Here is a 72,089-nt window from a genome sequence, read left to right as displayed (position 1 = left end):
ACATTAAACGTCGAGCAAAGGAATAAATTTTGTGAGTGGTTGTCTGATATCAAATTTCCAGATGGGTTCGCTTCCAATATCTCGAACTGTGTATCTCAACCTGACTACAAAATCTCAGGGTTGAAAAGCCATGACTGTCACGTTTTCCTTCAAAGACTACTCCCTATTGCTGCTGGGGGGTATTTAAGAAGTGACATTGGCTTGGCTTTGGCTGAACTTGGTACTTTCTTCAAAGAGTTGTGCGCTCGAACACTCGATGTCAACCGCCTGGCCCAACTCCAAACTGATGTTGTCACCATTCTATGCAAACTGGAGATGATATTCCCTCCTTCCTTTTTCGATGTTATGGTCCACCTAGCTGTCCATTTACCCCATGAGGCCAGACTTGGGGGTCCAGTACAATATAGGTGGATGTACCCATTTGAGAGGTATCTCGGCAAATTCAAGCGGTATGTTAAGAATAAAGCCCGCCCAGAAGGTTCAATAGCCGAGGCTTACATTCACACCGAATGCTTGACATTCTGCTCCATGTATCTCAAAGATATTGAGACGAGGTTTAGTCGACCGGACCGCAACATTGATGCTGACGAAGCGGAAACGTTAGATGGGTTCAAAATTTTCAACCAAAAAGTTCGTCCCTTGGGCATGCCTTCGAACGTGCAATTAGAAGATAAACTATTTAGGGCAGCCATCTGGTACGTGCTCAATAATTGTGCGGAGATTGAACCTTATATAGAGTAAGCATTAATGAGTCTACTTAAAAATCATCTTTCATTCTATACAATTTCTTATGAACCCAATACCATCTAACTTCAATATGTTGCTTCGCCTCGATGCACCAAATGCAGGGAACACTACGAGAAATGTAAGGTGCAACACCCAGATTGCATCGAGCGCACGCACCAAACTGAGTTCCCAACTTGGTTTAAGCAACGTGTAAGTTCTTATCCATTCCTATCTAAGATGTGCTGCTATAGCTTTCATTTTATATGATTTGGATCTAATCGAACATAAACGTTATGAAATTTGCTTTTTTAAATATATAGATCCAGGAACATCGTACCTCGCATACACTTGATGTGTCCGCTGATCTGTACGCGTTAGCTTGCGGGCCTGACCGTTGGGTTGCAACATATGCTGCTTGCATAATAAATGGAAAAAGGTTTCATACGAAACAGCGTGAACTTCGCCGTCGTACACAAAATTCTGGAGTGGTGGTAACTGGTGATGAGGCCACAAATAATTTGGACTTCTATGGAGTTATTAATAATATTGTAGAGTTACGCTACATGGAGTGGCGTCGGGTGTACCTGTTTGAATGTGATTGGTTTGACGTTGGTGATCGAAAACGAGGGGTGCGGGTGGATGACCATATGATTAGTGTCAACATGAACCGGACTTGGTATAAGGATGAACCATTCGTGTTGGCGAGTCAAGCTGATCAATGTTTCTACATAAGAGATTTAAGGGCGAAAGGGAATTGGGGTGTTGTGCAGAACTATGCAAATAGGAATGTATACAACATTCCCCATCAAGTACTACCGAGAGTTCTTGAAGTACTTGATGGGGAATCAAGTACTCCCGATGCCGATCAAGAAGATGAGCCATCATATTATTATGAACCAGTGCAGTGTGATAACACAAATCAAGTGGCAACTCAACTGAATAGGCCTAATATACTACCTAGCCATGTAGATGCACGAGAAATCATGGATCCGGTTGGTCAATGCATAGATTCAACAGGCTTTATTAATGATGACATGATCACTTCTGAGTCTGGAAATGCGGCCAGTGAGGGGGAATATTCAGATGAAGAGGACCTATCAACAAATGAGGGGGAACATTCAGATGAGGATGGGCACACAACATCTGATGAGTCTAGCGACCTGTAAATATAACCCAGGAACTTCGTTCATTTAAGGTTGAGATATTAGAATTCTTGTTCGAAATTTTCCATGTGTATATAGACATCTGACAATATGAGAACAATATTGAACTTGGTATGTGTATATAGACAGTTCAATATGAGTTTGGGTGAAATATATGTTTTGATTTATTTTCTTACTACCATGAAGAAAATAATTTTATCTGGCCCGAACTACTTATTATGCAAACTCATATTTTCTTATTATGCAAGTAGCAAACAATCTTGAGAGTAGTATTCAAGTTTTACAACATCTATACCTAAATTAAATAGTATCTGACATGTGATTTAATTTGCTTCAGGTTACGTTCAATATCGGGAGGCTGTGTGAACTGCGATGCACTATGCATTATCAAGGTATATATACGGCCGACTCTCAGTTATTCGTTTGTCTATTTAAAGTCTCATAGTGTAAGGGTTAGTCTACCTAAAAGTAACTGAAAATGGTAGATAAATTTGCTTGCTTACGAACCTGTCTGTGCATATTGAGATTATTTTGTATCAATTAGGGCATCAATTTTATCCCACTATGTTATTAACTTGTACTCGTGCAGGTAATCAGCCGGGACCCAGTTCAAGAGGTGGACTATGTTATTAACTTGTACTCGTGCAGGTAATCAGCCGGGACCCAGTTCAAGAGGTGGAGGAAGATTTCGAGGTCTTCGAGGTGGAAGGCGTTATATCCCATACTCAGGTCGGCACATCCGACCACGCGGTGCGAAATTATCTTCATATCATAGCACGGAGGAGTGTAATCAATCCTCCTCGGATGACTCAACACAGCCTCCAAGTCCCCCACCATGCGTTGTGCCAACTCACGCGCCAGAACCTATTCAAGAATCCCAACCAAATACTGCTGGGGAGCCTGCACCTACTGGAGAACAGTCTGGTGCATGTTTTTCCAATACTTTAATTTTGAAAGCATTAGCATGTTTGTATGTGTTATTAAGTGTGAATATTCCACATTACACTTTAAAATACTAATATATTGTACCTTAAAATACAGCTGCAGATGCCCCAATGGAGACCGAAGGAACGCAAGAACAGAGGAGACGAACTCGTGGGCCATCTAGATGCATTTTCTTTGACAAGCTAAGGAAGAACGGGAAAGTGCAGTTGAAGATAAACGATGGTGAGACAGCCCCATGTTGTGAACACGCTTCTATGTTCACAACACGAGTATCGTGGATTGTGAAACAATATTGTGACATGAGTTACAAGCGTTGGTCGGATGTCCCACCAGCGATTAAAGAGGAGCTCATTGACCGTATTCGGGTAAGTCAAAAATTTAATTGTCCTTGTTTGGGGTGTTGTTTATGTAGTATAATCATCGCCTAAATAACGAGATAACTGGTGATTGTTTGCATGCTGCCTTATGTAGAGTGACTTTGTGTTGGACTGGGATCGCGAAAACCACCGATTGACGGTGACAAAGGCCTTACGTAAGCGCTTCAACTCCTTCCACCACGACTTGCACAAGATTTATGAATCCTATGGAAGCCACGCAGAAGCGTTGGCTAATGGAACTAGTCTGGTGGACCCCATTGTATGGGTGAAGTTGTGTGAAAAGTGGGGCAGCGATGCCTTTAAGGTACAGATAGTCTTTCTCACATACAACCATATAATAGCTATATATTTAATATGTCTAAATATTGTGGTGGAAAATCTGTTTGTCTATTATAAGTAATTGTTCCCTATTGTGTATGACAGAAAATTTCAGCTCAAAATCGGGAGAACCGAAAGAAGCAGGCCATTAATCACACGTCAGGACGTAAATCATTCGTCCGATTACTTGAGCAAAAGGTATGTCTAAGGGAAAACAATCTTTTCATTTCAATAGAATCGTGAAAATGCACTTTACTTGGAGATTTTAGTGACAATATTACTTTACTATCACTAAAGGTGGTTACTCATAGCTTTTGTTGTTCAAATGTCACATGGTTCATACACATGACAGCGCAATGAGAATGGGAATTTGGTCGACTTCTACAAAGAGACGCGTTGGTTGAAGAAAAAGAATGCATTTGTCACAGATGCTACAGAAAATACTTATGTGAGTAGTGCATAAACAGCCGTTGGGATCTATGTTGAATTTCTATACGGTAGTAAAATCATTAATATAGCACTAGCTGATTATTTGTTAATAATCGTTGCTTTCTCAATGTGCAGAAGGAGATGCAAGGTAGGTTGGATGGCCTAGGACCAGAGCAACGTAGTGATGAGGCAGCAGCGACTGTCTTTAGGGAGGTTCTTGGCCATCGACCTGGATATGCACGGGGACTTGGGGAAATGGTCATCCCCGAGTCAAGTAGACAACGTGACAAAGTTCAAATGCAACAATACATGTCTGAGGCTGAAAAGCACAAGAAAGATGCTGAACAATATAAGAAGGATGCTGAGCAATATAAGAAGGATGCTGAAGCTTACAAGAGTCAGCTGGATGAAATGAGGACAGAGATGCGGGAGCTGAGGGAGCATCAGCTACAAAATGACAAAGTGATGCAATCTTTCTTTAGGGCTTTCCCGTCGTTCACTGAGTCAGTTCGACAGACTCAGTGCAACGATTCCCCCGGCCCATAAGGGGCTTCTCATAAAAGGGCACATTTTTTGGGTGGTTTTTTGTGACACCGGGGAGGCATGAGTCAAGGGTGTCATTGTGTTTAGCCTTTGGGTGGTTTTTGTACTTACTCTATACGACACTGGGCTATATATATAAATATATATATGGTATTATATATATTTATATAAATCTTGGATCTATGTCTACACCGGGGATCTCTTGGATCTCTCATGGTCTGCAAAATGAGGTTAGTATCATTTTGAGTTATCCACCATAAAATTACTTGTACAAGTGAAGTGTTAAATATATTTCTAGCAACTTGGTTTCCCAAACCCGATGAATAATTCATTGATGGTTTTATACATAATTCCTTTTTTTTTTTTATGGTAATCATCACAGAAGGCTGACTCTCTGAGAAGCTTCCTTGAGATGAAGGAGAAGGAATTACTTCTGTTGGAAGAGAAGCTTAAGGCTAGAGAGAGAGTAAGTTCCGACACCTTTTTCCCTGCTCTGTAAAAGTTTACTTACAACTTGTTTTTATTTTTTTCCCGTGTAAAATGACATTGATCCTCTACAGTTATGTATGTAGTTTAACTAGCTTTGTCGCTTTGGAAATTCTAGTAAATATGTTTTCATTGCCACAGCTTGAGCTGCAGATGATGTATATTTTTGCCATCACGCATGCCTCCCATTACATTCTTAAGCCATAATGGAGTCCCTGAATTCACCTCCCAAATTATTGTATGTAGTACTTCTAATCTCTTGATCCACTTCAATATTTGGTCGACTTGAACATGCATGTCTATAATATGGTCTTTTCTATATCCATATACACTCACATAGTACTTAATATATAAGTGTGTGTGTATGTGTGAGGCTACGTACATAATAATAGGAAGGGATACAATGTTTTCCAAATATTCATTTCATTGAATGCAACGATTACATAATGCCTTAGAAATCTGCTATAGGCATATGATATAGCAGGTAATGACTAAATTTTGGTACTGTCGAGAGGTTAGATTTATTTTTGCAATGCATATTTCATTTATATTTATTCCTTTATATTTAATAGCCACTACGTTTTTTGTTTTCTTTAACATAAATTCCACTACTGTCGAAAACTTAGATTTGTTGAAAATCATGGGAAAAAAGCTTTATTGTTCAAATCTATAGTACTCTTTGCTTCCCTATTCTGTTCACGGTATCCGGTCGCTTGAATTCTGTCGATTAACGCTTGTCTTTCTCTTTTGATACATCAAAACTCAATCCTTCACTCAGTTCTTAGTAAGAAGTTTCCTGCAAGTGTATTTCAGATAATTAAAGAGAGATGCCCCCAGTCTTTCAGCTAATGTCATTTTATAATTGGTTGAATAAAGTGTCCCAACTCATCATGATCTCTTGGCTTCTATATCAACCATGAGATGAGGAGCCTTGATAGGTTTTGTAGGTCGGGCCTTTGAGAAGGAGCCTTTAATACATTAAGTTTCTTGCAGAGCAGTTTAGGGATGAATTGACTGACCTCTTGATGTGCTACACTTTCAAATATTCTCTGAAACTTTAAAGCACCACATCTTTTTAATGTCACTTGGTTGCAGTACTTTGTCTCATTGCCTTAATTTTGTCATGGAACCAGCTGCAAAAGTTCTCTTGCTGCACTTGCCCCTCTTCAAGCAGTACTATTTGATGTGGATGGAACTTAATGTGATTCAGATCCACTCCATTACCATGCCTTCCGTGAAATGCTTCGTTGAGGTGGAATTTCTTTCACTACCTACCTTATCAGCAAAAATATAAAATAAAATACCCATAAACTCAGATTTCTGATTCATAATTCTATTAATTCATGTCTCTACATTTCTTTAGATCACGTTCTTCCACACCCAGAAATAAGCCTTCCCTTGGCTAATGAATTATGACAAACATTTTGATCTTTAACTTAAAATATGTGAGGAAAAAGCAATCAAATCCACCATGATGAAATGGATTTATGGCAGCTTACTTGTTGCTTAGCCAAGGGAAGCTCATAATTTGTATGAATTTAATATATATATGAACAATAGTTATGTAGGATTGACAGAAATTGTGGTGGTGTACAGATTGGTTTTAATGGAGGAGTTCCAATTACTGAGGAAGTCTACGTGCAGAATATTTCACACATATATAATGATGATATTGCTGTGTTACTCTTCCCATTCGTTGTCAAAGGGGCTTGAAGTCCACAGACTATTTGAGGTATGTTTTCATCTTAGGTCATATACATTTCAGAGGTATTTATAGTATTAGAGTAATAATAGGAAGGGATACAATGTTTTCCAAATATTCATTTCATTGAATGCAACGATTACATAATGCCTTAGAAATCTTCTATAGGCATATGATATAGCAGGTAATGACTAAAAAGGAATAAAAGTTTGTTATAACAAGTTTCTTTGACAAGTAGTGTATATATATATATATTATATATTGCATCCTCTATCTAATATAAGCCTCCTCGATCGTCATTCTAAATTCTTTGGATTTTTGTTGTCCTAATTCCTTCTATATATCTCCAGTATACATACATGAATAAGTCGCATTTCGCATGTGATTAATTAAATGTTATAACAGTTTTTGTGATCATTTGACTTCTGAAGAGGGAAACAAATCTTAATTAGAAGCCATGAGTACTACTAATTAAGATAATTGAAATGAAGCAATTAATTAAGCTGCTGATCAATGTTGCAAATTAAAATTAGGCTGTTGCATTGTTGCATTTTCAGATTTCTTGATGGATTGAATATATATATATATATATATAGAGTCGTGCTAACACCACCGACAAATTCTATCGAGAAGGTTAAATGCTTTTAATTTTTTTTTTCATATATTTTTTTATATCTTTAAATATTTTTTTTAAAAAAATCAAGAGTATCATTAAAAAAAATTTACTTAATCACTAAATAAAAAAATTAAAGTATGGAGACAGTTGCTTTGCATGAAATTGGGCACCTTCTTGGACTCGGGCATAGCTCAGTTCAAGGAGCAATCATGGAACCCAGTATCTCTCAAGGAGTGACTAAAGGCTTGCATGCAGATGATATTGCAGGAATTAAAGCCTTATATAATGTTTGAGAAATGTCTAAGAATTTAATGGGAGTAGATTATTATAGAATAAAGCATTTGTTGCTTATAAAATAAACTGTGACGATGATGGAAGTAGGCCATATTGTTTTGGCAAGAAGAGGGATATGGTTTAATAAATTAGCTGTTAAGATTTACGTCTTAAAGCATTAGATTGAATTTTCACTTTATTAATATAGTCGAATTTAGATAATCGTGAATATCTTATTAATTTGGGCAATTGTAACTCCTGAGATGAATTGATGTGCTCAGTTATAATGTATACTAATAATTAGGTGCATGCAGCTAACGATCCACAAAGAAACCCTGCACTAGCATCAAAGAGCTTTAGGAATGGAGTTAGCTCCAGCGGTGATACGTCATCCAGTGCTTCATCTGAAGTAACTTCAGCAACTCAAAAGAAGACTAAGGGAACTAATCCTTTTGATCAAGTGTAATTCTTCCTGCAACCAATGATTTGGTACTAATCATTTGGATGATTGTGATGCTTATTTATTATTAAGGATAAAAGCTCAGTTTGTATATGAGAATACATTAATACACCACCCCATTGTAATACATATGAGTTTGGATTTTGTTGATGGGCTTGGATGGAACTTTATGTATTTATTTTGCATGTTATATTGATTAGCAACTTGAATGAATGAGTTTGGATTATGAATGGTGCATTTAGAAACAACTAAAAACCAGGCCAAGAAAGAAAATAACGCCCAGGAAATTTAAACACGAATTGATTTCTAGCGGCGAATTAAGAGCTTATGGCAGCGATTTTTATATTGCCGCCATAAAATGACACTAAAATTCTCCTAAACCAGCGATGTAGAAATCGCTATTAATATCCAATTCCGGCGATTAAATATTCGCCGCAAATATATTTATATAGCAGAATGTACATTACGGCGATTATCGAAACTCGCTGCTCTAATTATTTAGCGGCGACATTTTAAATCGCGGCCATATAATTACCGATTTGAAAACCAATTAGCAGCGAGTGAAACCTCGCCGCATATATATATTTAGCAGCGATATAAAGTTCGCCGCTAAATACAATGAGGCATATAGCAGCGATAAAAAAATCGCTGCTTATTAATAAAAAGCAGCGATAATTATTCGCTGCCATATGCAACTATACGGCGATTTTTTTATTACGGCGATTTTGTGGAGTGGCTGGCAAATATATTTGGCAGCGATATTTTTATTTTTAGCGGCGAAAATAAAACGCTGCTAATAATCTATCGCAGCGTTTAAGGACAGAATCCTATATGGAATTAGCAGCGATTAGTTTTGTATCAGCGGCGAAAAAAAATTCGCCGGGATATTTTTATATAGCGGCGAGTTTTGGTTTCCGTGGCAGTAGATGTAAAGTGGGGCGTTAATACCGGCGATATTCCAGCGACTTAAAAATCGCTGGGGTAGATACTTGCCAACGATTTGTCGTGTATAGCCAGCGATACGCAATCGATGGTAAAAGTGTTGAACCTTGTAGTGAAGAAACATAGGGACAGTCTGCAGTTAATCGTGCTAGCTTAGCTAAATAAAATATGCATCCAACATATCTTGTAATCTGATAGCTTGTCTTATTCTCATTTCTATCTCTATAAAATTAATATTGAGTTTCATCTCATTCGCATCAAATCTTCTTTGCTTTCTGAAATTCATATGCATTCTCGCTCTCTAAGCTTTTTCCTTTTTTTTTATTTTTTTATTTTTTTTATGACCACTTAGCAATCTTCTTTCAACAATCCCCTTGATCACTATATGAGGTATTCTACATCTTAGCCACCAGTTATTTTTGCATCTGCCATAGGTGCCATGATGCAGCATGAGAGTGATTTGACTAACAAGTCTGATGATGATGCCATTTACGAACTTGTGAGTCTCGGTACTCGATACTCATTGTCCATTGTCGCATTTTTCCGGCGGTTGTAGTCCAGAACTTGTGAGGTTGAAAAGCTTAATGAGAAGGTTTGTGTACTTCAACGACTTGTTCACGAGTCTAACAAAAAAATATGAGACTTAAAGAAGCAGAATAAAGATTTAAAATCCTTGCATGGCTCTTCATTTCAACTGCCTAAGCTTTTAGATAAGGATATCATGTTGACATATGAAGAACAAGAGCACTTGAAAAATGAGGCTAAAACTCTCAAGTTTTTGTAAGTCATTTGAGATAATAAAATAAAAATATTTAACAAATATTTGTGACATACATCATTCTTATTTCTCTTCTAATCATGTATAGTCTATCTTCTAGCAGTGGTTTTGTGAAAATATCTACCAACTAATCATGTGTGCTTGTGAACTCTAGTACAACTAATCTTAGGTTGGCTAGCTAGCTTAGCCATTAATCATTTCATAAAGTTCAGTGTCACTCTTTTTACCTCTCGATCATCTGAAATAGGTTTAATCACTTTTAATGCATTATGAGATTCTTTTATTAGCAGAACATTCTGACGAGGGAGACTCGAATACTCAACTTCCAATCTCACATGATGTTCTTCTTTTCAAGCTAGCTTTTGCAGTTTGGATATATGGAGAACTCGATCTCAAAACATGAGCTTTTTTGTAGTTCATCACATGAAAAAATCTAGTTGGAGTATTGATACGAGCTAAGGGTGCCCTTTTGTACTTCTGGATCACGGTCTACATTTTTTGAACAATTGGTTATATCTGAGGTGGTGATCTATCATCTAATTGGTTTTTTTTTTTTTTTTTTTTTCCTTCATAGCATTCATTGGGTCTTGTTCAACTTTTGTTTCCCCCAATGAATATTTGACCTTTAGCTCCTTTGCGCTCTCTCTCTCTCTCTCTCTCTCTCCACCCTACCCTTACATAATAATATTCTCAATATAAGTCTGCCTTGGACTTTACATTACTGAAGCAATTGGTTAAGTAGGTAAGAAGGTTTTCGTTTCTTATGGGGGAAGATTCTGTTTAACTTTGGATTTGTGATAAGTGAGTAAGAACTTGATCTAGTTGAAAATCCCCAGCCTAACTTGGGGAGGATGTTAAGAGTGTTTTTTTCTTTCATCTTGTTCAAGCGCTTGCTTCTGCATGAACTCTATGGAAAGCCAAGATGATCCGGCAGATCATATCAAGGAAATTAAGTTGATAATTATGAAATTTGTTGAGGAATAATCTCACATTATCTGTGAACAAGATCTTAGGCATGTTTATAAGAAATAGACAATTCTCTCTCGATGAACCGGTTTTATGAGATGAGTTAGGCCCATAAATTTTTTCATGATATCAGAACCTGCCACAAGACGAATGGGTGCCCACACTATTTACCTTGTGACAAGGAACATGAAAAATACTGGCCTGCACGTGAGGGAGAGTGTTGAGGAATAATCTCACATTACATATGGATAAGGTTTTGGATATATTTATAAGGAATGAACAATCCTCTCTTGATGAATCAGTTCTATAAAATGAGTTAGACTAATGAATTTCTTCAAAATTATTAATTATCCAAATCAAATATGTGTCAATAATTCAAAGTCACATGTGTAACAGGTGGAGTCTAGCTAGATATATATATATATATATATATATATATTAATAATTAATTGGGATTATGGGTAAATAAAAGACGAGCTAGGGAGGATCAGGAAATCTTTGAATTTGTTACTTAGGAAAATACATATTAACCTGGCCTGAATAAAGACTCTTACAAAAGAAAACAAAAAGTGCGCAGCCCAAACATATATACTTTAATTGATTAGCTGTTATTGTCATTACGTACGTATTGATTAAAGGTCATGGCAACCCACTAATTCAAGCCCCATGCATGCATGTCCCATTGCCACTATACTATTTCTTTTTATTATTATTAAAGACAATGAAAACATCTAACATCTAATCAGAAAACATTTTATTTTATCTCATCTAATCATTATAATTTTTTTAACTTTCAATACAAAATAAAATAAACAATTCAACTTTTTCAAATCCTAAAACAAAAATAATATTAAAAAATATATTCTAACAATACGTTATTCAACTTTTTAACTTTAATCTCATCTTATCTTATTTCATTTCTGAAAATAAACGAGTCTTAGTCTCATGCACAGTGTTTTCAATTATTATTCTATCCAGTGCTCCGCACCAAAGGCCACTTGAAAGAAGTACTATTGTGGGCCTACCTGATAAATTAAAGACCATATAAATATATATATATATATATATATATATATATATATATAATGAAACAATTTTAAATAGATCTGTATATATTGAACAATTTGGTTCAATATAGAACAGATTTCATGAAAAATACTATGCTATTTCAGCTAAAACTCAAGAACAGGTCCAAACTGATTTTCTTGTTCTTTAATAGAAACTGCTATTTCAAGAGTGTGCATCTGGGTGTCTTTCCATTTTGATTGATTTCTATTTCTCTTGGCTTTCATGGAATAGAAATCAGTTTCTATTAAAGCATGTTAACAAAGCACCCGTTTGGTTTCCATCTCACTGATGAGCCAAGAATGGGGAGGCCGCTATTTCAGTTAATAGAAACTGCTATTAACTGTGCATCCTCTACTTTTATCATCTTCCGCTATTAATCAGTTTCTTTCCATTTTCGTATAGTTCATATGGTTGTAGAAAAACCAGATTGAATCCAATTTTAACAGTGCATCCTATTCATCACAGCCAACAACTTACTGAGTTGTGATGAATAAACCTTTGAATTTTATTTGGTTTTCCTTGTTAATGAATATAGTTCAACAAAAACCGTGATAAGAGAAAAACTTATTATGTGACTTTTTCTAGTCTTGAAAAATTACGTGTTAAACGAAAATAGAAAGAAAAGATGAATGACCTTCAAAGGCATATACTTTTCTTTGATTTTGTTGAAAATTATTATGTTCGTAAAAATAGTTTGAATGTTGTTAAAACTAATTTTGTCAAAGAAGAAGGCAAAACTGTGATCCAATCCAGCCACCCGTCTTTAAAGACAATACTTATTTCTCATAAAAGATCTGAAGTAACTGTTTCTCCTTTCAAAATCCCTACTACTGAGTCCAAAGATCTCAAAGAAAATATTATTTTGCAAGAAACAAAAAAGATTATTCATCAAAATAATTTTGTAAATCTTGCTCTTCAAACTATTGGACATCAGTTAGATCGGATTGAAGAAAAGACAGAAAAACCTATTTTTGCTTCAGTACCTATTTCAACAACCATTGAAAATCCTTTTGTTTTACCAAAAGATCAGTTAAAGAAAACTTCAAAACCTATTGAAAAACCTTTGATTATTTTACCATAGGATCGGCCTAAAATTGATTTACAAAATACACAGGTCAAGACCATTGATAAAATTAATCAAATGCTTGCTGATCTTAAAAAAGAACGACGTTCTACTAGTGCTTTAACCATCAATGAAAAAGAAGCTGTTCTTATTGAAACTACTGATGAATCATCTGACAGTGATTCTTCTATTGTTAAAAACATTGATTTACTCGAAAAAAAGTTTTCAAGATTTTCATCTAAAGCTAGAAATTGCTAAATTTTCTTTAAAATGACCTAAATCAATGAGTCTAACGAAGAACTGGTACTCTAGGCCCACTCCTCCTGATTTAGAATTTGATAAAAAAGTTTTCCAGACCCAATCTTCTTACTCTGCTGATAAAATTTACGAATGAAATATTGATGGGTTATCTAAACAAGAAATCCTCAATACAATGAATAAAATTTCTTTGGATGCAAATACTTATATTAACAATAATATTAGACAACCTGACATTGTTATTATTTTAACTAATGGATTTTCTAGTGTGCTTCCTCATTGATGGGATAAACATCTCACTGATGAAACTGAGGAGACCATTCAAAATGTTATCAAGCGTAATGACGAAGAGTTACCTATTTTTGATGAAACCATAGGAATGACATTTCTTGATGGTGTTAATACTTTGATTTACACTATTATTAAACATTTTGTTGGAACTCCTTCCAACATTATGAATCGCATTAGTGATTACTTAAATAATTTAAGATGCTGTCAAATGTCTGATTATAAATGGTATCAAAATGTTTTCATGTCCAAAGTAATGCTTAGAGACGATAGTCATAAGTCTTACTGGAAAGAAAAATTCATTGATGGATTACCTCGTTTATTTACTCATAAAGTGAAAGAAGAGCTTACTGATATCTCGAGATTTCTTAATTATGAAAATTACACATATGATATTTTCAGTATAATTAAAAAACTTAGTATTAGTATGTGTAATGATCAAATAATGCTTTGGGAACAGATGAAAAATAGTAAGAAAGCCAAATATGAAATGAGAACTTTTTGTGAACAATTTGACATTCCTCCTATTGCTCCATCTAGATGAAAGCAAAAATATTCTACTAAGTTTTCTAAAACTCATGGTGGGAAAAGGAGAAAACCCCATGATGATTTTTATAAAAAAATCTTTTAATAAAAAGACTTTTCCTAGGAAAAAGAATTTTCAAAATTCCTCAAAAGGAAAATGTTTTAATTGTGGCAAGACTGGATGTTAGATGACAAATATCCCAAGAAGCCCAATAAAATAAAAAACAAGCTTTATCAATTGAATATTAATGTCAATGATCAAGAAGAATTGCTTCGACTCCTAGAAACACAGTCTTCTTCATGATCTAACATTCATGAGTTCTGCTATAGTGATTCAAAATATCACTCAAGAACAAAAAAAAATCTTTTTTTAACTTTGATTTCCCAAATTACCAATCCAGAGTTTAAAGAAGAATATATTCACAAGCTCAAGAAGACGATGGTTCGCCAAGAACCAGAAACTTCTAAACAAAGGATTAGTTTTCAAGATACTTTGGAAAGATTTCAAAAGAAAAAAAGTCAAAGATATTTCTACCAATTATTACAACATGAAATAAAGTTTATTAAAAAAGAGATTATTAAACTCAAATCTAAGATTAATAATCTTAAATCTGAAAATGATGTTTTAAAACAAGAATTTTTATGTTTTAAAATAGACAAACAACTTGATCAGGATATTCATTCTGATAATGAGCAAACAAATGATTATGATTCTGGCCAAAAAGAGAAGGATGTTGATAATCAGATATGTTTGATCTGTCATATTATTCCTCCCAAATGGTTTTCAAGAGTTACTATAATTGTTTGTCATGAATTCCAGTTTTCTTTTGTTCCTATGATTGATTCCGGATCGGATATGAATTGTATCCAAGAAGGATTAAAACCTAGTAAGTATTTTGAAAAATTTACTGAAAAATTATTTACGACAAATGGATCTCAGATGAAGATCAACTACGAGCTAAATACTGCTCATGTTTGCCAAGATAATATTTGTTTTAAAATCCCTTATGTACTTGTCAGAAATATGTTTGATAAAGTCTTCTTAGAGATTCCTTTTATTTCATCTTTATATCCATTTCTTTTTGACAAAGAAGATATTACTATTGATACTTTTGGACAGAGAGTTAAGTTTAAATTTGCTTCACAATTTGAAATTGATACAGATAAGAGTTCGAAATCTTAGCTTTCTGCAAAAAAAAAAAAACATTTAAATTTCCTTCAACAAGAAATTAAATACAAGAAGATTTCAAAACAATTATCTAGTACTTTACTTCAATCAAATATTGATGATTTTAACAAACAATTGATTTCACAGATTTGTTCTGATCTTCTAAACGCTTCCTGGCATAGGAAGAAACATGTTGTTATTTTACCATATGTTAAAGATTTTTGTGAAAAAAATATTCCCACTAAAGCTCGGCCTATTTGAATGAATAGTAAGACTTTGGAATTTTGCAAAAAAGAAATCACTGACTTACTTGACAAGAATATTATTAGGCATAGTAAGTCTCCTTGGCATAGTGCAACTTTTTACGTCCAGAAAAATGCTGTGATTGAGAGAGGAACCCCTCGCTTAGTCATTAATTACAAACCCCTGAACAAAGTCCTAGAGTGGATTAGATACCCTATTCCTAACAAAAATGACTTGATTCATAGGTTATGTAATGTCGTTGTCTTCTCCAAATTTGACCTAAAATCTGGTTTTTGACAGATCCAGGTTAGTGAGTCAGATAGGTATAAAACTGCTTTTACTACCCCCTTTGGTCACTATGAGTGGAATGTGATGCATTTTGGTCTAAAAAATACCCCTAGTGAATTCTAAAATATCATGAATGATATTTTCAATTCATTTACCCATTTCACCATTGTTTATATTGACGATATTCTCATATTTTCTAAATCTATTGATGAGCATTGAAAACATTTGCATTTGTTTCTAGACATCATTAGATTAAATAATCTTGTTGTTTCAGCCAGAAAAATTAAATTGTTCCAAACCAACATTAAATTCTTTGGTTATGATATCTCTGAAGGCAAAATTAGACCCATCAATTGGGCTATTAAATTTGCCGACAAATTCCATGATATCATTCTTGACAAAAACTAATTACAAAGATTTCTTGGTTCTCTTAATTACGTTGCTGAATTCTATCAAGATATGAGGAAACAATGTCGCCCATTATTTGAAAGGCTACATAAAGACCCTCCTATTTGGTCAAAAATTCACACTAATCTTATTAAACAAATCAAGGCACATGTCAAAACTCTCCCATGCCTTAGTATTCCTACATCTGATTCTTTCAAAATAGTTGAGACAGATGCATCTGACATTGGTTATGGTGGCATTCTGAAACAAATTGTTTCATCAAACTCATCTGAACAAATTATTCGATTTCACTTTGGAGTCTGGAATACTGCACAGAGTGTGATACCCCGTATTTTCATGTATTGTTTTAATTGAAAGATTATTTTATTTAATTTATATATTGGTTCTCTTGTTTTAAATTTATCGTGTTTCTCGTTGGTTTAATTTTGGATTTTTAAGTTGTGAAATTTATTTTGACGTGCTTTCTTGATATTAATTATTGTTTGCCTTTAAATTGCTCTTTACTTTAATTTATTTTATTGTTGGACTTTAATTATTTTATTTTATTAATATTGAGTTGTAGTGTTTTTATTTGGCTCTTATTTATTTTTATTATGCTATTTTCTTTTGTTTGACTTTTTATTTTTTTTGGGACTGTACCTGTTTGAGTGTGATTTATTTTTCTTTTAAGCCCATCCTCTGAAAACCCACACCCAAAACCACGTCGTTTTGGGGGGAATGGAGTATGAAACCCTATTATTCTTTTTCCTTCCTCTATTGCGCCGCACCCTTTTCTTTATTTTCTTTTTTCTTTTGCTTTTTCTTTTGCTTTTTCTTCCTTCATTGCCCGTGATACTCCCTTCTTTGTTTTTATCTTTCTCTTCTCTGCTACTTGTCGCATCCTTGGCCTACATCTGCAAACCTCCAGTCAAGACTCCTTTTCCATGCCACTGCTCTGTGGACAACCAAGGCTAGCAGTGCTTCACGGACACCGACAACCACCTCTCTAGCATCGTGTAATTTTTCCCCTCATCCTAGTGTCAGACACGGGACCACCATGAAAAAGCCATCTAGCCCCCAGCCATAACCTGAAACAGAGCACAGTGTCACGTTCCATGACGCCGCTGAATCAGACCACCCAGTTGCACCGTAGCCCCTCTCTCCACCGTAAGCGAGCAACACCAAAACCTAAGCCCCACCGGACACCACCATCCAACCAACCCCACAAGCCCCATACTCTGTTTTATCCATCCAAAAACAGAGTAGCTTCTTGCTCAAGTCCTCCACCGAGCTCCCCTCCGTCGGCCTCTTACCCTCGCCGTGCCCCTCGGTTTTTAGCCATGTTGAACGATGGAAGCCACCACACGCAACCTCGTCACCATCGCACGCCATCTCTCGCTCTGCCTCTCTCGCTTATCTCTCTCTGCCTCTCTCTCTCTGCCTCTCTCGCTCTCGCCGCCCAGTGTAGACAGCTTCGCTACCGCACTGCCTCCCCAGCTCGATAGTCTTGCCACCACAATATTCCCGCCTAGCCGTCGCATGCAGCCCCTAACTTCTCTTAGTGTAAGTCTCTGCCGTCGCTCACGTTTTGGCCTCTGCTAGTTTTATTTCTTTTTTGTTGTTGGTGGTTACTTAAAAAGGAAAATGTTGTGTCACGAGTAACCTAGTAGATGAAGGGTGTTATCACCCTTTTGCCCTCTTTTTGTCTGAATACATCAACTGACTTTGTATTTTGTGTTTGAAACGTGAGTTGCATGTGATTTTTATTTATTTGGACGTAGGCGCATGTGAGTTTATTTCGTTAAGTTGGTATTTTTTTTTAAAGAGAGACTGATATTTTTATCGGAATATTTATTAAGTAAATACTGATAAATTTTTGGAATGATCAGTAAGTGCAAAATCTTATTTTGAATCATTTTAAAAGAATATTTTTTTTATTTAAACAAAAGTATAATTTTCTACTTATAATGATTTCGTTATAGTTAGGTTAATTTAGTTTTTATAAATTATAGTAAGATCTCAATCGTAAATAAGTTAGAATTTAATGTTTTAGTCGAAGTTAGTAAGTTGGATATTGATGAGTTTAGAAAGTGATGTTGGTATTTTAGGAATAATGAGAATTTTGGATTTTGAGGAATTAAAAATAGATTAGTTTAGAAGTTTAGGCTTGAATATCAAAATATGAGATTGATTGGAAATTTATAAAAATTTACGTCATTATCTTATAGGTGACGATTAATTTTTTTTGGCATTGTTGATGAATTTTTTCGAAAAGCTAAGAAGTCCAGGTATGCGGGATTCTTATGCTAGATTTGCTTAAAAAAGCATGAACTGAGGTTAGTTTGTAAAAAATGTGCATGTTATTTTAAAAAGAAAAGCTGAAAAACAATCTCAGTATATGTTTTGCATTCACTCATGAGATACGTATGAAAGAGAAAAGAAATGTTTTTGACATAAATTGAGTAGACATGAGCAATATTTGCCATATTTGTGAAATGTGCAAAAGAGCTAATACGATATCTGTGAATTTTTGTACATATGATATGAAAATGATTTGGGTTTGTTTATGATCAAATGGAAATTACAGGAATATGTTCAGCACGTGGTTTCATATGATATGGATGTGAAAAACCTTTGGCATACTTATTTGTTTTTATTCTAATTTTGACTATGGTTCTGATATGATGATACTGGTTTACGTGATATGGTTGGTACCGATATGATATAATATGATATGAGTGCACCCACTTTGGAAACAAAGTGGTCTTTTATGTGTTCTTTCCTTTGTGCACACTCGGGACTCCGAGATTGAAAAAGGGAAAACTTCACAATATGATATTGCCTGGTTTGGCCATCGGGGATAGCACAACCCTACCACGGTGATTAAACATGGTATATGGATATGACATGATACAATACGATATGATATAGTAAGATGAAGATATGCAGTTAGGTTATGCCAAAGAAGTTTTGAATATAAAAAGGGTCTTTGATTTTGAAACGGATCTTTAAATATGAACAGTTGGTTTTTGAATATGAAAATGGTCTTTGAATATGAATAGTGTCCTTAAATATGAACAATTGATTTTTTTTTAGTATGAAAAAATTCAAAAGTCGCTCTGATTTTCTGATAACACGTTTATGAGAGCTGCATATAAAAATGAAATGTTTTGTTTATGGATACTGAACTTTCTGAAAAGGCTCATGTTTACATACTAGTATATGTTCTTTGCTTACTGAGTTGTTGATAACTCACCCCTTATCTTCACAATATTTTTCAGATGATTTGAATATTTCAGTTGATGATCAAGAATATAGATCATGGGTGAGAGGAGTTAAGAATGATGGTTTAAGCATAGAAGGTTTATGAGTATTGAGGACTTTTATTCAGTAAGCTTGTTGTGCCCTGATGATGTGATTTGTTGGATAGTTGATGTTTATATTAAGACTTTGCATCGTTTTAGAATAATTATACTGGAGTATTTGGTGTGAATTAATGAGTATTTTATGCGATAGATGAAAAATTAGAGTATGTACCATGTGGACGGAAAATGATTTTTAGGTGACATGAGTTAACTCTTCAGGCCCTTGAGTACAGGGCGTTACACAGAGTAATTATAGTACTATTAACAAAGAAATTTTGTATATAGTACTATGTATCTCTAAATTTCAACGTGATTTGCTTAATCAAAAACTCTTACTACGTATTGATTGTAAGAGTGCTAAGTACGTATTGGAGAAAGAAGTTCAAAACATTGCATCCAAACATATTTTTGCACGGTGACAAGCTATTTTAAGTGTTTTTTATTTTGATATTGAATATATTAAAGGTACTGACAATTCTATCCCTTATTTTCTTACTCGTGAATTATTGCAGAAACCTAACAATGAGTAAGAAAAAAGGCAAAGAAAAACAGACAACCATTCCCCCCATTCCTGATAATAGACTTATCAAGAATGAGCCTGCTTCACTAATAGAAATTATCAATAGATTTACAACTCTTGGCAAAATAATTCAACCTGCTTTTTTTGCTTCAATTGTTTCAACCCCTTATGATCCTTACGCTAAATCCATTGCTTCAAAAACTACTTAGTATTTCCTTCCCAGTTCAAAAACTGAGTATGCTCGAAATTTTTTTTCATGGAATCTGTTCTATATTGAACCAAATCGGTCAATATACACAGACCCATTTAAAATTACTTCATCCTATTTTCCTCCAGGGTTTCACTGGATTCCTGAAAATTCAACTAAACTCTCCAATTTTATTCAAGTATGTTGCTTCAAACCGATTCTATCATTATTAAACCAATATATGATAAAATCAACAAAACCAAACTAATTTTTCACAGTGCTTATATTCTCCAAGTCACCACGGAAGAAGACTGGGGCACTAACCCCTTTACTTCAAAAAGACTTGCTGATTCAGAGATTGTTTATATTTATTATGATTATATTGATGTATGGTCTAGATTCATGCTAATTCAAGTGGCTGATATGAGTCAGTCTTAGTTTCTTAATTTTGACAAGAAGTTTAAAGGAAAACTCCCTCTCTGGTTTCTAAAGTGGTGGAATAAGTTTGGACCTGTTCTTGAGATCTTCCCATAAATGCTTCACAAAGCATTTAAATGTTTTTCTAATGCTGTTGTTTCAAAATTGGACAAACATATCGCCAGGTTTTCCTATTCTCTACATTTCTACAAATGGTACAAGGTTCCTTGGATCATGAAGTGGACTTATGAGAGAAATGGTGATTTGCTAGTTCGATTCTGTTTTGTAAAATGGTGGGATAGGTATCCCTATACCCAAGATATTGTTAACTATGTGATAAGTGACTTCCCACAGACTACTCCAGATCTGTAAAACAAGGAAGAATTCTCTGCTATCACCCATGGTTCCATTGCTTCAACTGGATATCCCTTAATCCAGCCCCCTGCTTCACCAACAGCTTCACATAAAGGAAAAGTAGCTGCTTCTTCTTCCATCAAGACTAATAAATCCTCAAAGACCCGAAAGAAAACTAATGTTCTCGAAGGACTAAATAAAAATGATTTAATTTACTTGCTAAAGCAGTCCCTGGAGAAAGATAATTCTGACGAATCAAATAATAAGTCAGAAGTATCATCCGAGGCTTCAGTTGCTGATCCATACAGCAACATATTTGGACTTGATTCTGAAGGTACCCCAAGGTTATCTGAAGATGAATGATCCCCTAATCCACCGTCGACACTACAAGACAAAGAAGACTATCATCTCATAGACTGATTAGTCCTCTTTGCCAGATTCCCAGTATTTTTGTCAAAAGGAGATGCTTCCTGCAAAGTATGCTGAGAAAAGCGGTCCGAAGACATAATGATTCTACTTTCACGTGAATGAACAGTTACAATCACTATTCAGTCACGGATTTTATTTCTGTTTTAATCATTGTAAACAGAAGGACCCATTCATCAATAAAGGGAACCTTGTGAACGAGGGAGGCAGTTTTAAAACTCACAATCATTAGACTTGCTAATTCAGAGATTGTTTATAATTATTATGATTATATTGATGCATGGTCTAAATTCATGTTATTTCAAGTGGCTGATATGAGTCACTTTTGGTTTCTTAATTTTGACAAGAAGTTCAAAGGAAAACTCCCCCTCTAGTTTCTAAAATGGTGGAATCGGTTGGGACCTGTTCCTGAGATCTTTCTAGAAATGCTTCACAAAGCATTTAAATGCTTTGCTAATGCTGTTGTTTCAAAATTAGACAAACATACTGCCAAGTTTCCATATTCTCTACATTTCTGCAAATGGTACAAGGTTCCTCTTTTAGAGAGTTTAAAACCTGCCTCCCTCGTTCCAAGGTTCCCCTTTTATTTATGGAGGGTTCTCCTATTTACAATGATTAAAATAGAAATAAAATCCGTGAATGAATAGTGATTGGAACTGTTCATTCACGTGAAAGTAGAATCATTATGTCTTCGGACCGCTTTTCTCAGTGTAATTTGAGGGAAGCATCTCCTTTTGACAAAAAAATAGGGAATCTGGCGGAGATGACTAATCAGTCTGTGAGACGGTAGTCTTCTTTGTCTTGTAGTGTCGGCGGTGGATTAGGGGATCATTCATCTTCAAATAACCTTGGGGTACCTTCATAATCATGTCCAAATATGTTGTTGTATGGATCAACAACTGAAGCCTCGGATGATGCTTCTGACTTATTATCTGATTCGTCAGAATTATCTTTTTCTAGGGACTTCTTTAGCAAGTAAATTAAATCATTTTTATTTAGTCCTTCGAGAACATTAGTTTTCTTTCGGGTCTTTGAGGATTTATTGGTCTTGGTAGAAGAAGAAGCAGCTACTTTTCCTTTTTCTGAAGCAGTTGGGGAAGCAGGGGGCTGGATTAAATGATATCCAATTGAAGCAATGGAACCATGGGTGATAGTAGGGAATTCTTCCTTGTTTTTCAGATCTGGAGCAGTCTGTGGGAAGTCCCTTATCACATAGTTAACAATATCTTGGGTATAGGGATACCTATCCCACCATTTTACAAGACAGAATCGAACTAGCAAATCACTATTTCTCTCATAAGTCCACTTCATGATCCAAGGAACCTTGTACCATTTGTAGAAATGTAGAGAATAGGAAAACTTGGCGATATGTTTTCCCAATTTTGAAACAACAGCATTAGCAAATTATTAAAATGCTTTGTGAAGCATTTCTGGGAAGATCTCAAGAACAGGTCTAAACTGATTCCACCACTTTAGAAACCAGAGAGGGAGTTTTCCTTAAAACTTCTTGTCAAAATTAACAAACCAAGACTAACTCATATCAGCCACTTGAAATAGCATGAATCTAGACCAGACATCAATATAATCATAATAATTATAAACAATCTCTGAATCAGTAAGTCTTTTTGAAGTAAAGGGGTTGGTGCCCCAGTCTTCTTCGGTGGTGACTCGGAGAATATAAGCACTGTGGTAAATTAGTTTGGTTTTGTCGATTTTATCATATATTGGTTTAGTAATGATAGAATCGGTTTGAAGCAAGATAATGGAATAAAATTGGAGAGTTTTAGTTGAATTTTCAGGAATCCAGTGAAACCCTGGAGGAAAATAGGATGAAGCAATTTTAAATGGGTCTGTGTATATTGACCGATTTGGTTCAATATAGAATAGATTCCATGAAAAAAAAATTCGAACATACTCAGTTTTTGAACTGGGAAGGAAATACTGAGTAGTTTTTGAAGCAATGGGTTTAGTATAAGGATCATAAGGGGTTGAAACAATTGAAGAAAAAAAAGCAGGTTGAATTATTTTGCCAAGAGTGGTAAATCTTTTGGCAATTTCTATTAGTGAAGCAAGCTCATTCTTGATAAGTCTATTATCAGGAATGAGGGGAATGGTTGTCTGTTTTTCTTTGCCTTTTTTCTTACTCATTGTTAGGTTTCTGCAAGAATTCTCGGGTAAGAAAATCAATGATAGAATTTTCAGTACCTTTAATATATTCAATATCAAAATAAAAAAAAACACTTAAAATAGCTTGCCATCGTACAAAAATAGGTTTGGATGCAATGTTTTGAACATCTTTTTCCAATACGTACATAGGACTCTTACAATCAATATGTAGTAAGACTTTTTTATTAAGCAAATCATTTTGAAATTTAGAGATATCTAGTACTTTAGACAAAATTTCTTTTTTAACAGTATTATAATTACTCTGTGCAGTATTCCAGACTCCAGAGTGAAATCGAACAATTTGTTTAGATGAGTCTGGTGAAACAATATGTTTAAGAATGCCATCATAACCAATATCAGAGGCATCTATCACAACTATTTTGAAAGAATCAGATGTAAGAATATCAAGGCATGAGAGAGTTTTGACATGTGCCTTAATTTGTTTAACAAGATTAGTGTGAATTTTTGACAAAATAGGAGGGTTTTTATGTAGCCTTTCAACTAATGGATGACATTGTTTCCTCATATCTTGGTAGAATTTAGCAACGTAATTAAGAGAACCAATAAATCTTTGTAATTGGTTTTTGTCAACAATGACATCATGGAATTTGCCGACAAATTCAATAGCTCGATTGATGGGTCTAATTTTATATGCAAGTTGATATTTTCATGCTTATTTATCTTTTGCAACTTGCATACAAGCATATGGTCGGTATTACTGCCTGCTATTAATTATGCATCCGCTACTTTATCATCTTCGTTACTTAATTTGTAATTTTATTAATAGCGGAAGAAATCTCTTCTCAAAGAAAAATTGGATTCTAGGTCTAGATGTGGTAGAAAGAAGGGCTTAAGACTGATAAGGAATAGTAAGAGTTAATAGATTGCCTCATTAATAATCTTCCTTATCGTACTACTAAACAATATATATATATATATATATGAGAGTGCTATATACAGTCTTTTAAAGATGATTGTACTGTAGTCCCAGTGTACGAAATGACCAAATTGTCCCAATTTTTAGGCTTGAATTGACTATAGTACCCTTCTTTCTTTTACAACCTAAAGCCAAAACAAATTGCAGACTTTTGTTTTTTATGTTGCACGGCCCACAACTCAATCTCCTCCACCATTGTCGACCACCACAACCCAATCTCCTCCTCCATTGACGGAACAACCACCTCCACCATCGACGGAGTCACATTTACCCGTGTAGAAAAAATTAAGAGTGGGAGAGTTGTAAGTTTCCATGAGGCTGAAGGTGAATATTCGCAGGAGCTTCTGTTATTGAAGTGGCCCAACATGTGTTAAACAAGTTCAATACCATCTTTAACCGACAAAGTCGCCGAAGTCAACTTCCCCATCATTACCACCAATTGATGTTATTCGTCCCCATGCGCTACGGAATGGGGTTTTGTTCCTCTGTTTTGTGTGTTCAGCCCCATTCCATTGTACACCATTGATGCATAGCACAGCTCCCACGAGGGGTGATTTCATCTGGGTATGGGGGGCGATTTCATAGCTGTGCTCAAGGGGGCGTTTCGATTTCATCTGGGAGGGGGGTTGTTTCATCGTGGGTTGCAAATTTCAATTTCCCTCTAATGAAATGCATCGTTTCATTTAATAATGAAACATTTTGTTTCATTAAGCTTGCAATGCAGTCCCCATTTGGGGACTGCAATAAGAATTTTCATATATATATATATATATATATATATATAGAACCTTCCTGAAAAATTTAAACAAAGTGAGGCCTTCCAACATGTCGGCCATTATTGAGGGGAAAAAAGTTACAAAAGATCATAAAATAGTCATGGAGCTTAAAATCTCCCTTTTAGCCTTTAGCAATGAGCACGCCCCCTTTTCCCTTTCCCTCTCTCTCTCTCTCTCTTTTCCACCGCACCACCACCATCGAGCTCCCCTTCCTCTGGCGACTACCCCATGCTCTTCCAGCCACCCCTAGCTCCTCCCCCTTCTCCCACGCACAAACCTATCTCTCACGGCAACTCCCTCTCTCTCTAAACCAAAAACCCACGACCAAATCAAGTCTTTAAACGAAGGAAATGAAGCAACAAATTTTGAAACCCACTAGGTTAGCGTTGGGTTTGTTTATGCATTCGTACAGGGGAAAAAACAGAAATGAAGATGCAGAAATATGTTGTTGTTGAAGAGTAGAAAGAAAATGATCATGCAAAATTAAAAAAAAAAAAAAAAAAAGATGTAGAAGTAAAACTACAAGAAGATTTAGAAAAGCATACCAGCGGCGAAGACAAAGAAGAACAACCCTCAAACACCATGCACGATAGAATTTATTTCTTCCTACCCGGCACCCGAGTCTCTCTACAAACCCTGAAAAAGCATAACAGACGACTTTGTCCTCCATCCCTTCTATCAACAAGCCAAAACATCCCCTCGGCTGTTCATTAAGTAGTGGGCTATTAAGTAATCAAAACAGATGGAAAAACTGTAATATGACCGGATACAGAGAGCCATAAGTGGACATAAGAGTAACATTAGTTAGGTTAAAATAGGGTTAAGCAATGCAAAGTGGGTTTAATTTGGAGATAGAGATAAGGAAAAAGAAGGCATGGACAAAATACATTGACCAGTATCCTTTCAAGTTTTCTCGGGACCCACTATCTTTTCATTTGTTTTTGTTTCTTCCTAATCATTGAAGGTTTGGATAATGATGATGATGTCAATGGACAAAATACATTTACCACTTTTTCAAGTATGATAATGATGCCAATGTATTACCTCAGGGTCTATCAATATTAGATTTTGATATTTTACCGATGAATGTTGTGCAATACGTCTGGGAGATTTTTCTGACACAATCATCTTGATTTTCTAATTTTTTGTACTTGGATTAATGTCCTTGATTGATATATGGAAAGTCCGCATGTTGAAAGCTATGCATGCATGAAGAAAAAAAGATATTAGTATGAACAATTAAATTTAAACAAAAAAATTTTATTAAATTAAAAAATAGAAAGTTGAGAAAGATACACAATGGAAAAATAAATTGTATTCAATTAGGAGGCATATATTGGAATTAGACCACTCACAGATGTTCATGATGGATATGCAAGTATTATTAATTATCTATAAACAATATTATTTGATTGAATTTCTTCACAATTATTAGTTGATACTGGTCTTATAAGAACTTTTATTGAAGCAGAAGTCTTGGCTCATGACAATACCACATAAAGTTTCCCATGACAGCATATAGGTTGAGGCAAGTATACACCAACAAAATCTAATGTTTGCCCTTGTGCCTTATTTATTGTCATCACAAAGCCTAATCTGATAGGAAATTGTGTTCTTTTGAATGAAAAATCACTATTGTCGTTTGTATTTGGTAAGAAATGAATCATTGGTATGAAAACTCTTTTCCCACTGTGGTGACCAACTGCAATTTCAGCATCAATGACATTTCGTTCAAAGTTGTGGTAAATTAGGTGCGTTCCATTGCACAGGCCTTCTGAAAGATTCACATTTCTGAGTAACATGATAGAGAAATTTTTTTTAGAAACAATTCATGGGGTGGAAGTCCATTTGGTGTCAATGTGTTTAAAAAATCCTCCATGATACCTTGTTCTGATGCATCAATTGTTTCATTGAAGCTATAGCATTGTGTAACTTCACCATGAAATCTTTGAATGAGCATTGCATTTATCTCATCTATAGAATTGTTCTTTGGTGTCAAGATAGCTCGATTTGTCATTTCGGATAAGTTTTTTGAATAACTGCCAATATCCTGGAAGATCGCATCGATCAGATTATCTAAGGACTCCACATCATTTTTGTATGGAATAAGCATTTCATTAGGAATTTTTATCTTGTTTTCAATTGTGATTGGTGTTGTTCCATTCCCGACCTGAAGTAAATAATTTGAGAAATTTGGATCAAATCTTAGTTAGAGTGGACCACAAATATGAGGATGTCAAACTGGCATCAACCTGTTGTTGTCTTGTGCCTTTACGAATTATAGGTAAGACTTGACGAAAATCCCCACCTAATACAATCCCCACCTAATACAATAACTTTTTCAACAAATGGCAATCTTGAATCAGTTATATCCCGTAACATTATATTCAATGCTTCCATACATTATTTTCTAGATATAGGTGCTTCATCCCATATAATTAACCTTACAAGACACAATAATTTGGCAAGAGCACATTGTTTGCTTACATTACAAGTGCTATTTTTGTCAAGATCTAATGGAATTTTGAAGCGTGAATGTCTTATTCGACCCCCAGGTAAAATAGATGCAACAACTCCAGATGATGCAGTTGTAAGTGCAATTAAGTTTCTTGATCTCACTGTAGCAAGGAGTTCTTTATATAGGAATGTCTTCCTTGTTTCGCCAGGACCGTCAATAAAAAATGCAGCAGATTCATTTAGAAGGACTTTCTGCAAAATTGGTTCGTATGCATGTTGTTTTTCAAAATTGAGAGTTATTGAATCCATAAGATCTTCCTCTGGTATCAAGACTATAAATTCATAATTTATTTTCCTATTTTCAATTTCATTCTGATCAAAAGAAACATCATGCTCTGTTAGGTGAAACCTGTTTATGTCTTCGTAAGACCTTTGTTCTAATATTTGTTGATGTTGTATCACTTGTTTGAAAATTACTTGACATATCTTGTGCAAAACATTCCCAAAGTTCTCTGAGATTTGTGGGATTACAATATACCAAGAGTGTTGCAAATAACCATCTTAAATTGTGTGGTATTTGGTACAACGAAACCTCTTGCATACAATCTTGTAAGCTAGTATCTCTTTCTAACAAATCATGTAATGTAGCTGCTTCACGAAAGGTTGGTGCAATGACACCGCCAACTGTTTTGATGTTGTCAAATGACAAAGGACCTCGGATATGATTTAACAATATCTGTAAGTAGTACCTTTCACCCTCAAATGGGCTTCTTGTAACAATGCGGCCTATAGTAGTTTTCTTCTTCCTTGGAGTCTATATTTTATGTTGTTGGCTCCAAACAAAAGACTCAGGAAACTCTTTATACAATAGCTTTTGGACATTTTCATCGACTTGATTTGTTAAAAAGAATTCAGTCAACACTGATTTTGTCGGGAAATCAGATCTCATAACATTATTCAGGTCGTCATGTGCATGAAAAGCTACTAGGTGTTAATCTTCAAGATGTAGATGTAAACTGTAGACTGATGGATACATCTCATTAAGAGTAAATCCATATATCTGCCACATGGTTTCAGGTGGAGCAATCCATCGAGCTGATTGGAATCGTTGGATTTCATCAATCTCTTGGATGTTTTGTCCAGGAATTAAATTGAAAGCAATACGATAATGACATTTGTAAATGTACTTATAAAGGTATTTAACTGCTTTGATTGTTTAGAAAATTTCTACATTGATGTGACAATTAAATTTTCCAATGAGATATGAATTATGTAGAACAACCCAACGGTTATCTAAGTTTTTACCTCTGACTTTGACAGTTATTCCATTATCACAACGTTTTTACTGTGGGAAACAATTGATTCCAACAGTTGTGTTAGATGCAAAGTTTTTTGGATAATGTTTATTGCAAATGCCATTTATTTTCATGCACAAATTATTTGAATTCAACACTCCACAGGGGCCATGCATCATATGCCTAATTACTATTTTGTGTAAATGCATATTTTCATCTTTATCAAGTATTTTTGCTGATACAATTTCATCAAAAGATTCGGGAGCAGAGATTTTCCAATATCTTTGTAGTATAATTAAGAAATGTGCGTGTGGTAGTCCTCTTTTCTGATGTTCAATTACATATACATATGCTGAAACTTTCCCAAACACCTCCCATTTGAATAATTCATCTTTCAATTCTTCTAATTTTGCTCTAAAGATACGCAAAATTAAATCGGGACGATTTTGTGCCTCTTCCTGAGGACCCAACTCATCCAAGATTTCTCTCCAACTTGGGTTACACGTCATGGTTAAAAATATGTCAGGTTTTCCAAAGTTTTGGACTAAAGTCATTGCCTCCATGTATCTTTTACGCATATCTCTTGGGCCTCCAATGAAAGAAGAAGGCAAAATTATGCATATGCCAACTATGGAACCACTACTTTGTCCAATTGAAATGCTATTAACTATTTCTTGATACACCTCAGATCAAATTTCTTGTTGCTTGTTACGGAAATAATCCAATCTCGACATCTTAATTTTTACGTACATATCAACAACAAATTGTTGTAGTAAACGGCTAAACGACAACAAAATAGACCTTCTATTTTTCCTTATTTGAAGTTTGTAACAATAATATTCACGGCATGAGACAAGTTCTTTTCTATTCTTTCTCAGCACTATAGGATGATAAATTTAACAAATTAGAAATGTAAAACTTTATATTAGAACAATTAAAAGTCAGAATAAGAACAATTATTCTAACCTTTTTGTTCCTTTGTAAGCAATTGCTCTGCTAATATTGATTGTTGGGGGTTAATTGATGTTTTTGTTATTTGTTGTGGTGGTCTTTCCCCTTTCTTTACTCTTAATACTCCTTGGTGCTAACCAGTATCACCAAAAAGAAATGACAATGGATATTGTAGTGGATCATAACAGCCAAAATAGTATTGGACTATATGACTCCCACCTGCATTATTGAATACCACAATATTTCGTCTTCTCAAGCGCTCTGAATCATCATCCTCAATCCAAATAACTGCTACTTGGGAAGCTGACGAAGCGTTAAAAACACCCTTATCTACACCAACATCTAGCCTAATATGAATTTTATGGTTTTCCAAATTGGGCAAATCCCCAAGGGTCCGAAAGAAAGTTGAGTACGGATTAACTTGAAAAATGGCAATGAGCCGAGCAATAATCTATGAATCCAACTTTCCTGTATCATGAATACGATTGTCCAATTCATGTTCAATATCATAAAAATACAGTTGTAGATACGAAAGATGTTCATCCAAAGAAACCAAGTCATTAATGTAATGATAAATTTGACCTTGAGCTAGAAATGTATAAATTTCTCTGTTCCTTCTGCATAAATCCCTATTAAATTTAACATCGAACGATATAAAAGCAAACTTATTGTTATATGTACGCACATAGGTAAGAAAGTTGATAGATTCAACTGTACCAGAAGTGAACAAATGGTAAACCTGTTCCGAAACATCATTTGTAGTTAAAGAGATTGTTCCGTCAGTACAACAAAAACCATTCGTCTCATGTTGAAATCTTTTTGCTTCACAATATCTACAGAATGGAATTGACGATAACAAAGTTGCCTGAGATGGCACAGTTTGTAGTATTTTCCTAAAACCAGTTGATCGTTGATGCTACTTTCGTATGGGAAAAACAAAGGAAAGACAAAATAATGAAGCAAACTAAGGTTGTTGATATCCTTGGCTCAAAGTTGGGTTGGCAACGAAAAAAAAAAGCAACTTATTGAATAAAAGATTGAGCATGTTGAATAACAAAAAAAATAGGAGGACTAATGGAAAAGAACGGTGAAAACAAATGATGTACAATAAACCTGCTCGACCGAAAGTTGACCAGGTGTATGTACATTTTCTGTACATGTATTTGTTGCCCCAAGTGTCGAAGACACTGTGGCATTGTCCAGATGAAGAGGCTCTGTTGACACAATTTCAATTGTTTTTATTTGCTGACAGGAAATTCTGGAAATATCAAGATTAGAACAATATTCAATTTGTTTTGCAGAGGATATATCACTGGTCCCAACATCAACACGAAAAAATGTGTTGTCTTTTTGTACAACATGGCCTGACCTGCTCGGTATTGTGCATGAATTCTACATCACCTTCTAACACATCTATTTCATCGTGAAGGTTTGGTTGGGAGAGAAATTATTCTTCGCGTTGAATAGTATCATTTGTAGAATTTCTTTGTTAAAGATATCTTTATCTCTTTTCTCATTGTATATGTTCTTTTTCTTCTAAAGGAAGAGCCATATACCAATTGTTTATTCTAGGATGTTTTCCAGCACATTAGGAATCGTTTTAAACAATGACTCAAGTTATAAGAATAGAAATAAACTAATTGATAACATCATGATAAATTTATACTGATATATCAATGTGAGCTTACCACTATTTATTTATACATGCAATGAAACAACTCATTGACAATTGGATAGAATAGTCCAAAACCAGAGGCAAAAGAATCAATGAACAACATACAAAGTCAAAATTTGTCTCTAAAAGCAAATAGGAAAAGTTATAAATCTATTAATTGAATTCCCTACATTGAACAGAAGATAATGTGTAATTATTTATAATCAGTCTTCTTGAATTGAGAAGAAAAACTCGTAATGATGCAAAGTCAAAAACCTTTTCAATCCAAATATATGTTCCAATATGTCAAAACCAACTATTGAAATAGATACATTCTGAGTATCGTCAGTTACCTCGGGGCTATTGGATGTAGAACAAAGAAGTCCAACTAACTTAGCAAACTCAACCGAGCTGAAAAGAATGGAGACTAAAAATTAGAAATGCACTGCCAACAAGCATAAAAATTATATGACCCTTTTAGTGCCATTATAATTGAGACCTAATTGTAGAAACATTAAACATTTTTTGAATTGAAATATATTATTACTTTCATGCTACAATTTTATATAATATTCCATATCTAGAATAAATAGAAGGGAAAAGGAAAAAAAAACACACACACACACAAAAGATGCAAATTTTAGAGGGAAAATGAATAAATACTTTAAGAAGAACTCTGTAGTATGAATTTCAGACTAAAAAGGTCCAAATCAAAAACCCACAAACAAATAAACTCTTTAAATGAAGAAAATAAAGCAACAAATTTTGAAATCTATGGAAATGTTATATCTTGTCTGTAGACTCTTATATATACACCACTATATCTCATTTGAATCACCTAATAATCAATCATCTGAACCTCACTTATCAATATAACTTTAAAACAAAAATTTAGATAACCGAAAAGTAATGTATTCTAAAACCATGGTGTGCTTGTGGTACATACCGTCGATGTGCTGTGGTGGCTGGCTGGAAGAGGAGGCGTGAGGGAGAAATCAAGGAGAGTGGAATGGTTTTACTGATCATGGGTTTTGAGAAATTTTAGTTGCTGATTATTTGACCTACTTTGGTTTTTTTCCTGATCTGTTTGCTTGCTATAAAATGCAAGAAGAGATTAAAAAAAAAAGGGTTCTATAACCGTAAGGTTTTGGTTCTTGGGTAAGAGTGTATGAGAGAAAATAAAGTAGAAAATTTCTTAAGTTGTTTGATAATGAGGACCACTCTCAAGTCACCCATACTACTTTTACCAAAAGCGAATTGGGTGGGGGAAGCTGATATTAAATTCCGAAGCACGCGCGTACGGCTGCTTGGCATGTACATGATCAATAATCCAACGATGTTAGATGTGAGACATCTTCGTGCAGTTAGAATCTTACCTTTGGGGTAATATATCTCACCTACCCACTACTATCAATGCGATTTCTCCTCCAAAAAAACAGTGAGAAAGGATGAAAAGTCATCTCTTAATGAACGCCTTGTACAAGAAAATTCTAAGAAAATTTTGAGAGAAAATAATGCACCTTTTTTATAAAAAAAAATATTTATTTTAATTTTGATTTTGGTTTTATGTGTTTGAATTAAAAAAAATATTGTTTTGTTGATAAGTTGCAAATAAAATGTAAATAGATTGAACTGTATCATTTTTAATAGAGTAATTTTATATATAATCGTAAAGTACGTAAACGCTGTATAATTATTTTGAAAAAAAAATAAAATTTTTTATTAAAATTTTTTTTTTATATGAGTTTTATATTTTATTTATTTATTTTTAAATAATTATGCGACGATTAAAACTTTACGTCTACAAATATTTTTTATTATTACTGAAATTTCAAAGGTTATGAACGTGAAAGGGGAAAGGAATATGAATTTGGATTCCAAATAAAGCTAGCTAGTTAGGTGTAAATTAATCAATTTTCAAATCCATCAAATCCAGTGCCATTTTTTCTTTTGTTGTCTGGATCTTCTAGCTAGCTAGCTAGCACGAACGCACTGGGATTTTAGTCCTAATTATCTTGATAAGTCCAAGACCAGACCACGTAGGGGCCAGGTCGAGAAATCTATTTTTAGCTCTTGGAGGGACCTTACCTCACAAGTCCATGTTACTTACGGAATTTTTGTCTCCATATTGATTAAAAATTCTTTTAAATTTGGGCCATCTTTGTTATCTTTTAGGATAAGAGAAAAGATATTTATAATTATAAATTATGTTATTATTATATAATTATTTAAAAAAATAAATAAAATATAAGATTTATATAAAAAAAAAACTAATTTTTTAATATTAGATTTCATTTTTTTTTAAATATAATATTATTTTAAAATATTTATTTTGATTTTGATTTTGATTTTATGCGTTTGAATTAATGGAAATTTTTTTTATAGATAAGTTGTAAATAAAATGCAAATAGATTGTTACTGTATCATTGCTCGTCCGTGATTGCAAAGTTACACTGATCACGCAAAGTTCTTAGCAGTACTACTGATCCATCAACTCAGGTTTTTTATTCGGTTTACTGCTTTTGTTTGTCTCTCCAGCCACCACTCTTATATTACTGAAATTTAAAAGGTTATGAACGTGAAAGGGGCAATCACATCTTCCTTTTGCTTTATCCAACATCACCCATCAAATACCCAGGAAAAAAGATTTCTCAAATTACTTCTTGAACAGATTATACATAGAACGATAGTATGGCCGAACAACTTTCTTCTATTAATGTTTTAGATTTGAATCAAAAATCATTTATCTCTCAACTATCAATTTTCTCTTCTGAGGCTATCAACATCATGATAAGAGCATATATACATTTTTTCTGGTAGGACTGATTTTGAGATTGTTGCAGAATAAAAAATGCTCAGTGCTCAATATGCTACTTCTGTTATGACCATGTCTCAGAGATTACTGACGAGGGCGAGTGAAGTTGATCAGCTTAATAATCAAATATCTAACTTGTGGCAAAGGCTTACTAATAAAAATAGAAAGAATAAAAGATTAAATCAAGAAAATGAAGAGTTGAAGAAATTTACGGACTAGTACGCTCATGATTTGCAACCATGAATAGAGGACCTGGAACGAGAGATAATTCAAATACAAAGTCAACATCAGCAGTTAACAACAGAGGTTCAACGTTTACGAGAAAAATATGGACAATCTGTAGTTAATCTAGTTGGCTTAGCTAAATAACTTTTGATAATATATATCCAGCATATCTTGTAATCCTGACCAAGTAAGATTTGAAGAAATGATAGCTTATCTTGTTCTCATTTTTATATCTTAAAATCAGTCTTGAGTTTTATTTAATTCACATCAAATCTTCTTTACCTTCTGTAATCCATCTGCATTTTCATTCTCTAAGTTTTTTTCCTTTTTTTTTTTGGGATGGCTCATCAATTTTCTTCAAACAAACCCTTACATATTACCAACTTTGGATATTTGATTGGGTCAAAAAAAATTTGATTTGGACTTGATAGCAATTCAAACCTTCTTAAAACTCGAAATTGAGTCCCATTTGGTTTAGGCCCATTAAAGCCCACGAATTTGGTCACCTTAGCATTGATTTTTTACTAAGATATTTCACCCTACATATAGTTGATCAGATTTGTTCAAGAGGTTCTAAAGGTTCTTGAAGTGAATGGCTAACCTCACTTTTTCAATTCTATATTCCACATAGAGGAAATATATTGAGCTAATTTTTTTATATTTTATTAGAAAGAAAAGACCAACACTTAAGTTTCATTTCAAATTGTTACTGTTTATTCATGTTCATCCATCGATAGGCTTTTTAAGTATAAGGAGATGTATATGAAATCATATGATTATATAATCATATAACGAAGATTATAATATTTTCAACATTGAAAGAAATTTATAAAATTGGACAATTCTTAATGTTCTAAAAAACAAATCTATAAACAATCTATTTTTTTTCAAAATTATCATTTCTTACTAATTATACTATTAAAACTGTAGAAAAAATTATTAGTTTAAACAATGATTATGAAACATTACAATTATTAATCAAAGATGCTATTAAATATTATAAGAAACAAAAATATTCTTTCATATAGATTGGATTGATATAAATTTCTATAAAACCACTCACTAGAAGTGGATTAAATGCTTCAGTACTACTATATCTAAGACACGGAAAACATAACAAATTTCATGACTCATTTCTTGATATGATATAATCTAGCCTGTTCTAAGGATTGGTTTATTTTAATTGTTATTCTAATTATTTCCTTTCATGATTTGATACTAATATTTTACATACTTTAATATTAAATATTAAAACAAGTGGTTATCATATGTAAAAAGATCACACCCTTTAACTATAGTATATATGATCTATTATAAACTTATGAAAACAATACTAGAGCCACGTGCTCTCTTTATCAATCCAAAAAATTATACATTATTATTATAATCTAGCATACCAAACTTTAATATATATATATATATATATAATTACAAAACAGATTCATTGAAAACAAATTATTTTTCGAAGTTAGATATTATAACCCAATTATCAAAATAGAACAGTCATTCCACGTATGGGCCTCTCTCGTTCAACGCACCACCACGTGACAATCACGACTTGGGCCAACGGTGCAGGCGTGCAGCATGTCCTTCCCGCCGCCACCCAAAAACCCGCCACGCTCGCATGACAAGTTGACAACCCGTGAAACCTCGCAACTCTCCTAAAGCAGAGCGAGCAACCAAGAGAAAAGGAAGTAAGAAACAAAGAAAGAAAGCCGCGAGAATAGAGAAACGATGATCCACCAGAGGTAGAGGGGTTTCGAATTCTCAGGCTTTCAGTTTCCATTGAGTCAGTTTCCTTCTCGTTAGTATGCTTAAACTCTAGAGATTATAATTCAGAGAGAAACAAAGAGACATGGAGGTGCCTTCGGGAGAGACCGAGATAGAGGGGATTTCAAAGCAGGCAAAGATATTGATAACGGCGTCAACTATGTTTCCGGGCTTTCGGTTCTCACCGACGGACGTGGAATTGATTTCCTTTTACCTGCAGAAGAAGGTTGAGGGGTCGGATAAGCGTGTGGAAGTGATTTCCGAGGTTGACATGTATGGATACGAGCCTTGGGATTTACCAGGTTGGTTTGTTGCTTCACTTGGAACATACATCACTTTGCTCTTTCTCTCGTTTTTTGTGTGTTTTGTTAAACAACCACGTTTTGTGTTTGCTTGGTGAGAATTGAAGTGCAACTAACTGGTAGAATTTTGGCTGCGTTTGATTACTGAAAAAACGAAGGAAAGTAAAAGGGAATTAGATTTTTGTTTTTGTATTTTGCCTATTCTTTTGAGTTTCAAACTTCTTTCTTTTTGGAATTGCTCAGCCTCTAACCTTTGATATTCATGACGTGACCTGGGAAAGCAGATACAAGCATTTTGTACAGTTGATTGATAATGGAGAAACTCTTAAAAAATTCTAACTTGAAGAGGTTGAGAAATTAAAATCTAGCCTTTCATTACTTTTGCTGTGGTTGAAGGTTGTGACATACTTCCTTTGATGTGGTCTACCAAGCACAATAAAGGAAAATCTGTACGAACTTAAAAGGCGTACAATTGTCAAGTCATCACTGTTCTCTTTTTGCTCTAGATGCCCAATGGGTTCAGATTCCTGATGAGTTTTAGATCGATTAAGTTAGCATGATTTCTGTTTTCCTTTTTAAGACGCCTTTTTACTTTATTCTTCTGATTGTGTGCTTGATGTTGGTTCGTATAGGAAAATATTTTCAATCATCTCAAATATAATACCTTTATACTGGGAAGATTTTTAAGCTTTGTTCTCACATGGAGCCTGTTGGATGCTCAGTGTTGCCATAAATTCCTTGTTTCCATCAGAGTCATGAGGTTCCATACTGGCAAAGAGTCGAGCATACTTTCAGTTCTAACATTTATTTTTATTTATGTTCTTCCTATCGTATGTTAGTGATATATTATTCATCATCCTTTTAACATCCAGTTCACTGATTTGGTATCAAATGATTAGAAATTTATTTATTATTATTATTTACCCCTCTAACAATCAATCATATGATGCCACATTTGAGTATGATGAAAGGATGACAGTTAAAAGGATGATTAATAGCAATCCTCTTACTCTGTACTCAGATGAGTTATTACTCCATGTTTCATCTTAAAATTGGGTCAAGTTTGCTTGATATCCAATTGATTAAAAAAATAATAATAATCTAAGCAACTTCAGGCCCACAATTGTTTACTTGCCTGGAGTGCAGAACATGTTTGAATATTTCTTGTTTTGTTTTTTAAATATGAAGTTACATATTGGTTCTGTAGTGTAAATATGCAGTGCTGGGATATATTTCACATTTGTACATTCTGGTGAAATTTCTCTTAACAACGACGCTGGTTTTAAACGGGCTTGGTTACTCATTACTGTGGGTGTATTTGCAAACAGCTAAATCAGTCATTCAATCTGATAATGAGTGGTTCTTCTTTTCTCCTCGTGGAAGAAAGTATGCAAATGGCTTGCAAAGTAGGAGGACAACTGAATTAGGGTATTGGAAAGCCACCGGGAAAGGAAGAAACGTAAAGTCTGGTCCCGAAATGATAGGTACAAAGAGGACTCTAGTGTTCCACAAAGGTCGTGCACCGAAAGGGGAAAGGACTGAATGGATTATGCATGAATATTGCATGGACGGAATTTCCCAGGTGACCTGTTAATAAAAAGTATATTATTCCCCTGCTAAGTAATAGATGTGAATTTTTATTTTATATCATTTTATATGGAAGGATTTGTTATGTGATTACAATTCATGCACCTGTGATTTGTTATCCTGTGGAGACGGCAATTTAGACGCAATTTAGCGGGGACATTTCCTACCATGCATGGCATTGGGTGGATATTCCTTATTCATCTACTAAGGTTTGTACAATTTTAGAATATAGACAAATTTTGACCAGTGAAATTTATTTCATTTCTCATACATGCTGGGTTTAATGTGTCTATTTAACTTATATATACTTTTCAGTGTGCAATATAAAAATAAATTGATAAACAAATGAGGAAATACATAAATATAAAATGGGGGCATGGTGAGGCATATATGGATACAGGGACAGGTAGGGGATAGGGGAAGATTACCTTGACAGGGATGGAAATGGGAGTGTGGCCCCCAAATTGGTATCATTGAGAAACAACGTAGCTGTAGCTAACTGGTTGGCTGCATTTGAATGTCTTAGTTGAGCAATTCACCTTGTTGAACAAAATCTTAGAGCTGTTTACATTGCACTTGTAGCAGCAAAATTATGAGTATTTTCTTCAGTTCCATGAATTGGCGTCTTTTATATTTCTGTTCTTGTTTTGCTTTGTTTTGCCCCCCTAAGGGGGATGTTCTATTTGGATTTCATCAGATGAGCATTTTACGCTGCTTGGACCCAACAGCTTTCCAAGAATTATTGCAGGTCTAGCTCTGCTCCTAGTTTGCCTGAATACTCTGGATGCCGGATGAGGCAGAAATGATTTTAATTATAAAATAGTAGTGTTGGTTAGGTTCCTTGTACGGGATATAAAAACTGCTGATGTTCCATTTACACTTTTGTTTTGGTCATCATATCAGAAACTTTTTTCTTATTTTCTGCAAGTATATTAGCATGGAAAGCATGATTGGATTTGAGGCTCTACTCTACAGTAGACCAGTAGTGTGTTGTCAGTAGCTCTCTCTCTCTCTCTCTCTGAGTTAATAATTATGTTATGAGAAAGAGGATTGCTACAACAACAAAGAGATTACACAAAAGTAATCCTACAAACTGAAATAACCTCATGTCATCTATCAGATCTACTTTACAATAAAAGTAGCTTTACAATCTGACGAACTACATCAAATCACATCAGTTTGTGAAATTACTTTTGTGGCCAAAGTATTTCTCTATGAGAAAAGTATTCAAAGTGGAACATTGATACTATTAAAGTCCGAACATTTTGCTCTCTTTGAAAGCACAACATACCCCACAAAGGGACCCTTTGAAATCTGGCCTCTTTAGGTTTCCTCCAAACTGTCATTATTCTCAATCAAGCAATAGCAGTAGTTTCTGCTTGACTTAATATAACCCAGATCTTTCAACTAGCCCCCCCTTTTTTTCCAATAAAAAGATGGCTGTTATTTTCTTTGCTCAAGTCTAGGCAGTACATATGCTCTTTTACCCCCAAGATACTATGCATTTCTGACCTCTAGCCTCAACGCCACTGGGAAGGTTCCCCTGGATATGTTTGGATCTGCAGTTTCTGTGTTCTTACATTGCCTGAATCGGTGCACAATGTCTGCGTGATTTAATTATGGAACTAGTGACTTTGACACTTCATTAAATATCAATCATGCGAAAGGGAAGTTTGTGGCTGCCCTATAGCTATGACATAGGTTGAAATTATCCAACTCAGAAACATTTGTCATCCATGTTTGATGTTCCTGAATGTAACATGCATGCATTATAGCAAATATGGAATTAATATAACAGAATTATAATATCAATTGAATTTGAAGATATAAACCCAAGTGAAATACAAAATCTTTCTTATAGTTTGATATTCTTCTTAGTTACGGATTCTTGTAACTCACAAGGGAGGAAGGGGAATTGGAGGGGAATCAGTTCTCTCTCTTTCTCTCTAAATTTTGGGGAGGGCAAGGGAAATTGAGGGATCAACCTTTTGCTTTCTTTGAAGTTTGGAGAACTCAATGCAACCCCCTATCCCCCCTGCCCCTATGAAAGGTTTTCCCTTCCTTTCCTTCCTGGACAACCAAACAACCAAAAATAAAGGTCCCTTACATCTCTTTCCTTCCTTACGTGGTGCATATAATAATATGTTCTTAATTTGCTTTGTAATTTCTGGGAATAAGAATTTGGGTTTGTAGATATCCTTTTCTAATTCATCCCCCCTGAAATATATCAGCAGCAAGGCTTTAATTGTTGCTCGGTTTGGTGATTATTTTTCATGCTGCAGATAAATTTTGATGGGAAATGGTATCTTATGAAATGTGGAGTTTCAGTGAACCAGCATTAGTTAATTGTAAGATGTTTGCACTTGCTTAAACTTCATTACGTTCTTTCTGGAGGAAGTAGTATTTGCTGGATTCTTCCCTTGTCTATATGCAGGATACTTTGGTTGTTTGTCAGCTCCGGAAGAACAGTGGCTTCCATTTAAATGATTCCTCAAACCGAGCTTCTTCTAGACAAAGGAATTTGCTAACTTTGCCTTCGATTAATCACGCAGTCTCCAAAGTTGGTGTTGAGGAGTTGGGATTATCCAAGGGGGGTGAGGCAGTTGGTAGAAGTCACGATTCTTATTCCAATAATCAAACTGATTCCACAGCTGAATATGATCAGAAACTAACAAATGTGGCCGCAATGGCAGAAACTTCCAGTCACCAGAAGGTAGGTTTGTTGGGGGAAATTGCATTGTAACTCCACATGCTAACTAAAAGACATCTTATCCATCCTGTTCTTACAATCTAGGGAGCTGGCATTGAAGAAGATCTTTACGCTGAGATACTTAGAGATGACATCGTTAAGCTGGACGAATCTTCTTCATCTGTTACTCCCAGACCCCTTCCAGTAATGACTAGGGCCGAGGGAGTAGCTCAACAACCAATTCAAGAAATTGCTGCACGGGGGCTTCCTTTACAAGGCAGGGCAAATAGCAGAATCAAACCAAGAATGAAAAAAGCAAGAGTCTTTCCTGCAGATGCATCAAAACTGTTGGAAACTGGGGAAGATGAAAATCCAAACCAAGAGCAGCCACCAAAATACCCGTTGGGTAGATTTTCTCTTAGAACAAGCAATCATTGGCGAGCATCTTTGCTTTTTGTTATTTTGACTTCGCTAGCTTTGTTTGTGTCTTTGTTGGGAGGTTCCCGCTGCAAGCTAGAAGGATAGCATTTGCCACCTTGTACGGGCACTTTTGGCAGGGGATGAAATCATGTAATTTTCACTGAAGTCCATGATGTAAATATCAGAATGGGTACTTTTCACACTTAATATCATAGAAGTTGAATGTTCCAACCACCAAAAGAGCATGTTCTTTTAGACATTTGGGTCTATGCGAAGTAGTTGGTTGTTTCATAAACCATTTTTTTCGTTGTCTTGGGGCCATTTCTTGAGGAATTGTTGTGGTTGTGTGCTTAATAGACATGAGTTCCATTTATATGTTGGTTTATATGCTCAAGAATGATATATATTAATTCATTTTCAGTTCTACTTGGATTCCTCACTTGGGTTTGAACCCTCTTTCGATATTTGTTCTCTTTCGATCTGTTCTAAGACAACATGAAAGAACTAACACTATAATATAAGTATAGAAATAAATTAGACACTAGTATAGAAATAATTAATACATAAGTCTAGTATAATAAGTTATAAATAAGTTAGACACTGGTATAATATAATAACATGTAATACTATAGTATAATAATTTATAATTAGACACTAAAGTAATGTGTAATATTATAGTATGATAAAATATAATTAGACACTATACTATAAGTCTAGTATAAAAATAAATTAGATATTAATATACAAGTAAATTAGTAGTAAATGTTTTAGTTTTAGTTTTTAATTTTTTTTTCGAAAAATTGAAATTTGAAAACCCACAAAAGATTCTTTTTTAAATAGGCTAAATATGAAACTAAAAAAAAGAAGAAACCCAAAGCTAAAAGCCCAAATCCGACTCTGCTCCGACAAGTCGAAGTTAGAGTTTAAATTTGAATTCTAACAAAGTCAGAGTGGGAGTCAGATTTAGGAGAATCCAACTCCGACTAAGTCGGTGCATACTCACCCCTATAATAAGTAAAACTTCAAGAAATCTCTTTCCCATTAAACCTGAATTCCAATCGACCTACTTTGAAATAGTTATTAAATGAGAATGATATTTGCAATCATAAATTATGCGAGCGCTACACAATCTTTTTGAAAAAAATGAATAAATACGGGACCCACATGAAAAAAACTAGTTTTTTAATTGTGAACCCCACTCTTTTTCAAAATGATTATACAGTGATTTTGTAATCTCACTCAACCAAAATTTTTTTCGGCTATTCCAATATATATATATATATATATAAGACAGAATTACATGTGTATGGTAAAGGAATATACGACTTTAGGAAACTAGGCTATACATGGAAAAACTACAATCCTATAATGGTGTATTGCATACATCATGTGGCCTTGTCTTGTGCACATTTGGTGATAGCATTGACTTCCTTATGATTTCCCCTCGAGCTGAGCGAGAGTGAGCGGACGAACAGCTTGGTGCATAGATCTTGAAATCTGGCAATAGGCAATGGCTTGGTGAGTGCATCCGTGAGTTGAGATTCACTTGGTAGAAAATGAACAGATAACGAACGCCTTTGAACTTGCTCTTGGACAAAATGGTAATCGATTTCAACATACTTAGTTCGAGCATGAAGGACAGGATTCGCAGACAAGTACGTAGGCCTAAGATTGTTACACCATAGGCACGGGCATTGCCAAGTTGACGCAAAAGAGTTTTAATCCATAACAATTCAGAGGTAGCATTAGCAAAAGAGTTATACTCTGCCTCCGTACTTGAACGAACCACAGTGGGTTTTTTTTTTTAAGAGACACCCTGGAAGTCAAATGCTTGACAGTTTTGAATGAAGCATGACCAATACGAGAATGCCAAATATCTAACAGGACACGTTGATAGGAAAAAGCTTGAAAAGATTTGGAGGTCGCAAAGGATAAAGACCACCCTCAGTTTTGCCGCTGAACAGGAGCTTCTGCGTGCATTCGTCCTTCACAAAAATATACTCCACATGAAATTCAATAAAAACATTGTTATCAGCAGTGAATTGACTTACCGAAACCAAATTTTTGTTAATGTGAGGAACATATAAAACTGAATTTAATTTAAAAGTAGTATTGGGGAGAGACAGTTTAGAAGAACCAATATGGCGAATTGGCAAACCTGTGCCATCCCCAACTTGGATGGTGTCAGTCTCTTGGAAAGGTTCTGCACCAAGATTAAGGTTTTGGAACTCATTGGTGAGATGATTTGTCGAACTTGTGTTAGTGTACCAAACAAGATCATTTGATGACTAAGGTTGAGTGTGAGCCATATAGGCCTACATGGTTGGTTGTGTACCTTGATAAGAAAGGTCGAGCCTATGGTAACACTTCATTGCATTATGGCCATTCTTGCCACATACTTGACAAACCATTTGTGATCCTCCAGAATAATGTCCTTGGGAGCCCCTTCCACAACCACGATTGCCCCGGCCTTAATTGTTAGGAAATGAGCGTTGGGCATGTCTACCTCCACAGCCACGAGTTTGAGTATGGCAAGTTGCCGTATTCACTTATCCAATAGAGATATCAAGAGCAATATTTTTCTGCTCAAGTCTTAATTCAAAACTCATTAAGTGAGTAAATGCATCTTCAAGAGAGACTTGATCAACCCGAGTTGAGAGAGAGGTGACTATGGAGTTGTATGTAGAATCTAGGCCTGCAAGTAGATATGTCAAAAATTCTGAGTCCCGAAGGGCTCTCCCACTGTAGCCAATTATCAACAGATGATTTCACTTTCTGATAATACTCAGAAATGGACATATTACCCTTCTTGAGGGTTGATAGTTCAATGCGACTTCCTACCACACGTGCTCGGGCATGGTTAGAGAACATTCGCTCAAGAGCATTCCTCACATCCTTGGAAGTTTCAAGTCCCACCATGTGAGTAATAACTGATTCAGAGAGAGAGGACATTAGAGCACCTATCCTGATTGTACCAGTGAGAGTACTCAGGATTTGGAGCAGTTTGAATTTTTCCATCTTCTTTGGCCGTGATATGAAGAATTGGAGGTGGACATGAGATTGTGCCATCTACATATCCAATCAATTGTTGGCCTCTAAAATACGGTAGGATTTGGGCTTGCCAAAGGAGGTAATTATCCTTTATCAATTTTATAGTGACAAGATTTTGGAGGTTAAGTGGGATGGAGACGGACATTGTCTGGGAAGCAATGGAGGACTCTGAGGTTGAAGAAGAACCGACAGAAAAAAAAAAGAAGCCATTGGAAGGAAAAATAAAAATAAAAAATCTTTAAACGTTTGTCTTTTAATTGGCTCTTATACCATAAACAAATATTGATAGAGAAGGGAATTTTGTAATCTCACTCAATTGAAACTTGTGTCGGCTATTCCAATATATATCTATTAATATATATATAAAGCGTCTATAAAACGGAAAGTCTTGTTTTAACGGTTTATGTATTTTTTCTATTAACGTTGTTCGTTTGGCTGACAGTCGCTGCATCATGTACTTCAATTCATTATTAAAAAAGAAATTAAAAAAAAATTCATATGCTCGAGATAAGCAACTCATCCTCGGAAATAAAAGAAAAAGAAAAATTTAACACTGGCGAGCGAATGGTAACTTTATTGCCGAACAATAAAAAAATTATAAAAAAAATATAAAAAATGCATCTCTTCCGTCAGTTCATGCATCTGCCACTGCCATGATAATGAGAAGTTGTCATTACCGAGGTCCACATCAATTCATTCTCATCCATTGCCATTATGTCCGACGATACATAATTCCAACAATTCTATATAGATGTTGATGGCACGTCGTTTGGAGAGGACGCTGCACATTAAAAGATTCTGGTGGGTTAGTCAAATTACGAGCCATTTTCCTGATTTCATCTTGTTCTCTTTTACTTCTGCATATTGTTCTTGTGATTCACAGGTGATTTTCTGGAAAAAAAAACTTTTCCTTCTTAATTTTATTTGTCACTTCTTCTTTTCTGTTTATTTGTTTTATTTGTTTGATCATCTGTGTGAAATGGTTTTAAATTTATGGTTTTAAGTATAGTATTTTATTTTTTATTTTTTTTTTGGTTACTGCAATTCTTATTGTTTTCTGTATTATTTTTTATGATTTATTTTCAGGTTATATCGGTTAAAGACTTTCAGAATTCGACATTTCTGTTTCATCTTTACAAGTGTACGGTATAATAATTTTGAAAGTTTATTCTACATAAACTATTTTCTAGATTTTATTTATTTACTTCTATTTATTTCAGTCCGTCCGGTAATCCTAATAATTATATTCACACAATACATTTTATGGCTTCCTCACTTTTTTTTTTTGGTCAATTGTTATTAACTTCTGTATGAATTGTTTTGTCATTCGTCTTCAGGTTCTTCAGGTCTTTTGGTTGAGGAGTCGGGACATTTCTGGATACAATCTTTATAAGTGTATGGTATTATTTATTTTGTTAAGCCATTTGTTATATAATTTTTTTCCTATTTTATGGAATTGTGAGTGTTTTGGAGAAGTTTGGCAAGATTGATTTTTGTCCCAACCCAAGCAAAACATTCAATATATACAATCTAACATAAAAATGATCTAAAAAAGCATTCTAAAAATCATATGTTAAATGAAATTTCTCTTTTTCATCTATTATTTTTTCTGTTTAATACTGTGTTTGTGGCTTCGTTGGTATTGTGTATAAGGACGGCATTCTGTTCGAACAGAATCAACAACATATGAAAATATCTAAAAAGGAATTTGTGTTTTTAAATCTTTGTTTTGGAGAAATTTGGCAGAATTAACTTTTGTCACAAACCAAAAAAAACTTACAATACTTTTGTCACAACCCAATATTTATATTTTACATCTTTTTAAGTATATGATACTTTCAGATCTAATACTTACATCTAAAAGATATTTAGACAGGTTCATAACAAAATAGACATATGCATGACAAAGAGAAATTATAGGTAAGAAATAAAAATTAAGCCTAAAAAGATTAGTAATCAAGAAGTTCCAATTTTCATATCTTCAGACCCAATATTCACATCTAAAATATAATACATTTTTATTGTTTCTTGGAGATAAATTTTTTTAAAGTTCAAAAAATTTGGACTTTAATTCTTTGAGACCCAATAATTAAATGTAAAAAATAATTACATAAATTGATAAGAGGATAGGCATATGCATCACAAAGAAAGTATAAATTACGGATAGGCAAAAAATTATTAGGCCTAAACAGATTACTTACCAAAGTTTGGTAGAAATATTTTTGTCACAAACCAAGAAAAAAATACAATATATACAACCCAATATTTATATTATAGATGTTTTTAAGTATTTGATACTTTCAGGTCCATTTTTTACATCTAAAAGATATTTACACAAGTTCTAGATAGAATATACATACAAACTAAAAGGTGTAGATCTATTGAACTTTAAACAAACAAGGAAGAAAGTTTTACTCATACACTGTGACACCCAACGGATCTCATCTTTCTGGTGTTTGTTGGTGGACCAAAAACATGGAGCTCAAAGATAGAGCTTTCAAGAGAACTAGAAACAGAGAGAGAGTGAGAAAAAAAATCAAAAAATATAAAATATCATTGGCTGAGAGGAAGCCGAAACCATTGTGTGTGCCGTGGTAGTGTCGATGTGAGACGGAGAGATGAAGAGAGAGAATGGAGAAATCTGGAAACCATGAGAACGAAGAAGGAATGTGCTTCTTAGGAGAGAGAGTGAGAGAGAGGGAAATGAATGCTGAAGATTAGTTCAGTTTGTTTATTAAAAACTATGAAACGTTGGTTCCGAAATGAAATTGTCGGTGATAAGGGTTATGTATGTAAGCTATGTACTATTCCGCCACCTACGCATTATTTACACTAGGGCTAAAAACCGAAATAATCGGTTCGGTTTCCTCATGAAACCGAAACCGACCGATCGAAACCGACCGGCTTAAGGGCTGAAATCGGCCGGTTTTCAAGCCGGTTGTTTCTGGTCGGTTTGATCGGTTTTGGGCTTTTTCTTGGGCCCTTCTTTTGGGCCTTTGTTCTATTCCAATTGGGTCAATTCAACAAACTGTTTTGGACTATTTTTTTTCCTCATTTCATTATCCAAGTTCTTTTTTAGCTTTTTTTGAGTTGATTTCATTTTAAATTTTAATAGTAATATCATTTATAATTTTCTACTATTAGTCTATTACTAACTAACTATATTAATTATTACTTACTACTTATTACATAATTAAAAAAAATAAAATAACTTCACTAGATGTTTAGTATTACTTAATACATATTAAAAACAAAAAAAACAAAAATAAATTGTCTTAAGCATAGCAAAATGCAACTAAAAAATATAACATAATTAAATGACAACAAATTGGATAGTTGCTACTTGCTTCTTCAACTTCAAGCCGTCAACCTTCAATCTTCAATACTTGTCACGTTTGATTGTGTGCCCAACTCTATATACAAACATTAATAAATATTAATAATAAAAATAAAACAAATAAAAAATACTAAAATTAAATTACAATGAAAACAAATAAAATATTACCTAATTCTACTATGAAGCGCTCCACATTATCCATAGCCTCCCGGATATCAATGGTTGTTGTTGGATGTCTTAACCAAATTTGAGTACAACAGTTCTCGGAGCCAATGAACTCCGAAAAGGGTTAAACACACGATCTCCCATACTAAATGCTGACTCAGACGCAATCCTGGAAACAGGCATAGCCAATAAGTTTCGTGCAATCCTCGCGAGTATAGGATAGTTAGCCTCATTAATTTTCCACCAAGTCAACAAGTCAAACGATGTGGAGAGTGCCTCACAACCATCTGATAAATATCGATCTACTTCTGTTTTAGCAATAGTAGATCCCATGGCGGAAGATGCTTTATACCACTCGTAGAACCATTTGGTCTCACACTTGCCATCACCATCATTCATGGTTCTAGATGTCGGAGGGGGCACGTGTTCTTGGCTACTCGTGGTGGAGCTGAATTCCACATTATATTCTACATACAAATCTTTCAATAACTGTTTCACACTTGACACCAACTACTCAGCACGAAACTCATCATGAACTTTCTTCAAGTGGAAAGTAAGAAGTCCTAACTTGCTTCGTGGATCAAGTACAACTGCAACTAACAAGAACAAGTTCAACCTATCTAATGACCCCCAATACTTATCATACTTTGTTCTCATATTTATGGTCATACTCCTCAAGCAACTATTAGGACTCTCGCTCAACTCCATCAACTCATTTTGGAGATCACAAATCTCTAGAAAATCTATTAGTAACATCATAAAGCATCTCCAAAAATTTAACAAAAACCCCCACTGTCTCCCACTCCCTAGATTTAGGAGGTCCCATGTGCCCAGACCCAGTGCCACCATCAAAATAAGAGAGGTAATTATAATCCTCACTCTCCATCTGCCTGAAAGCCTTCTCAAACTTCTCAACTGCCTCCAACATCATATAAGTTGAGTTCCATCATGTTTGTACATCAAGACACAACATTTTCTTACAATCAATTTTTTCTTTTTCAACACATCTCTTAAACTTGTCTAATCTTGCGGGAGATAAACACACATATCTAACTGCATTTCTCACCATTGTGATGGCGTCATTACACTCCTTCAAACCCTCATTCACAATAAGATTCAATATATGAGCACAACATCTCATGTGCATATACTTACCCCCCAACAAATTTACACTCAAAAACTGTTTCAAATATGAAATTGCAGTATCATTTGAACTTGCATTATCAACTATCACAGTAAATATTCTATCAATACCCCAATCATACAAGCGTGACTCAACATATCTCCCAATAGTTTCCCCTCGATGATTAGAGATTAAATAAAAGTTAATGATTTTTTTCTGTAGTTTCCAATCTTGATCAATGAAGTGTGCAGTTAGACACACATAATTCAAATTCTGTATTGATGTCCATGTATCGGTCGTCAACAAAATCCTCATGCTACCATTTCTTAACATTTTTTTAAGTTTTTCCTTTTCACTTTTATACAATTTCATACAATCTCTTGCCACTGTGACACGACATAACACTTTAAACCGAGGTTCAAAAACCCAACACACTTTCTTAAATCCCAGTCCTTCAACAATTCTCAATGGTAACTCATCGACAATTACTATTTCTGCAATCGCCAACCTCACAACATCTTCACTATATTTGTGGATTACAAGACTCCTTAACATACCATTACTCTCTCCAACCCCCTCCTCAGGTGTTGCTTCACCTATTAATATTTTTTGGTACATATCCAAAGGACCACGTTTATGAGGATTTTTAGGACATGAAAGCAAATGGTTTTGTATCGTTGAAGTCTCATTCCTCTGAGTGGCAAGCATATGTTTTGCCACAATAATTACATTTAGCCTTTGGATCATCTGTAGCACAACCCTCCACTTTCATAAAATGGTCCCAAACAATAGATGGATCATTTCCTTTTCGTTTCTTAGGTAATGGACAAGTAGTACTAGTAGGGGCACTAGGGGGTTTTGATGACTGGGTCTCCCTCACATCATCTCCTAAGTTAATGGTTGGTGTTGATGCATCAACATCAATCGGAGAGGACGAAGAATCCATCTAATTATAAAACAAAACATAAATATTACACGTTAGTATTTAATACTTTATCACGTACATTATCACAACAGCTAGTTTGCAACATAGCAAACATCACAAGTCTAAGACTCTAATCTAAGTTTAGTTCACTCATCACATTTCATGCTTTAAATTCATTAATTCAAACTTTAAAAGACTAGTAAGAAATAAAATTAACAAATATAGCCTACAATCCACAAGTCTATCACAGACACACACATACAAATTATCACTAATCATCACAAATTATCACATTGTAAGCACTAAGCAGTGGCACTAAGCATTTCGGGCCTAAGGCATAAGCTCATTTCAGCATTGCTCCATCACACACGACACAATGTCAATCACAAACCACAATATTTTTACTAACCAAGGCAAAAACAGAGGCAATATTTCATCTTCCTCCCAAAAAATTCTTCAAGAAATTTAATAATAACAACGTTCAAGAAAATGAACCCATAAAAGATGAATTACAGCACTGAAAATAAAACTTACATTGGGATGTGGGTCGTGTGGGTCGTCGGCAATGAGAGAGGAGAAAGGGCTGTGGGTTGTCGACGACGAGAGAGGGAGTCTAGGCCACAGGGTCCGGGGTGATGGAGAGGGAGTCTATATGGCCACGGGGTCCGAGGAGAGGGAGAGGGAGAGGGAGTCTGTATGGCCTATGGGGTTTGGGGAGAGGGAGAGGGAGAGGGAGTTTGGGAGGCTGGGACTGGGAGCGGCTCGGGCTCACGAAGGAACGAAGAAGACGAAATGAGAAGGGGGGTGGGTTAGGGTTCTAACCCTAGCCAAAAACGACGCCGTTTAGTTTAGACCAAATGACATCCCGCTTATTTTTTTTTTCATAGGTTGAAAAAAAAACGAGAAACGGCGTCGTTTTGTATAAGAAATATATTTTAAAAAATATAGATATAAGACGTCGGCCGGTTCGTCGGTTTAGACCGGGATTGAATCGCAGGCCGAACCGGCCGACGTCGATTTCTTTAATTTCTTACTGCCAGTCGATTGGTTCTCTGTCGATTTCGGCCGGTTCTTGAATCTGGCAACCGGTTTGAATTGACGGCGGTCGGTCCGATCGATTTGTGTACAGTCCTAATTTATACGCTCTGTTAGGAGGACAGTCATTTTTTTTATTGTGCCTGTCGTGTCAAGTAAGGCTGAAGATGCCCATGCCTTTGCACATAAACGAGTTGTGATTGGTGCGTGTGATACACATGCTTTGCAGGAGTGTCATAGTGGATTGCCTTGTTTGAAACACTAGGTTTCTCTGATGAGTAATGAAGATGGAATCTAACCCTAGCAGGAGTACAGAGTACAGAGTACAGATACAGCTGACTTAGGTCTGTGGAAAAGATACAGTAGGATCCCTAAATTGGTGTGAGAATCTAAATGGTTTCCAGTACTCAGTCTAGCTAATTAATTAGGATCAGGATTTAACCACGCACTCACGTTGATCGGTACACGCCAATAACTGTACAATACCAATTATAAAAACGTGGCAACTCTAGCTACACACATAGTGCACTATGACTAAACAGTCTTCTGGAAAGGGTCAGGTACGCTAGCTTTATGGCTTTGCAAGCCGTGATTATTTTTCAACATATATGATGAGATATGATCATCAAATTTACAATTTATCTCCTATTAATTAATTAAACTTTCATTTTTTGTAATATATATCATCATCTGGTTATTAAAGTAACATGCGGCTAAATTTAGAAAAAATAACTTGGTCGATCATAATAGAACTTTTCTTGTACGTTTAATTATTTACCACATTGCTTGGTGCAGCTAGCACTGAAAAAAATAATCGAGAACCCTTTTCTTTTCTTTGCAAATGATAGATCATTAATGTATCCAATAAATAGTTCCCTCCTTCAAATTTAAAATTTTGAATATAATGAAACATTCATTCGTTACCATTGCAAAAATCAAGGCATTTTATAGTCACGGTATGTATGATTCAAATTAATTTTATAAATTATGACAAATTTAATGTATAATTTTTATCAATTCTAACCTAAGATGATATTTCCATTACATTTAAGGTGCTCGAGCATATTTTGAGCTTGACAATGGTACTGGAAAACTAGATGCTATTATGTTTGGTGAAATTGCAGAAAAAACATTAGGTTGTTCAGCAGTTGAGTTTATGAATCATACTGGCAAGGTATCTTTTTATATTTTTTGTTAATAAATTGAGTTTGGAATTAAAAAAGACTATTTTGTAATTTTGAGATATTTATTACATTGTCTATAAATATATTGAGTTTATATTAAAAAAAACTATTAAAAGCAATTATCATAAATATCATTTTAATTGATTTCTATATATTTGTGTGTTGCGGCAGTTTTAGTTTTATTTATAACATCCATAATAATTTAATTAAAAACATTTCATTTTAAGATTTGTGTTAATTTACAATACTTTCAAGTTTCAATATTTAAGTTGTTTAGGTTTTTATTAATAATGCAAAGCTAATCAAAATTTATTTTGTAGGAACATTTGCAATATATAGAAAATCTTGCAAAAAAAGTTTCAGAGAAAGAGTGGATGATTCAACTTTTCAAGATTCTGACCGAATCAACCAACAAAAGTATAAGAATTTCAATATCATCTCTATTGATGCCGTAGAAGATGACAAAAAAGATAGATCACAATAGAATTATCAAGGAGATCAAATTTTAAACTGATGTGCTTGTTGAAGTTGTATTGAACTTATCACAAATAACTTTGTTAAAATTATTGATATCATAACTATATATGGGAATATGTTACTGTTTAAACTAATGTTTTAATTTTATAATCTATGCAGGCGTGTAATTATTATCCAATACTTACATTTTGTTGATTATGCAGTAAATTATTGATTGAAAGAAGCCAATGACATCATTAATGGGGAAGGACTATGCAGGCATGTAATTATTCAATCATGTAATTATTTAATGTCATCTCTATTGATGGTGTACAAGATGACAAAAAAGATGGATTACAATAAAATTATGGATTGATTGACTATTTAAAAAAGGGAAATACTATTCTTACAGAAATTTCTTACCGAAAATTTCCATCGAATTTCTTTTGTGGATAAATTATCAACAAAAATTTAGAAGATTCAACTTTATGCAAATTCAGAGAAATTGAAGGAGAAAAAATATCTGCATTATAATGTCATCTCTATTGAGGCAATGCAAGATGAGAAAAATACTGGATCGTCATCCTAGAATCAAAATTATCTCAAATAATTTTCATAAGACTATGGACGACGTTTATTTATAAGACCATATTATAACTTTTATTAATGCTCTTTTTTTGTTTATGATGTTAATTTATACGACATAAATATTACATCGTTATTTAATTAAACCAAAAAATTATATTCTTATTAATAAAAAATTAATTCTTAAAAAAAATATATATAAACTAAGCAAACGTACATTGCACGTTACTTTTACCTAATATATATATATATATATATATAATTACATGTGTATGGTAAAGAAATATACAGCTTTAAGAAACTAGGCTATACATGAAAAGACTACAATCTTATAATGGTCTATTGCATGCATCAGGTGGCCTTATCTTGTGCACTTTCGGTGATAGCATTGACTTTCTTATTACACGACTATAAGGTAAATTTATTCTTATTAAATAATCTTAATATATATTATACAATGAATGAGGCTCTTATATATTCTATCACAAATACGTCAAATTAGTGATTATATAAACAATTTAAATCATACGATATCTTATGAAATGGTGGGAATATTATTATTTCAACTATATTTCGAGACTATCAAGTAATTAAATAACTCACATTTTTCTTATTAATCCTCGTGGGGACAAATTTTCTATGTTGAAGCTAATTAAAAGACGAGAAAAACATTTATTCCATGGTGAATCGTTTTTACACTGTTTATGATGTTAGTATTATTGTAGTACTGTTAATTGAAAATAAAGTTTAACTAAATAATGTCCTGGTGGCGTAATTTGGAACGTCCATGAATCACGCTATGAACAGGGCTCGGTGCTTCAATATTCTTCTTTATTAATGGAATTGAAGACTTCGGGTCCTTTATACGTACGGTAGTTTCAACATCATTTTCAACGTGTTGAGAACGGTAAGTGAAAAAAATGAAAAATAGAATCAATTAAACACAATACAAGATTTACGTACGTGATTCAACAATATATCTCTCTACATCTACAGAGCTATAGAAAATTTTAGTTTTGATGATGGCAAAAGAAGCACCAAGTATATAAGAATACTAATCCTTCATCCATAGGATCGGATCTAAGACGGAAATGGGTCAAAAGGCCACCTAGTAGTGAATTGAGTAGTATAGGCCGGGTAATATGAGGTCCATCTAAATTGAGTTTAAAATGTGTTTAGATATTAAGATGAGTTTAATACTTTTTATGAGAAGTTAAAAAAAGTTATAGGTCTCACGTATAAAGATGTGTTAAGTTGAAAAAAATTATGAGTCCCACATATAAAGAGATTTGAGTTGAGATAAATTTAGTAATTTAAAAATTGATTGTTTGGATGTTAGACTCAATTTAAAATTAGACTGAGTTTAGCTGAGTCTTGCAACCAAACGAAGAAAAAATTCAAAACAAATCCTTGTCATAACTGGTCATCAATCGGGCTGCCTACAAACAAAACCAGATTCTACAATAAGATGTCTCAACCTAAAGTTTAGAATGAGAAAGAAATAGGCACGTAAAGTAGACTCTATAATATTTATTGAACATTTAATGTTATTTAAAAAATTATTTGAATAATTATAAATATTGTAAAATAAAACTTAACTATTCATCTCGTGAATCCTATCTAATCTATCACAGATGATAAAGGTGTGAAAGTAATGCCATGTTGCTTGAGGCCTTTGGCCAACGGTATTTTAAGGTTGCAACTTTTTTTTGTTTTTTAATATATTTAATTTTTCAACTGAATCAAATGGAGTTCGAAATTAATCTTTTAGCAATTCTTCTATATATATACACTCATTTTTACATACTTTTTACGTACTTTATAGATGTGATGTAACTCATCATTAATTTTATATTAAAAAAATGATGCAACTAATCAAATTAATAGAATACTCAAGAAGTACATAAAAATAACTGAAAAGTTTGAATATTTAACTTCCTACAATTAAGTTCTCCGCTTGTGTTCCATCTAACCCTAACTTGCGCCCGTGAGCAAAATAAAACAATAAGGACATGTCAGCTATCAATTAGGTAGCATATGGACCACGTTAATTGTCTTCGTACATTGTCCTTGGTGTGTTTTAAACGTGAACTTATATATATATATATATACACACATACTAGTAAAGGGCAAACACGTGCAATGCATGTGTGCCCAATTGTAAAAATATAAAAAATATTTTTAAAAATAAGAATTTTTTGTAAAATTATGTATTAATAATAAAATATATATTAATATATATGATTAAGAAATGGAATAGTTTTGCTTATGTTTTAATATTTTCTCATTGATCATAAAAAATATCACATATATTATCTGTAAAATATCTATAACTATAATATAAGAATTCTCACAATCACAGTTACAATTATATAATTTTCTATTGCAGATTTAAAAGCGACTATTGAAGTTGATGTGCGATCACTATACATTTCTAAATAAAATTGATATATAAAAATAGTAAATAAATTATTATTTATTAATATTAGCAATTTATATATTCTAATTATAATGTAAAAATTTTTAATTCCAGAATATGAGAAGAAATGTTTATCTTGATTGTGAAGCCTCTATTTTTTTGCCACTATAACATAAAATGTTTTCATTTTTTTCATATTCAATTGTTTTATTGTAATTTTTACATGATATGTAATAAAATGATTGATGTAATAAAATTTAAGTGTATATGCACAGTCTAAAATCTAAAACACAAACGTAAAATTTATCAAAATATTATTCTTCAAAAAGTAAATGCGACAATATATCTTAAATTTTGGAGACTCTTTTTTGTTATTATAATTTTATGGGTAATTGATATATTAATTTATACTATTCACGTAACATAATTTCATTTGTAAGATTTAAATTTTAAAATTTATATTTCAAATCAAATTATATCATGTAAATAGTATATGATGTAGATATCTTAGAATAAAGTTATTCATTTTAAGGACGTACGTGCTTATTCACAGATTGATTATATGAATATAGAAATGAGTTTTTTCATTTGAAGGTTGATTGCTCAGCACTTCAACTTTAGGTGTTGGAATAAGAACTATTTTGGTGGGGGAGAGGGCAGGCTGGCTTGTTTTTTGTCCCCACCCTCAACACCAAATTGCTCTATTAATTACTAATTAATACAAGCTCTCTAATTACTAAGAATTGTCTTTTTCCTTCCATTTCTTTCTTACTTACCCTACAAATGACTCCTCCATTGCATGATTACTGATCATGCTTTGACATCATGGGACAGACAACTTTATATTATACTCTTTTTATTATTATTATTATTATTATTATTATTATTATTATTATTATTATTATTATTATTATTATTCTAATTCGTAAAATCCAATATCATTCATTTCCTAGATCAAACCAAATTAATTTATTGTCTCTCTTTTTGGCTCTCTACATATTGTCTTTGTGTTTGTTTTGTTGTAAGGAGAAGGACTTCCCTACAAACCCTCTTTTTCTACAACCACCACGACTGTCGCCGCCTCCGCCATCCCCCGCCAGCATCAGCCTTTACATATTTTACTTTTATGGATCTTCGATCAATAGACTGAATTAATGTCAAGTACTAATCCTAGCTGTGCATCGATCTAGGTTCTTGAAAATCCAAGAGATTATAGTTTTGCTTACAAATTAAGATGTACTGGGGTCTTTTGCTGTTGTTCTAGACCAGTGTTTGCAAAATTTTAGGCCATTTTGGAATTTGTACGTATAGGATTAACATAAATTAGTTAGATAAATTTCTGTTATTAATTCCAAATTTTGTTAGAGAGATGGGGAGAAAATTAAAATAATAAATTTTCCCTCCATCTCTCTCTTCTCTCGCGGCGGTTTCTCTCATCTCTTCAATTCTATTTTCGATACAGTGTTAGAGATTTTCTATTAAAAGCTCCACCATTCCAAAATTTTAAAAGTGTTGTATACTAATTTAATTAAGTCTTTAATAACTATTTATAAGGTGATAACATTTTCTAATAAAAGCAATCCTACAGATATATTAATATATTTATTTACTCACTTCCAATTAAAAATCTGTTTTATGGGTTATATAAACGGGTGTGAGTTACCCCCAAAAACATAGAAAATTAAGTATATTATGGTAATATTTTCCTGAAATTATTATATGAATCCTTATCATATATATGTATAATAGAGAGAGAGAGATCCAAATAAATATTACCCTTTTAATTAATCCATTTGTAAATACTGACAAGAGGAGAGTTTCCCATCAATCCACTATATTGGAAATAATACAGATTAATTCACAATGATTATCCGTTCACACATGAATTGCATAATCCATAAAAATAAATACAGATTTTTTTTTTTTTGTTTGTTTTTTTTTTCTGGGCAAATCAGAGAAATATTACAAGAAAAGGATGGAGAACAAAGAATAACAAATCACTTTTTTTTTTTTTTTTTGATAAACTTTCCCACGAATTTTACTTTCAAGGAAGTTGCTGCTCATGCTCATGTACTCGAATTTGTCAAGGCTTTGGGGGTTCTGCTTCCTCCACCTTGGCTGCTGCAGGCTCGGTTGAAGCTGGTGGTGCTGCTGCTGCTTCCGCTTTCTCAGCCTCCACTGCCACAACTTCTATCTTCTCTTCTTCTATTTTCTCCACCACCTCTTCTTTCTTCCCTTCCTCTTCCTTCTTTTCTTCTTTCTTCTCTTCCTCAACGACGACGATCTCCTTTTCTTTGCCACCTGCTGCTTCTTCAGTTTTTGCTGCTTCTGGCGGTGGCTCGACTTTCTCTTCTGTGACTATAAACGTCGAGACCTTTTCAAAGACAAAGATAAGCGGACCGGGAACCAACGCTGGCCCAAACTTTGAAGATGCTTGACATACTGGTTTTGATCCCGGAAACTCTGTAAATATAAAGCGGTGAGCATAAATATAGAACATCCAAGCGACAAAGAGGCTATGAGAGAATGGAAATATGTATTACATATATATGTAGGGATGAATATATAACAGAAAACATAATCATACGTACCGATTTTCACGAGTTCTTCTATGAACTTGTGAACTCCAACAGAGTTCTTCTTCATTCCTTTTTTTTTTTTTTTCCTTCAGAGCTGCATCGCTGGCTCACTTTTTACCGAGACTCCAATGGCTGTGAATGTGTCAGAGAGACCAAACCGTTAATTGAGACGCACAATGGGGTAAAATCGGGAAGCATAACGGAAGATGAGAAAACACTATTGCCTCATGCAAAACATAGGATAACAACTGGAAAATGAATCTGATTTTATACTCAAAATGAGTCGGTTCAAGCGGTCATGAAAATGATTATATCTGGAAAAGTATTTGGCAAAAGCAGAATGAATAAGAACTGCAAAAGCTGAGAAAAAAAAAGAATAAGAACTGCAAAAGAATGCGCAGAATAGGATAGGAACTGAAAAATAATGCGATGATGCGATGATGAAAGGATAACATCTGGAAAAGAATTCGGCAGAACCGGAATCTAGAACATAGGAGAAGTACAGAGTAGAAAAATAAATAGAAAATAGAGGGTAAAATTAGAAACAAAAGTATTAGAGGAAAATACTGTGAAAGACTAACAACAGGATAGGCATAACAAGTAAAACTGTAAAAACAGAAATAAAAGAAAATAAATGAGAGATAAAGATTAATAATTGGCAGAAAGAAGGATAAAATTGTAAAAAAAACGATCAATAGATAACGGAAACAAAGGATAGAAAATAAAAGTAAATAGAAAAAAAATAGAAAAGGATTGAAATTTCAAATTTATAGATACGCTTAGATTTGAAGATGATTTGAGATGAGTTGAGATGAATTATGAATAGTAATGAGATGAGTTATAAATAGTAATAAGATTTATGAATTAAAGTTGTTGAATAGTAATAAATAGTAATGAGATGAGTTGAGATAAGTTGAGGTGGACTGAGATGACTTACGAATCCAAACGTATCCACAATGGGGTCACTGTCGTCTGTGATTGGGCTCCACAGCTCGCACGTTCTCATTTAATGCATCCCTGAACAGTTATTTCATCTCCTCTGGTTTTCTTGTCCACGTGTAACATCTAGGCCTAAGTAGCAGTGAGAGAAGTGATAACAACTGTCATCTCAGCTAGCTAACGACAGTCGGTGCAAACGGTGATAAAAAGAAGATAACAACTGGAAAAAATCAAAACGTAAAAGAAGTGAGACGGAAAACAAATACAAAATGAAGGATAAAAATGGAAAGAAAGATGTACGACAGCTGCCTGCTTATGAAATGGGTCTATATAAGGGTAGTTACTTTGAGAAGTGATGCCAATGCAACTTAGTTAAAGTTCTAATTTTGGGGGTCTATTTTCGTTTCCTTAGCTGCAGAGGTTTTAGAAATCAGGCTGCCATGACAAGTGTTTCTTTAGTCTCAGCGGCTGCCCGCAGGTACTATAGAAAATTTTCAGATTCTTTCAGAATTGTGTAGTCTTAACAATTGAGTAATGATATATATATATATAATACATTATATAATATATTACATAATAATATTATAAAATGAAGATATTTTTATAAAATTATATTATTTTTATAAGATATTTTCCTGTTAATTTGTATTGGTTACTGCTGTTGTTGAGTTTTCTTCACGTAGTTGGGTTTGGTCTAATGGTGGAGTATCTGCTTTTGATGCTATATATGTTGCTCGATTGTGTCTATTATTTCCATGAACTGGATTGTGTCTGTATTATTTCGCAGGGGAAGGCTCTTTAGTTGCAAGGGTAGAAGAGGTTTGTTTGCAGGGAAGAAGGTTTTTATTTAGATGGATTTTAATCAACTGTAAAATGAACAGATGATGGATTTTTGTTATTTCCTCAAATTTATAACGTGTCTTTACATAAGTGGAGGGCTATTTTTTTCACAATATTAATAAAATGATTTTTAAATAGTAATGAAATAATTTGAATTAAATTTTTTTTATTGAGTTTTGAAAAAGAAGAAAAATAAATATTGAATAAATTATTATAAAGTTAAAAAGTTGTTTGAGTATAATTTTGTTAATATTATTTTTATTTTAAAATTTAAAAAAATTGTATTATTTTTTATATTTCGTTTAGAAGTTTAGAAAAATTACAAGATTTAGATGAAAAAATTGAATATTTGAAATTGAAAATTATTTTGTGTTTGAATGATATTTAAAAAGATAATTTTAAAAAATTTTGAAATAAGATGAGAATTTCTTATCTAAATTGCCAAACAATCCTGTCTTAGATTTTTTTTTTTTATATAATTATTTTTATTTTATCTTATCTAATTATTTTAATTTTTTTAAATTTTTATATAAAATAAAATAAATAATTTAAATTTTTTAAATTTTAAAATAAAAATAATATTAAAATGTATATTTTAATATTAATTTATTTAAATTTAAATTGTTATTTCAATTTATTTCATGTGTAAAAAATAAACAAAGCTTTGGATGCCACAAAATATATTATATAATAGGAAAATGCCGTCTTTTTCTAATTAAAATCCTCAAGCATAGAAAAAGGAAGATTTGCTGTCACGGAGAATCGTACTCTCAAATCGGTAACCCTTACGTGGGAATAACTGTATCCTGTAGGCTGTGTTTGGTAACAGCATTGATATTGGACCACTCCAATATCAGTTAAGTTTAAATTTTAACTAAATTTTTTTAAAATTAACTGTATTAGACTAATCAAATAATTATTTTATTATTATTTATAAATTATTTATTATTATATTATTATTATTCACGTATCATCTTCAACATCTTAATATTTATACGTAGCCTAAGATGTTTTCTGCTAATAGAGTCTATACCCCTTTGTTCGTGGACTAGTTTTTTTTTTTTTAATAATTTATTCTCAATCTTCTTTTATAATTTATATTCTTGCAATTTATATTTAACGTTATATTAAATACAGTAAAAATGGGTACAAATCCAATTGAGTTGCGTTAAGAATTTTAAAAAATGTTTAACTTGTCTTTAAAATATTTTAATTATAAAATTAATTTATTTGTGTTACATATTAAATTACATTTTTATCTCAAATAAACTAATTCCCAAACAATCCCAAAATTAAAATCCTCAAGTTCGGATAATAACTTGACCGGATACTTTTCCTATTGTCACAGGCTAGAAGGGAAAGTGGCAGTAATCACTGGTGGAGCAAGTGGCATTGGGGAGTCTACAGCAAGACTCTTCTCCAAACATGGAGCTAAAGTTGTTATTGCAGACATCCAAGATGACTTGGGTCATTCTGTCTGCAAAGATCTAAACTCTAAATCCACATCCTTCGTCCATTGTGATGTCAGCAAGGAAACAGATGTGGAAAATGCAATTAACTTTGCTGTTTCCAAGTTTGGAAAGCTTGACATTATGTTCAACAATGCTGGTGTTGGTGGAGTTGCAAAACCAAACATCCTTGACAACACCAAGGCTGAGTTTGAGCAAGTAATTGGTGTTAATCTAGTTGGTGCCTTCCTTGGAACCAAACATGCAGCTCGTGTCATGGTCCCGGCTCGCCGTGGCAGCATTATTACAACTGCTAGTGTTTGCTCTACTATAGGAGGGAGTGCATCGCATGCCTACACGAGCTCCAAGCATGGCGTGGTGGGATTAATGAGAAACACAGCAGTGGAACTTGGACAGTTTGGCATTCGTGTGAACTGTGTATCACCTTATCTAGTTGCTACACCATTGGCAAAGGATTTCTTCAAACTTGATGACAAAGGAGTTTACGGTGTTTATTCCAACCTTAAAGGCAGTCTCCTCAAGCCAGAAGATGTGGCTGAAGCTGCTCTTTATTTGGGAAGTGATGAGTCAAAGTATGTGAGTGGACACAATCTTTTGGTAGATGGAGGCTTTTCCATTAGCAATCCAGGCTTTTCCATGTTTGTGCAAAAGTTTTGAATTCCGTTTCGGTTGAGGTACTGGAACGGAATATTTAGATACCGATATATTTTGACATATCATTTCGGGATAGACATTATATGAATAAATTATATATAATAATAACTATATTCTAAAATAAATGAAAAAAATGCTTTGTATTTCTTAAGAGAGAGAAAAAAATGAAAAGAAACTCATTTATCTTTATTCTTTTATTTTTCCTTAAAACCTACCCAAAGTAAAAGCATTTCAGATATCGTCTTCCTATTTAAATCAATCAATAACCATCTCAAAGAGAAATGAAGACAAGTATCAATGTGCAGAAGTTCTATTCCAATGTGCATAAAGAGAATGGCCCAGTTTTGATACAATGATGTGTAAAATATAAATCCATAGCAGAATGACAAATTGACAACTCAAGATTCGTAAAATCAAATTAGAGCATGGGGGGAGCAACTTTTCATCACTTCCAAACAGAAACAAACAAGAAAACATTGATTAATACTAGGTAGTGGGTGGGTGCTTTTAGAAAATAAATATGAAGATACAAAATTTATTTTAAAGAAGGGAATACCCAGTACCCACAATGACATTAAAGAAAGGGATCTAGGAATCTAGATTCTGGGGTCGTCGACTCTTCAGAGCTGCGCCTTTGGCTGTGTAGATCAAAGGCTGTGGAGTGATGTTGGCGTCTTTGTGGAGGAGCTACGACTGTATCGATGGAGATAGGATTTGCATGTTTTTTCATTGAGATTGGACTTGGAGAGTGCAGGCCATCAACTATCAACGGGAAGAAATAGAATCGAAGAACCCAAAAGGAGAAAAAGCATCACTTTGCTGGTATAATTACAAAAAAGAATTGGGCATCTGAGATATTTACAAAAAGTCCATCCCAAACAATTTCAGACCGAAATCACCATTCCGGCCACAATGCCAGAATCCAGCCCAAATGGACTAGAATGAACCTAAACACTCGGAATTCTATCCAGTACGAAACACAAATGCATCATTCCGGTCACTGTTCTGGAACGGAAAATTCTGGTCATTCTGGCCGGAATGGAACGATTTTCAAAACTTTAGTTTGTACAATCCTGATATATGAATGAAATTGTGATCAAGCAAATCTACCGTATTTGAAATTTTTTATCTCATATTAATTGTGTTATATAGAAAGTCTTCTTATAAAATATTGAAATCTTATCCCTGTACTACCAGTGAAATCTTAATAGAAATTGTGATTGTTGGGTCAATTCACAATGGGGGGAATTTCATATAATTTTTCGGTCTTTATTTTTCATGAACAAAATGTTTGTCATTTGTTATGACCCGTTGCATTGTGCACATGCAAACGAGTGTAAAATGCTTAAAGATGAAGAAAAATAAGTATGTAAATAAAAACATTTTGATGTGTTTAACATGTGATAGCATAATCAAATATTTAATTTCGACCGAATAAAAAAGCAAAATGTAGGAATTCTCACGAAAATTGTACACAACAGAAGAAATTAATGTAACTCAAGCTTAGTTTTTCTAATTGTTCTACAAGTGAATCTAGTGTGTATAAGTTTCCGATCAATTTGAGCTCATCTTTATCCTATAATTGAATGTGCTACGTAGATAAATTGGAGACACACTCAAACATCCATGGAGAGGGCATCCTGACCGGTTAGCCCCTAAAGTGGACCTGAGCCCTTACTTGTGACCAAAACCTATATCATTACCAGGCCCAGCCCCGTACCAAGGGAACCTTGCCCGTAGCTAATATCGACTGGATAACTTTCTAGTTGGTGCCAAAAGATAAAAGTGGTTATCATTCAAATTTGCTAAAAGATGAATCTTCATCTCTAAATTTGAATTCAAAAAAAGGGTAATCACTATCTAATAAGAGGACAGAGATAACTCATGGAGCTCTATATAAAGGAAAAACTCAGGTAAGTAAAGGGACCGAGTTATTGTTATTATTATTGTCATCTTCAAATAACTGACTTAGGCATCAGAGGCGTTCCCTCGAACCCCCGTGCTCTCTAGTCTTTGGTTGCTTGTAATCGTAAGGTGGTGGTGGTGAAACATGTCTATAACAGTTGGCACCATCTGTGGGATTTGTTAAGTCTCACACTTTACGTGCTTTTCACATACCTATCACTACTCGATCTTTGGCAACTAGAGATCAGGGAGAAACTTTACAAAACATGGAGGTGAAACTTGAGGAAATGGAGGAGATGATAAAGAAACTTTCCATAGAGATGGTTGCACTGCATAAGGAAAATAAGACTCTCAAGTCACAAAATGGCCCGTTAGGAGGGGATGCTACACCCAGTCAAGCCGATAGGGTAGACATGGAGGCAAATAGTGCGGTAAAAGGCCATCAAGATTACGAGGAAGCAAAGAAGTTGCACACGACGTACATAGCTTAATGGATAAATATGAGGACAAGACCAAGAAGATAGGCACGTCCTCTTCTGTCGATTAGTTGCTGTCCAACACAAATTTTCCATTTTCTACGGAAATCATGACGTTGCCTTTGCCCGTCGATGGACCTCTATGATGGCTCGAAAGATCCCGTGGAGTACTTTGAGACTTCAAAAGTCCATATGACGCTTCATGGGTTCCCTAGAGAAATTGCGTGTAAAGTTTTCCCTTTGAGTTTAAAGGGATCAGTGAGAGGGTGGTTTGGTGCACTACAACCAAACTCCATAGAAAGTTTTGAAGAACTGGGCCGACAGTTCTTGACCTAGTTCATGCTGAGTAGAAAGCGCAGAAGACCCGCCACATACTTGTTTACTGTCAAGCAGCAGGAGGAGCAAAGTTTGAAAGCGTAATTGACACGCTTCAATAAAGAAAAAATGACAACCGATGACCAAGACGAGAAAATCATGCTAGCAGCACTGTTGGGAGGTGTTTGGCCAAAGTGCCTTTTCATGGCCGAGTTGGCCCGAAAAACCTGTTTCACCTTACGAGAGCTCATGGACAAGGCTGATGATTTTATTAATGTTGAAGACACATTGATCACCTTAACCACCCAACTGGAAAGAAAGAGTGAACGGGAATCAAAAGGAGGACACATAATCTTTCTTATAGTTTGATATTCTTCTTAGTTACGGATTCTCGAAACTCATAAGGGAGGAAGGGAAATTGGAGGGGAATCATTTTTCTCTCTTTCTCTCTAAATTTGGGGGAGGGCAAGGGAAATTGTGGGATCAACCTTTTGCTTTCTTTGAAGTTTGGAGAACTCAATGCAACCCCCTATCCCCCCCAGCCCCAGTGAAAGGTTTTCCCTTCCTTTGCTTCCTGGACAACCAAACAACCAAAAATAAAGGTCCCTTACATCTCTTTCCTTCCTTGCATGGTGTATATAATAATATGTTCTTAATTTGCTTTGTAATTTCTGGGAATAAGAATTTGGGTTTGTAGATATCCTTTTCTAATTCATCCCCTATGAAATATATCAGCAGCAAGGCTTTAATTGTTGCTCGGTTTGGTGATTATTTTTCATTGTAACTCCACATGCTAACTAAAAGACATCTTATCCATCCTATTCTTAAAATCTAGGGTAAGCAAGAGTCTTTCCTGCAGATGCATCGAAACTGTTGGAAACTGGGGAAGATGAAAATCCAAACCAAGAGCAGCCACCAAAATGCCTGTTGGGTAGATTTTCTGTAACACCCGGATCCAATCAAGCACAATTTTTTTTTCTTTGTTATTTATTTTGTTTTAGTTTATTTATTTATTTATTGTAGTTCATTTTATTTTATTTTCTTCACACGTTAATTTTTTTTCCCGCATGTTTATTTTATTTTATTTTTTTTCTCATTTCCGTCTATATTTCTTATTCACCCGTATGTCTAATTTTTTATTTTTTTTAGAGCGATGTCGGGTTTACAATTATTGAGGGTTGGGATGACTATATGAGTTGGTTAAAGAAATGGCTAAGAATGGTTAAAACAAGTTCAAGATTTCATTGATTTATTTATTTATTAACTTGTTTTTAAATATTTTAGCTGGTATTTATATTTTGTTTATACATATTTTGTTTTCTTTCCCTAGAATGTTTAACAGAGTTTAAGATCTCAGAATGGCTGCTCGTCGTCAAGTTCGAAACTTTGGAGATTTGAGATTCTTCAGATTTTATGGACTGAATATTTGGAGGTTTGAGGTTTAGAGATGATACATACTTTAAAAGTGATTTTGATGAGATTTAAGATAATTGATTTCTGCAAGTTCCAGAATATGATTTTTGATTATATGTAAGGTTTTAGCACTTGCAGACCTATGGAATGGGTTCTACGAAATCTAAGGTTTTGGATTTTGCATAATTTAAGGAAGCAATTCTTATGACATTTGAGATTTTAATTTCGGTAGGCATATTCTGTGGACTGTAGGAAATAATTCTAACAGGTTTTGAGGTTTAGATTTTAGGTTGACTTTGTGGAACGAGTTTTGATTAGAAACTGGAGGTTTAAACTTGTGATATTGATGTATTAGAGTCTACATACATGTTGGGAGACTTTGCAAAATTAAATCTGAAAAGTGTATGGACTGGTTAAATGTGAAGGTTAGTTCTTTTCAGATGTACTTGATTTGAGATACAATGTGTTTAGTACTACAAGTTGTTAGAGTGCGCAACGGAAGCATGGTTTTGGTGATATGATAGTTTGAGAGTTTATTTCGTTATTTATTGAGGTTTTATATTAGGTGGAGAATTTGAAATTTATTTTTGGGTCTTTAATTGTATTATTGAGGTTCATATTTTAGATTTGAAATGGTAGTATACGAGATCATGAATGGCTAGAGAAAATATGGGAGAATATGATCGTCAATATTGGAGGGTTAGAAGTTGGAATATTGGGTTCGGCAATTTTGGATTATTAATTAGGTTCGACATTATGATTAACGAATGGGTTAGGTATGGAATCGTTGTAGCGGAAAAATATTTAGGCCTTGCTTATGGTACTAGCAAATTTCGAGGACGAAATTTTTTTAAGGGAGGGAGAATGTAACACTCGGATCCAATCAAGCACAATTTTTTTTTCTTTGTTATTTATTTTGTTTTAGTTTATTTATTTATTTATTGTAGTTCATTTTATTTTTTTTATTTGATTTTCTTCACTCGTTAATTTTTTTTTTCCCGCATGTTTATTTTTTTTTTATTTTTTATTTCATTTCCGTCTATATTTCTTATTCACCCGTAAGTCTTCCTCTCGTCCACTCCATGCACATATACAACACAGTCTTTCATCTGCGCACACGTCTCTCTCGTCTCTTTAGGATTTTATTTTTTTGATATCTCAATCACTTATAAATACACATCCTTTGTGCCCAGAATAGGGTTGTCGTCTCCTTCCCCAAGCTAAGGCTGCCACACGATTAACTTCCCCATGCCTCCACGTTCAGGTAGCACCAATCTCATGCACGTTTCCTTTCTTTTTTTTTTTTTTTGTTTTCACTACAACCGTCCCCTTATATAGATAGAACTCGTACGTGGAAGACGGAAGTGATCTCTAACCTAGACTAGAGTGCCGCTACACCATCCAGAACTCAAGCCGCCTCCCCATACAAAATTGGCTCAACCCGTGCATGCACTGCATCTCCACGGATCGCAGCTCCACCACACCAAAGTTTGGCAGAAATATTTTTGTCACAAACCAAGAAAATAATACAATATATACAACCCAATATTTATATTATAGATGTTTTTAAGTATTTGATACTTTCAGGTCCACTTTTTACATCTGAAAGATATTTACACAAGTTCTAGACATAATAGACATACAGACTAAAAGGAAACACCGTGCGCCACCTCCACTTGACCCTCACTGGAGCTCCAGCTCCTCCGCCGTACACGACAGTCACCATCATCAACCTGTTGTTTCCTCAGCCTCCATGCGTGAAGACCGCCTCAACAGCCGCAACCGCTGCCCATGTTTTGCATGCTTAAAAACATAGCACTACTGTGTGCTCTCAGCCCACTGGACGACCGACGTCTAACGGCATCGCCAGCCACCCACGCCGCAACGCCACCCCCTGACATCATTGCCCAGCCACCAGAAAACCGCTGCAAGTGCTGCTCTAATCTGCCACACCGAAGCATGAGAATTATTTCCCCCACCGAGAGTTAACCCAGCTTCCCCACAGCACCAGCCCCTTCACTTCGACGCCACTTGCACATAGAGTTCTGTAGGCCACCCCAAGCCGTCCAGTTCCGTCGCAACTCCCCATAGTGAGCCTCCATTGCACGACCCGAGTCTTCCCTGCAACAAGAAATAAAATAGGTGCGTTGCCCTTTACGTAAGGTTAGGGAAGGTTTCAGAACAGGGAGATTACAATTTTACCCCCCTTGACTTATAAGCCAAACTCTGCCAAAGCATGTCTTTATATTTTTGGGCGTGAATTCACTAATTTTACCTTGGGTCTTAAAGGTTTTTAGAAAATTTGTAGTTATATTCTTTTAAACCGAATCTAGTTTTGCTTTATATAGATACAAAAATTGTATTTTTTTATAGAAATATTTTTATAATATTTAAGGTTTTAGTCGGAGAATCTAAGTGGATATTTATGGGTTTGGAAACTGATTATATTTTAGGAATTATGAGAATTTTAGGTTTTGAGGAATTACATTAGGTTGATTTTAGGTTTAAATATTGATATATACGTGTTTGATTGGAAATTTACGGGAATTACTTGATTATTTTATAGGTGACGATTAATTATTGTTCGACATTTTGAGGAAAATTCTAAAAAAATACTAAGAAGTCCAGGTAAGTGGGGTTCATATACTAGTTTTGCATAAAAGAAATGAAATGAGGTTGACTTTGAAAATATGCATGTTTGTTTGAAAAGAAATATGAAACGAACTCAAATGTTTGTTCTGCATATGCATAAATTCTATATAAGAGAAAGTATTTTCTGTCATGACTGGTGTAGACATGAGCTAATTTTGCACATCCTATTTCTGAATTTTGCAAAAAGAGCGAATATGAAAATCTAAAAGTTGTTGTTATGAATAAATGAAGATGTTTTGATTTTGTTTATTTCAAACGTGTGAAATGATCTGAAACTATTCAGTATTTTATTTTGATATGATGTGTCATCTGAAAAGCCTTGGCATAAAGTTATGAATTTGTATCTGAATGTGATCTGTTTCCGATGATGTTCCGTTCTGTTTCTGTTAAGGCTCAACCACGGGTATAACGGTGGTTTATAACCCTACCACAGGGGTGAAACATGGAATACGGCCTAGCCACGGGTATAATGGTAGTTTATAACCCTACCACGGGGGTAAAACATGCTATACGGCCCAGCCACGAGTATAATGGTGGCTTATAACCCTATCACGGGGGTGAAACATGCTATACGGCCCAGCCACGGGTATAATGGTGGTTTATAACCCTATCACGGGGGTTAAATATGGTATTTGTCCCGATATGATGCTATGAGATGATATGAATATAATGTTTCAGTTTGGATATGCCAAAAGACTTTCTTTTTGGAACAAGTTTGTTTTTCTGAAAATTTCGCTCTGATGTTTTGTAACAAATTTTGTTGATACATTCTAAAAGAAAATATATTGTTTCTGCATTTTGAAAGTAAATGTCTTGTTCTGCATACTGAACTTTATAAATGCTCATATTTACATGCTAGTATATGCTCTCTGCTTACTGAGTTGCTGATAACTCACTCCTTATCTCCACAATATTTTTCAGATATTTTGATGGTTCAGCTGAATATCAAAATTATGAGGCATTGGGTGAGATGATTTAAGTATAAGGGTTTAAGCATAGGAAGTTCTTTATGAGTATTGTCAATTTTTTATTAAGAAATTTTATTGTGTTTTGATGACTTGACATTTTGAAAAATTGGTTATATTGAAAAAATTAGATTGAATCGAATTTTCTAAATGATATTGGGAATTTGGTGTCTATTTTTTTATATTGTTAAAATGTGAGTTTAAGTGTTAGGAAGTAACTCTCCGATCCGTCCGGGACCGGGGCGTTACATTTTCTCTTAGAACAAGCAATCATTGGCGAGCATCATTGCTTTTTGTTATTTTTACTTTGCTTGCTTTGTTTCTGTCTTTGTTGGGAGGTTTCCTCTGCAGGCTAGAAGGATAACATTTGCCACCTTGTACGGGCACTTTTTGCAGGCGATGTAATCATGTAAGTATCACTCAAGTCCATGATGTAACTATCAGAATGGGTATTTTTCACACTTAAGATCGAAGTAGTTGAATGTTCCAACCACAAAAAGAGCATGTTCTTTTAGACATTTGGGTCTATGCGAAGTAAACCTGTTTTTCGTTGTCTGGGGGGCCATTTCTTGAGGAATAGTTGTGGTTGTGTGCTTAATAGACATGAGTTCCACTTATATGTTGGTTTATATGCTCAAGAATGATATATATTAATTCATTTTCAGTTCTACTTGGATTCCTCGCTTAGGTTTGAATCCTCTAAGACAAGATGAAAGAACTAACACTATAATTTAAGTCTTGTATAAAAATAAATTAGACACTAATATAGAAATAACTAATATATAAGTCTAGTATAATAAGTTATAAATAAGTTAGACACTAGTATAATATAATAACATGTAATACTATAATATATTAATTTGTAATATTATTGTATGATAATATAATTAGACACTATACTATAAGTCTAGTGTAAAAATAAATTAGATATTAGTATACAAGTAAATTAGCAGTAAATGATTTAGTTTTAGTTTTTATTTTCGAAAAATTGAAATTTGAAAACCCACAAAAGATTCTTTTTTAAATAGGCTAAATATGAAACTAAAAAAAAAAAGAAGCCCAAAGTTAAAAGCCCAAATCCAACTCTGCTCCGACAAGTCGGAGTCAAAGTTCAGATTCGAATTCCAACAAAGTCAGAGTCGGAGTCAGATTTTGGGGAATCCAACTCCTACTAAGTCGGTGCATACTCACCCCTAAGTAAAACTTGAGGAAATATTTTTCAATCAAACTTAAAATTCAAATCCACCTACTTTGAAATAGTTATTACATGAGAACGATCTTTGCAATTGTGAGTAAACACGAGACTCACGTAAAAAAATTAATTTTTAATAGTGGATCCCACTCCAAAATGATTATGAGGCTATTACGCATTACATGACTGTATGTAAAATTACTCTTATTAAATAATCTTAATATATATTATACAATGCATGAGGATTGGTTGAGCGCAATTCTTTTTGTGAAGATTTATTTTTAAGCTTGAGCATAGTGCATGATTTTCGATTCATTACATTTTGTTGATGTGTGGTTTGAAACACCGGGATGCTATACTTATTGAGATGAGACTCGGTAAGATTTATATAGGTTAAGGGCAAAATTTGAAGGATATTTTACACATGCTTATACTTGTAGTGTTCCTCATTTACTGTTTATTCATTTAACACAGGAAAAGAAAACTGCAGGACTACCGAGCCATGCTAAAAGAAAAAAAAAAAAAGAAAGAAAGAAAGCAAAAAAAAAAGGAGAAAAAAAAAAGAGATTTGAAAATAATAGAAAAAAAAGGGGTACCAGCCTATGAGTGTAGAAGTCGAAACTAGTAGGAGGTACCAACCTGTGGTTCCCTATCTGAGAGATTAACAGCTAGCCATAAGAACAAATACCACACTGAGATTCAGCAGATCTTCAAGTAAGTAAAGATTAATATTCTACTATTGGATGCTATACAACAAGTTCTTTCATATGCAAAATTTCTAAAGGACTTGTGCACAGTGAAGAGGAAGTTGAATGTAAAGAATAAAGTTTTCCTAACGGAGCAAGTCAGTGCATTGATATTGAGCGAGACTCCTTAGAACTTCGGAGATCCCGGCTCTCCCAACATTTCTATTATAATCGGTGAGTCACGCATTAGAAGAACTTTATTTGATTTGGAAAGTAGTGTGAACTTGCTATTGTTCTCAGTGTATGAGCAGTTGGGATTGGGTGATAGATCAGTTAAGCCGCTTTTATCCCTTTTTTTCTATTCTTTTCAAGTCTCTTTTTTTTTCTCCTTTTATTTTT

General features: G+C 34.1%; 3 protein-coding genes and 1 long non-coding RNA gene across 4 annotated transcripts; 3 read left to right on the top strand and 1 right to left on the bottom strand.

Annotated features, from left to right (window-relative positions):
- The first annotated feature begins 3,312 nt into the window (after nucleotides 1-3,312).
- On the top strand, nucleotides 3,313-3,969 carry LOC118348392. The gene is made up of 3 exons (XR_004801487.1): nucleotides 3,313-3,515; nucleotides 3,635-3,727; nucleotides 3,882-3,969. It is a non-coding gene; the product is annotated as an uncharacterized LOC118348392 (long non-coding RNA).
- Nucleotides 3,970-36,115: 32,146 nt separating this feature from the next.
- LOC108997823 (NAC domain-containing protein 40-like) lies at nucleotides 36,116-41,703 on the top strand. Its single transcript, XM_018974202.2, has 5 exons — nucleotides 36,116-36,305; nucleotides 36,397-36,629; nucleotides 37,958-38,211; nucleotides 40,651-40,929; nucleotides 41,011-41,703. The coding sequence occupies exons 1-5, from the start codon at nucleotides 36,292-36,294 to the stop codon at nucleotides 41,428-41,430; spliced, it is 1,200 nt and encodes a 399-aa protein (XP_018829747.2). The 5' UTR covers nucleotides 36,116-36,291; the 3' UTR covers nucleotides 41,431-41,703.
- A 15,719-nt stretch (nucleotides 41,704-57,422) lies between these two features.
- On the bottom strand, nucleotides 57,423-58,736 carry LOC108997789 (plasma membrane-associated cation-binding protein 1-like). Its single transcript, XM_018974165.2, has 2 exons — nucleotides 58,197-58,736; nucleotides 57,423-58,068 (listed from the first exon to the last, which is right to left on the bottom strand). The coding sequence occupies exons 1-2, from the start codon at nucleotides 58,249-58,251 to the stop codon at nucleotides 57,689-57,691; spliced, it is 435 nt and encodes a 144-aa protein (XP_018829710.2). The 5' UTR covers nucleotides 58,252-58,736; the 3' UTR covers nucleotides 57,423-57,688.
- Nucleotides 58,737-59,500: 764 nt separating this feature from the next.
- Nucleotides 59,501-62,170, top strand: LOC108997777 (secoisolariciresinol dehydrogenase-like). Its single transcript, XM_018974155.2, has 2 exons — nucleotides 59,501-59,601; nucleotides 61,312-62,170. Exons 1-2 carry the CDS (start codon nucleotides 59,564-59,566, stop codon nucleotides 62,087-62,089), a joined length of 816 nt encoding a protein of 271 aa, XP_018829700.1. The 5' UTR covers nucleotides 59,501-59,563; the 3' UTR covers nucleotides 62,090-62,170.
- Nucleotides 62,171-72,089: the final 9,919 nt, after the last annotated feature.

This window comes from Juglans regia, chromosome 5 (genome assembly GCF_001411555.2).
Source record: "Juglans regia cultivar Chandler chromosome 5, Walnut 2.0, whole genome shotgun sequence".
Lineage (NCBI taxonomy): Eukaryota > Viridiplantae > Streptophyta > Magnoliopsida > Fagales > Juglandaceae > Juglans > Juglans regia.
Note: the sequence above shows the minus strand (reverse complement) of the source record. Positions and strands in the feature narration are given on the sequence as shown.

Excerpts from the sequence above, each read along its gene's own strand:
- LOC108997823 (XM_018974202.2), top strand. Across the intron at positions 38,212-40,650 it reads GCATGGACGGAATTTCCCAG|GATACTTTGGTTGTTTGTCA; the intron begins GTGACCTGTTAA and ends GTCTATATGCAG. Across the intron at positions 40,930-41,010 it reads AAACTTCCAGTCACCAGAAG|GGAGCTGGCATTGAAGAAGA; the intron begins GTAGGTTTGTTG and ends CTTACAATCTAG.
- LOC108997789 (XM_018974165.2), bottom strand. The coding sequence starts at position 58,251 with ATGAAGAAGAACTCTGTTGGAGTTCACAAGTTCATAGAAGAACTCGTG. Across the intron at positions 58,069-58,196 it reads AGAAGAACTCGTGAAAATCG|AGTTTCCGGGATCAAAACCA; the intron begins GTACGTATGATT and ends TTATATTTACAG.
- LOC108997777 (XM_018974155.2), top strand. The coding sequence starts at position 59,564 with ATGACAAGTGTTTCTTTAGTCTCAGCGGCTGCCCGCAG. Across the intron at positions 59,602-61,311 it reads GTCTCAGCGGCTGCCCGCAG|GCTAGAAGGGAAAGTGGCAG; the intron begins GTACTATAGAAA and ends CTATTGTCACAG.